The sequence below is a fragment of the Dioscorea cayenensis genome, chromosome 11, assembly GCF_009730915.1.
Source record: "Dioscorea cayenensis subsp. rotundata cultivar TDr96_F1 chromosome 11, TDr96_F1_v2_PseudoChromosome.rev07_lg8_w22 25.fasta, whole genome shotgun sequence".
In the NCBI taxonomy this organism is placed as follows: domain Eukaryota; kingdom Viridiplantae; phylum Streptophyta; class Magnoliopsida; order Dioscoreales; family Dioscoreaceae; genus Dioscorea; species Dioscorea cayenensis.
Genome location: NC_052481.1, coordinates 4,393,117 through 4,465,205, shown reverse-complemented (window position 1 = coordinate 4,465,205; position 72,089 = coordinate 4,393,117). Strand labels below are relative to the sequence as shown.

The window sequence follows — 72,089 nt, the reverse complement described above, 5'->3', positions numbered from 1 at the left end:
AATCCATGCGCCCACATGGTTGGTTGTAAGGCTCGGGCATAAAGGTTTTAAAAGGAAATTTGAGCATCTTTGAGGAGCATTCTTGGTTCCTTGGCTTCTTGGGCCGCCGCCCCGCCTTCTTGGGGGCGTTTTCCAACAATCTACCGCACGATCTTCACCAAGAGGTAGACAATCATCAAAGAAAGAGATTTAGGGAAGATCTAAAGCATCAATGAACCTTTTGAAGAGAGATCTTGGCCACGTTTTTGGCAAACTTTCAAGATTTTCATCCATCCAAAGTAATCCAAAGTTAGAGGGAGTATTTCATACTTCTTTCCTGTATTTATTTTCGTTGGAGTTGTATGAGTGTTCCTTATTCATGAGGAACTAACTTATTTTGTGGTTTGGACTTGATGAACCTTAGGGTTATTTTGTGTAACTTTTGATGATCATATTTATTGATGTAATATTTGATGATTGAGTTCTCTTGTATAATCTTGTGGTATTTGATTCATTCTATGTGTACCTCATTGTCTTGGATCACATGAAAACTCTACAATTCAATTTCTAAATTGTACTTGGAAGCACGGGATGCGCCCTTGTATTAGACTGACATAGATTGAAAAGGGTATCATGTACCAATTCGCTGAGGGATTTTTTGTATTTGGTAGCCTTCCAAACTTTAGGCTTAAACCTAGAAGAGTGTTTACTCCTAATTAGAGATTTCTCTAAGTGCATTGCAATCGTAGGAAGAGTTGACTAAAGAGATTCCGGTCGACACTCGTATGAGATTAAAGGTTAATCATCGAGGGATTCGGGATTAACCTACTTTAGGAATCTCTCGGTCCAACCCACCATTTAGACATTTCATCCTTAGTTTAGGGCTTAATGACAGTCCTTGAGAATTCCTTGTCCAAATGATCCCTTCTCGTGTTTGGTTCTCCCTTGAATTCCAATTGTGTGTAATAGTAGCCCAGACTTTATTTTAGTTTTTTTTTTGTAATTACTGTTCATCATTCGAAGTGTTAGGTTAGGAAATAGACAAAAGGGAAGTAATAGTAGTTCTTTGACCCAGTGGAATACAACCCCTATGTCACGTACAGGGTATTACTTGACGACCCTGTACACTTGCAAGGCATTCATTACTCTCTTTCTTTAGAAATCTCAGTGACAAGCAATTAAGAATCGAAGGAAAAATTATGAGATCTCCGTTGCGCTCCATTTTTGAAAGAGATTGTAGGAGGATTCGGTACATGAATCTCTCTTAATTTTCTTCTTTGCATTCCAATTTCCTAGTGTTTGTTTTGATTTGGTTGGTGTTCATGAAGCCCTAGATTAGTATAATAATGTAAGGGTATTTCTGTCATTATGACAACAAATTCCAAATAATGTTTTCTCACATCAAACACAAAAAATATTTCTTTCCCATTAATTTAATCAATTTTTTCAATGCACGCGAAATAAAAAAAATGATATTTTCCTTGGAATTACTTTCCCGTCAATTAAATTCCATTACAATACTTCTATGGTAAAGTACCAAAAGCCTCCTTAACTATGGTGAATACGTAAGAGAATAGTGATCTTTAGCATTTTATCATGTCATCATCAATAGAGTTTTTTTTATTCTTCCCATTGTAAATGTCCATCTATTAGGAGAACATGGTAGAGAGAATTTAAATCAATAATAGTTAGCCCAAATGCTCAAGACATCGTCTTAAAACACTCCCATCCATAATTCCATTCAGAATTAGAATCAAAGATATTGATCAGTTTACAACTTACTCATAGGCTTATCCACATGTTCTGAAGTGGGGTCCAAGGACCCCAATTTTTTTTAAAAAAATTGTATTATGTATTATATATACATTGAGGATGGACCCCATTCTTTATGGAACATGGTCCCTATTGTGATATCAGGCCATAACTTATTAAATAAAGTGGAGAAATTTTTTTAATAAATTTATGATTGAAGAGAAGGCCCATGAGTCCATAACCTTTTAAATCAATTAAATATATTAATGAAAAATTCCAATCCTTTTCTCTCCTTTCCCAAATTTTACTTTTGCTTTAGTTTTTCATAGACCGTCCAACTAACGATCTCTCCTACTATTCAAACAATCAAACTATTTTGTTCTTATTCTGATACAAAAACAATAATTCAGCCAAAAGCTTTTTAGGTAGGTGATTTTTCACTTATTTATAGGATTATTTGCATCTATTGTTTAGATTGGATTATATTTTATGTATTTATTCACTATTTTTGCGTATTTTTGTTTGGTTATTCATCACTAGAGCATCTATAGGATTTAAATATAATTGAATTTTTACTCATGTCTGGATGATTGCAATTGTTAATTTAGTGAGTTTCATTTTGAAATTGTGAAGTCAAATTAGACCTTATTTTATGTAGGAAAATTTGAGCATTGAATTATTCTAGTGTGAGGAGACTAATATTTTGATTTTGATTTTGATTTTTTTTTTGTCATCGTTAAATATACTTAATATTTGATTTGTTTATCATCACCAAATTTGCAATGCAAATATTTTTTTTATATGACAAACATGTATTATATATGGACCCCAGTACATAAAATTCTTGGATTCGCCATTGAACTTACTAAAGTACTAACATACATCTACAATTCAGTATAAGATTGCCTCCATGATCGGAATATACTTTTGAAAGCCTTATTCTTCCCTTTCAAACCTTTACGCTTGTGTGATGCTCAGGCTAAGTTCAACTTTTAATGTCAGTAGTATTAGTTCATAGATCAGCATCTCAATATAATGTTGATTATTAAATTAGATTCTTTCATTGCTATAACTAGCGGTGTTTGGCATCTTTTCGGGTAAAACTCTTGAGAGGTAACCAAACTATGCTCATATTTCAATTTGGATATCAAATTTCAATTTGGATATCAAATTTCAATTTGTATATTTTTGGTCACCCTACTTCAATTTGATTTCAACAGAAGAGTACCCGATGGATTTTGGTGAGAAAGGTCAGATATAGACACCGGATAAGCCATGTTGAGGCATTTGGGCTTGTCATATGTTGACGTGGACTAGCCACATCACTCTAAAAGTCATGTCAACATAAAATTTAATGGCACTTGGATGAATGATGTGGCCTTTGGGAGTGACAATGCTAGTTCTAATCAGCATATGATGTGTCAAATGCTCTCCACGTAACTTATCTAGTGTTCACATTTGACATTTCTCACCGAAATCCCTCGAATATCCTCTCGTTGAAATCAAATCGAAGTAGAGTGATAAAAAAGATACAAATTGAAGCTTGGTATCCAAAGTGAAACATGGGTATAGTTTGGTGACCTCTTAAGATTTTTACCCCATCTTTCACAACCTATAGGGATATTCTAGATGAAATCAAAGCAAGAAGAGGTTAAGTACAATTTGAGCTAACCAAGGTAGTCAAACCTAGACCAACCCAGCCAGTTCAATCGGAAAAACCAAGAACTGGCCATGTGGCCGACCTAGGTATACCCCATTGAACCGAGCATGGAAAAACCCGGTGTTAACCAGTTGACCAGAGCAGTTCAAGCAGGTCACAATGTTAACATTTTTTTTTTTACAATATTTAATACTTTATTATTATTTTCTTATTAAAAACCACAAAATCATATATATATATATATATATTTATATTAATTTTCAATTTATAATCAATAAATAGAATTACAATATATACATACACACATCATAAACATAACAAGAAAATTTAAAAATAAAATCCATTAATATGTTATGGAAAATACTTTCTAAAAATTTATTTTATTCAAAAAATAAAATAATAAATGAGTGTAATTTTATTATAAAAATGTAAAAATAAAATATTCTAACTAAATAAAAAATTTAAAAAAAATTAAAACAAAATAAAAACTCAATTGAGATCGGATAAGTTATATAATTTATTGATAAAATGTATCATCTATATAAAAAGATAAGAATTAGTGAATTAAATTTTGTATCTATTCTGACAAAATCAACCAATAAACAAATAAATAAATAAAAACACCGAGAGAAGTTCGATAATTATATATTAATATATTAAATTTGTAAATATTTAAAAATGTAAAAATATGACATAATTAGAAAACACTAGTGTATATAAGGTCATTTATCAATTTAAATATCAAGTAGTTTTTATATTATAATTATGGTTTTAATATTATATTAGCTCATTATTAATTATTATAATATTTTTTTTATATTTTATTTTTGACCCTGGTTCAACTTCGGTTCAACTCGGTTGAAACAACTAACCCCTGACCTCTAGACTTAGCTGGATCAATGCTGGCCGGGTCTGACAACCTTGGAGCTAACACATTTTATTGTGAACCTGGACGTATTGCTCTTCACATGGATAAAGACAATTACTCTTTTTTACAAACTATCGACTCAACAAGCTTGTTAATTTAAACATTCAACCACTCCATTTATTAAAGGTTAATGAATCTTTATCTCAAATGAATATATGTGGTTTTACGTTATCGATTGTTATTGTATCATATTAGTTATCTATAAGCACCATACTAGGAATGGACTCATGTGTGTAATCATTTGAAGCTACATTTACCCTTTGCTCCATATTTAAGTTAGTCGTGCTATATGGCATCCTCTATTATTACACATTCTTGCACATTTGTGAGTAACCTTTCATTCTAGTTATGTTCTTATGGTGCGTTTGATACATAACTTTTTACAGCACAAGCGGTACAGTACAACACAACTACTTATGTTGTACCTTGTTTGATATCTTATGGACAACATAAAAAATTTTGTACAGTTCTTTGTTTGATTTTTACAAATACTAGACAAATTAGTGTAAATTTACTTATGATGCCCTTTATACTATCTTATGTTTGTTTTACAATAAACAATTTCACAAGTAAATTTCAAAGTTTTTTCTCAATTTCAATATTAACCTAATTAAATTTTGTATAATTAATCAACTTATTAAATCATATTGTATTTTTTTTAATTTCTAAAATATAGAAAAAAATATTTTATTACTAAAAAATACATGCTAAATTGGGTTAATATGTCAATCTACTAAACAATAAAATTTGCTGCTCTATAATCTTATTTAATATACAACAATCTATAATCTATATAACCTAATTTATAATTAATAATCTTATTAAATCATAATTATATTTTTTATATTATATACACTATTTTAAGAAAATAAGGCATCAAAAAATTAATTTTCACATTGTTTTTACTATATAAACAAATTTACAAAATGTCAAGAGATTAAATAATAAAATTTGTAAATTTGATTTTCTAAAATTATAAATTTTTAATATTATATGTACTAATTTGTAAAAATTTTCAAGTTGCCAACCAATAGACTTTAAATATAAAAATTAATTTGTAAGATGTCATGGAACCAAACAATTAATTTTCATAAATATTTTTATTAAAAATATAATTGTTTTATATTATGTGCATCAACATGAAAAATATATATATTACAATTTAAATTTTCAATTTTTGGATATAAATATAAAAAAAAATTATGTTAATTTTTATGATTTAACATTTTACTTTTAAGATATTGATCAAGATAATTATCACTTTTATTTATATTATATAGAAATCAAATATAAATTTAGATAAAACTACATCCTATTGTATTAAAAAAATTATATATTATTCAAAATAAAATGAAAACACAAATACCATCAAGGAAACTATAAAATATGAAAAATAATTATAAATCAATCATAAATATAATTAAACCTATAATCTCAACGACGCGTATCTTTTCAGCGTGAATTCTTAATCAATCTCTCTTTTGGGAGAGTCCCTGGAAACTCTAAAATTTTTAAAAGGTCTTAAAATTTTTGAGAGACGAGGGAGCAAATAAAAAATAAGAAGAAAGAAAAATAGGAGTAAAAGAGGAAGAAAGGAGATCGAGAGAGTGGGAGATCAGACCATGAAGATGAGAAAGTGTGTCGGCGAAGGAAGAGAAGGAGGTGCAAGATCGGGGGCTTAAGCGTCGTGGGATGTAGAATACATGATTGTAATTTTTAATGTTTATTAAGGGTAGTCTAGTCTTTTAGTTGTGTTGTACCACGATAAATTTTTTGTAACGAGGTTTTGGTGGTACAAAATTTTTGCCTACTTGTGCTGTATTCTGACTTTGCCTTGTGATGTACTCCCAACCTTTTTACAAATCAAACGAAGAACAAGAGAAGTTGTGCTTCGTGTACCTCAAAATTTTGCGTATCAAACGAACCCTTAATCTTTTTTTGCCCTCGTATAGCTACCATCCATCCTTTGTTTATATATATATATATACATATATTTTTGAAAATATAGACAATTCATTGTACATACACCCAATTCATGCCTTTTTCCTACATTGCGACAATAGTCTCATTTATCTCTCTAACCCAAGTTTAAATATGATTTTTTTCAACCTTTAGGACAAACCTAATCCAAATATGGAAAAAAAAAACGAGTAAGTTACTAGTTTGACCAACAATGTTACTTCACCGTAACCTAGTCCAAATGAATCACATATACCCAATATCACCCAAGATATAGAAAAAGCCTCAAATTTAGGTTTTTTATTAAAATAATACTTTTTTATTAAATTATTTACCGAAATATGCATTTATGAAATTATTTTTTTAATATTTTTTTAAAGTTAAAGGTCCACTTCTTTTTTTAATATTTAAATATTATTTTTTAAAAAAACCAAGGCCCCATTAGTTTTTTAAATTTTAAATTTTTATTTTTTTTAAAAAAACTAGATATTTTTTAAATTAAAAATATAAATATATTTATGCCCTTATAGTTTCCATTAATTTTTTCATTGACTTATTTATTGGGGGTTGTTAGAATGAATTATTGGTGGCATGTGACACCTACCCCATTCATAAGAGACATTGGATGAAATTGATCTTAACCATCCATTTGTTAGGTGGAGGCCTATATAAACCCTCCAAGTCCCCTTTCTAAAACACACAAGTATTTTTGTAAGAAAGAAATTCTTCTTTAAAATTTTTGTCATTGTAGTTTTTTTATTTTCTTGCAAAGTTATTTTATTTATTTTACATTAAATCAAGCAAAATTTATATTCTTGTCATACTAAACAAAGGAGACAACCTTGGTCGAGAGGAGCACCGACCAAGGGCCGCAGGGACTCTTGACGAAAGAACAAGCTTCCACTACGATTGCTAATTACTAAATCTTGATCAATGGACCTAGGTATGTTTTTTTATCTGTGTTGACCAGTTGACTTTCATATAAGCTTCCTCCGTTTTTTTTGTGTACATATTTACTCCCACTAAAGTCACTTTTTTTTTTCATTTTCTCCAACGGCAGAAACATCACTTGCTTTGGTTTTACTATAATGGTTCAATCACTACAAGTGAAGAGATGGCAATATTTTCATCGGATGAACATTCTTGTTTTTATATAGAAAATGATATCTCTTTAGCCAATTTAAAGAGAATTATTAAAGAAAATATAGAAATTACAAATGATCAAATAATTACACATATCAAATACCATATACCTATTTCCTCAAGTCAAGGTAAGATCTACTATCGGTCTTTTATATTACATAATGATCGAGATGTTCAGATGATGTTCAGTTGTCACCAAGCATTTCATGATGTTCAAGTTATAGAATTGTATGTGGAGCTTGGTGTTGTGACTTCCACTGGTGGTTTTTCTCAATAGCAAATTAATAGAGATGACAACATTCCACCAGAAAAGCTTTGAGCAGAATGAAGGGCATAGGATAATCTACAACACAATTTCAATTTCAATTTCAATGCTTTATAGCAACCATTAAGCACATCAACACACCATAGAACTGATAACACTGCTAGTCATGAAAATGAATTTGGTGAATATGGGAGTTCAAGTAGAGATGACCAAGATGAGAATAACTATACAGACAATAACGAAGCAAGCTTAGAAGATTACAATGCGGAAGATGCTAGCATATAAAGATAGAGCTTAGAAATGGCGATAACACCATATGAGCCTCTGTCACATATGAGGGCACTTGATTTAGAAGCAACGTCTGCACTAGAATTTCCTAAATACCCTTAACTATATGTCAACACATTAAGAGGGGCAATGGCAGATGGAGATTTGCATGTAGGTATATAGTTTCAAAACAAAAATGATGGTGTAATAACAATTAAGAATTATTGCTTGCCAAAGTCCCTGGAATATAAAGTAATCAAGTCGGATACAACTCGATATTTTGGAAGATGCAAGTTATATGGCGGTAGATGCAGTTGGAGAGTTTGCGATCCTATAGCAAGAGGAAGCAGATTTAGGAGATTACAAAATACAACAACCCACACATTTGTACAACAACAATGGTCCCCCAAGATCATTCAAAGCTAGATCCAATTATGATTTCCCGCTATATACAGGCACTGGTCAAGGAGAAGCCATATATCAATGTCTCTGTATTGATAGCAGAGATCAAGAACCAATATAGTTATACACCGACATATAGAAAAGTATAGATTGCAAAACAAAAAAGCGATTGTGTCACACCCACCCCTTCTACCAAGGTAAATGTGGCACCCATCAGTTAAAAATTCATTTTAACTGGAAAACTGACCCACTTGAACAGCCAAATCAAACTTACAGAACATGATTAACAACTTTACATGCCTACAAGAATCAAATACACGGATACAATAAGCATAATTACTCCAACATGCGGGTACAACTGCTACACAATCACGATACCAACAATTAAAAAAAAAAAACAGGGATCCACTGTAACCCTGAACTCAGCCTTGACTGACTCTATACTCACACATGCTAACTAGTAGGGTCTTACTCCTGCAACCGTAGCACATTCAGTTGGTCGATAGTGGCTCAATAATTTAAAATAATTAAAGTAGCGTATATAATATATATAAAGATCAATTTTTCTCAAATAACTTCCAAACTTTCACAAACACCAGAATTTTGGCAAAAATACAACTTTAAATAGCTTTTGAAACATAAATCAATATCAAATCAATTTCTCAGAAAATACAAATTTTGTGAGAGATTGCCCTCCTCAGAGCGACAGCTGGGCTTTGCCCCCTCACCACACATTCAAGATAACAATGCAAAAGAAACACCCTGGATAAATCTCAAATTCAGTAATAAGCAGTACCCAACACTCATCCAACATAACGTGGTCTAGAAAACTCTCTAAACCTTCACCGTGGCCATCGCTAGGTTCAGAGCCGTCAAGGTACTCATGTCCTTGACGTTGACTTATCGGTTAACCGGTTGGTGACTTCAGCTACTCGATGAATATCCAGTCAGGGCTCTACACTCCCACCTGAACTGGCTTTAGTAGAAATAAGCCGGTCTACCATGTCATCTCAACAAGGCTTGCCGTGGAGACCGCCTACTGCAATAGGATGTCACCAACAAAGCAATACAAACATGCATCTCGCAACCAGAATCCAAACCAAGACAAAAATCAATATCCAAAATATCTGTCATTTCCCCACGGAAATGATAAACACAAGGGTATCCAAAGATTTTAACATAAATCAACGCACAACTTTCAAATCAAGTAACAATCCGAAAATCTTCGCCTTTGAACAATAATGCTTTTCAAGTATGAAACATACATAAATAACTCATTTCAATTCCATTTAAAATCTCAATGCAAGTGTAATAACCAATAAACTTCACTTAAGCAATAGAATAATCATAGGCATTCTCATAGAAACATTGTGCATAATTTGATCCCACCGTTGAAACCACATATGACTGTCAAAACTAGATATACTAATATGATTGCTCTGACATACTACAAATAAATATAAGTATCTTTAACAATAAAACTGATTAAACTATATAACATGAAATAAGTAAACAATTCCTTCAAATAATAGACATTTAAATAACTATTTCAAAATCATAGCAATTAACCAATTATTCAAAAACAGTAGCCACTACCAACTCACCCGGTCTCCCTTGGGTTCTCTTGCTAGACCTGGAATTTCCTCCTAAGCTTGAACAACACCTAACAGGATAATGGAATAAAATGAATAAATACAGGCCAATTACGAAACTGAACCCAAAAGAAAATACAAAAAATAAATAACTGACTCTCTAATTGGGCCACTCACTCCAAACAGTTAAAACCCGACCTTGCACAATCAAATTGGTCTCCAATTGCACTTAAACTAATTCAATTAGGGCTAAAACATTCTGAACCAACCACAATTCCACTAAACCAAGTTCAATTGTTATACAAAATCTCCTGAACCAGCTTGGTTCAATTGAACCCAATTCTCCTTCAATTGGTTTACCAAGTCCAAATCAACCTCAACCAACTTACTTTAGACAAAACAGTTCAAGCCCAACCATAATTCATCTTGATTTGATCAAACCTAAATCAAATCAACTCAATTAAACCCAATCACAACAACTCTCATCCAACCCAACTTCAAATTCAACCAAATCAATTATACCAACCACTTAATTTCCAACCAACTTAACTTGATTTGATCAAACCAACTCAACCAAACTAATTTAACTCAACCAACACATTTCCACCCATTATCATCACCATCTTAACAATCTCCATTAACTTAATCACCATCACCATCAACTTAATCACCCAAACAAACCTTAATCTCGGTGCTACAGTAATGCTACAGTAAACCAAAAAAAAAAAATTCATCCTCCATTCAAACAAGATTCATTACAAATACAAGATTTTCCAAAGCAACCTGAAGCACTTATCATCTACAACACTAAACCATGCTTTTACCACTCAAAACCAAGCCCAAATATCACAAAACCAATGGGTTTTCTACAAAAACTCATCTAATAACCATCACTTCATCCTCTCCATCAACCATTCTTCCAAACCATCACCTTCTTCATCAACCAACTACACATACAAACATTTTCTTCTTCATCAACTAACCACACATACAAACATACACCCATACATCTCAAAACAAACTTATTTAAATCCTTACCAATGAAACACCAAGCTTCTTCTTCTCTCAAAGCCTCCAAGTTCCTTCTTATTTCTTCTTCTTTCTCTTTCTTTTTATTCCTTCTTCTTCTTCTCTTTCTTCTTCTTCTTTTTTTTTTTTTTCATTTCTCCTCTCGGGTTACTGTAGAAACCATGAAGAAGAAGAGAAAAGCCACACAAAGCTAGAACTTTCCAACCTTATCTCTTAATTGAGTAATGATATTTTTACCGAATAGATTTTTCGAATAGATTTCCTGAATGATGTGGATGTCAAGTTGGCATCTATGTCATCATCCACGTTTTTCTTTCTTTATCTTTTTTTTAAGAAAAATTAATTTCTCTTTATTATCTAAATCCTAAATTTAAATATTTAATCGTAAAAGATAAATATGTACATGATAAACCGAAAACCCCTCTCTAAACCCTAAACCAGAAATCACAAACCCCCGCAGGGGGTTTGTGATTTCTTGTTTAGGGTTTAGGGCATAGGATTTAGGGTTTAGGGCTTAGGATTTAAGGTTTAAGGTTTAGGGTTTAGGGTTTAGTATTTAGGATTTAAATTTTTAGATTTTTAGAGTATGAATTTTATAGTATTTGGGTTTATGATTTTAGATATAGTTTTATAATTTTTTTTTTAAATTTTAAAAATTTTAAAATTTAAAAATTTTTAAGGTTCAAATTTGAAGTTTATATAAAAAAAAAAATAATGATGTGGATAAGGATGCAGATGATAAGTTGGGCATCCTTGTCATTCTGGAAATCTATTCGGTAAAAAATAAAAATAGTCTGCCGAAATTCACGGTTAGTCCCTGAAAAATTAAATTCCTTACACAAAGGTCTCTGAAAAATAAAATTTCTTACAAAAAGTCCCTGAAAAAGTCACCAATGGTCCCTAAATCATAAAATAAAATTTCAAAAAGGTCCTTAAAAACTATCCAACGGTTCCTGGATTATAACACAGTATTTCCTAAAGGTCCCTGCCGCCTTACCTTCTAGTCCTTGGTTTCCAGAAACATTTCATATCAATCCTTTTTTTTATCACTTATGAATCCAAAATCTTCTAGAAACTTTTACACTTAGGTCCTTGTTCTTTCCACTTGGGGTTTCTCAACAAAATTGCTATGCAGAAAAATTTTATTGCAACGGTGATAATGCCTTGAATATAATTTCCTATAGGTATCTACATGTTCAGAGTATTACAGATTGAATCTGCATTTGGTAACTGGGAGGAGTCATTCAATGAGTTACCGAAATGGCTAGCAACATTACAACAATTTGTCCCTCGCACAACAATCGATCTCCAGACTCAACTAGCATATGATGGAAATTACCCGGTAAGTGATACTAATGTTTTTCATAGGCTCTTTTGGAGTTTCCCTTCATGTGTGGAGGCTTTCAAATATTGTAAGCCGGTAGTGTAGATAGGTGGTACACATCTTTATGAAAAATATAAAGGGACTTTGTTGATAACAATGGCACAAGATGGCAATAAAAATATTCTTCCAATTGCATTTGCCATTATGGAAAGAGAGACATCAGATGCATAATGTTTCTTCTTAGAGCATCTACGAGCAGACGTGACACCTCAGGAAGGCATATGTTTTATTTCTGACCGTCACCAATATATCAAAGGAGCATTTAGAGCAATTGCCCGTCTGATGAATCCTTTTCACGTCTATCATATTTATTGTATTAAACATATATCTGCGAACTTCATGTGTTGTATCAAATATAAAGAAATGCAACGATTCGTTGTTAACATTGGTAAGTTGTAAATCTAAATTTTGATAATTTCAATCTCTCATTGTTATTATTCTTATTTAAGTTTTTTTTTTAGCTATTAATGTAGGTTACTCGAAAACATCTCATGATTTTAACTATTGGTATGACGTACTTCGAGACCTTGACATAGAGGCAACGAAGTGGTTAGCTAACATAGCGCAGGAGAAGTGGGCACAATCATTTAACAACGAAGGTCAAAGGTATGGTCATATGACTACTAATCTAGCTGAATGTGTTAACTCAGTGTTAAAAGGAACAAGGAACCTTCCTATAACAACCTTAGGTAGGTCAACTTACTTTTGACTTACTGAGTTATTTGTAAGGAAAGGTGTACATGCGCAAGCTCAGATTGCATCAGGTCAAAAATTTACAGAAGTGCTAATGAAGATAATTTAGGAAAATTAACAAACATCATGTAGCATTTATGTTTGTCAATTTGATCGTGAAGAAAATTCTTTTATGGTAGATGAAATAACACCACCTCAATGCGGTGATATAGCTGACAGTTACCGCATTGATTTGAGAAGACGATGGTGTGATTGCGGTGAGTTTCAAATGCTTCATGTTTCTTGTCGCCATGTTCTTGCAGTGTGTGCATACATTCATCTACATTGGCAAGCATATGTAGATAATGTTTATAGGCTTGAGACAATTTTTATTATATATTATAAGGAGTTTCAGCCAAATGTCAAATGAGAGATACTGGAACCCCTATAATGGTCCACGTCTATGTCTTGATCTTATAATGCGAAGACCATTTTCAGGACGTCCAAAATCCACCAGAATTCGTAATGAGATGGACATAAGGGAAGGCGGTCAGCCAAAGCGTTGTGCTTTATGTCGCAATGAAAGTTACAATCTTCGAAATTGTTTGAATGCCGCTGGTCCAAGTCGTATGCCATAATGTAACCTCAATATTGTATTTGTTGAATTATTTTATAATATATGTAATTGTTTTAGTTCCTTCAAAATATCAAGTGAGTTTGGTTTAGTAGTGGGAGTAATTTTTACATGTTAAAATTTTTTAATATTTAATATTTTGTTATTATGAAAAAATATTAAAATTAGAGGAATTTCATGGAGCATCCCTCCCATTTTGTCAATGGAGTAAAAAGTCCTTTGAATTTTCCATATCCCTTATAAGTCCTCCCTTTTCAATACAAATACTTTCAAGTCCAATAGTTCACTGACGTTGTTAAAAATAGGGTAAAATGTCTCTCTTGCCCTCGGTTGGTTATAAGCTTTTGAAAAAGGTTGAAAATTAAATAGTTATTAAGTAACCATCACATCACATCCCCATGTTCATCTATATTAGGATTTTGCCCTCGAATGCCAACGAAGATACTTGTATTAGGGCATTTCATTTGTATTATACATTCTTATTCTTATTAAATAGGCATTTATTTTGATGTTCATATAAATCTTGTGATGGCATTATAATTAGTTTTGAATATCATAGTCCATGTGTATTAAGTTAAACATTCTACTCTTTGTGGGATAAAGGGAAGAGCACTAGAAGAGTTTGGTACTTATACACTTAAATAGTTCGCAAATTGGAGAATCTTTAATTGGGCGTTAAAGGTTCGTAAGGATTTGTATGACATATACTTTGACAAAGAGTGTTAGTTGAACACTATGGAATAGTGGGAGCATATGTCATAAATGCATTATTGGGAATTGGTGTATTCAAACATGACTCGCAACAATCCAATCACATGGGTTTTACTCTTTGACAGACAATGATTAGGATTGTTAATTATGATCATATGAGTGGACCTTAGACCTGAGGTATCATGATCATAATGTATTTGTGACGTCTAGTCTGTTACTAGAGTTGTTAGGCTTAGTTTACCTTTTGGTAGGGCCGCCCTCGAAGTGCGATTATGTCGAGCAAATAGTAGTTGTGAGTAGAGGTGGGCACGGGCCGTCCGGCAACCCGGCCCGGCCCGTGCCCGGGCCGGGCCAACAACCCGTAACCGGCCCTTCATAGAGACGGGCCGGTTACGGGTTGGGCTTGGCCCAACCCGTGACCCGGTTGCAACCCGGCCCGGCCAGCCGGGCCCAACCCTTTTTTGAATTTTTTTTTATTTTTTTTCTAAATTTTCTGAATTGTTTAATTTTTTTTATTAAGTGGGCCGGCCCGTCGGGCCCAACCCATCGGGTCAACATGGAAGCCGTGCCGGTTCCGGGCCCGGCTTCCTGTGACCCGGACCCGCCGGGTCCGGATCGGTGGACCGGTGAACCCCAACCCGGCGGGTCGGGCCCACCGGGCCGGTTAACCGGCCTGTGCCCATCTCTAGTTGTGAGTGATTACCAAGAAAAAATTGTTCTCTCGGAAGTAAACGAATCAGTATCCTATGTGATTATAAGTATGTGAGATTAAAAGACCTTGGCCAAGGCAGTCAAATTAATCGTGTGGGACATGAAGGATAGTTTGGTAATTTCACCCCATTATAGTTATTTGCATATGATCGAGTTCAGTGAGTTTGGCAATTACCATGGCTCTCACTCGGTTGGGATACAAGAACGAAAGGTTTATACACATATGGTAATCATAATTGGAAAGGTTCGTAATGATCTACTCATTCGTGTTCAATTGGGTTACGACGTGGAGCCACGGGGCTGGATAGGTGTCACCCATGTCCTTTAGTATCCTCCTATTATCAATTGGAATGAACCTAGGGAGTCACGCTTAAAGAGATAAAGAATCAGTCTCGTTTTGAGTATATGCGTAAAATTGTCAATTTACAATTTTACTTTATGGGATAAGTGAAATTATAAATCGGTCTAGGGTTTTTGTATTAAGTTTAAATTTTGGTTTAAATTTGATGGAGTTGAATAGATAATCAAAATTAGAAGGACTCAAAGAAAAAAGTGATTTTAGTTAGATTAGGACTCATATTTCTAATAGAACTTCTATGTTAATGTTTATCATATTATGAAGGTTCATATTTTGAATAGGACTTCATAATTGAATGGTGTTTATCATATTATGAAGGTTCATATTTCGAATAGAACTCATAATTGAATAATGTTTATCATTTTTCATGAAGTTTCTATAAATATGACTCTTCTCGAGCTATAGACTTAACTCAATTAATTCTCTAATGGGAAAATCCCCAAGCTCTTTCTTCCTCTCTAACCCTAGCCACTATTCGGAGAAGAAGAGGAGATTGTCTTTTAATTCCGGCGTGTGATCTAGAAGCGTGGGACTTTCGTTCGATGTTAGGAGATCTACGACAATCTGAGAGATAAATTCGGCGCATCAAAGAAAAGAAAATCATTGAGAGGTAATTTTCTAGGCTTTTTAATTAAATTACGGTGCTCATTAAAACAATTAGAATATATCGCAAATATATTATTACTTCCACATGCCCTTTTTAATTTTATTTGATTTTTGCGATATTACCTAACAATCTCATCATCTTCTCCAGAGAAAAGAGAACCCTTTCATCTTCCTCTATTGAAAGACCACATCGTAGCCGGCTGACGTTCTTCTCGCTACTACCGGAGAAAAGGAGAAAGCTTGAGAGCATCCTTGCCCTCTATTTGCACACTCAAGAAAAAAAAAATGATTGAAGGCCGATGACATTGGAGGCCAACACCCTTTGGTTAATCTTATCTTGCATTTATGGTTTACTGTTTGTTAAATTGGATTATCATTATGCATAAGCCCTATAATTCCTTGATGAAGGCATGAAATTTGAGTGTGTAGTTAGTTTGTACAATAGGGTTGTGCCCTAATTTCAGTTTTAATGAATAAATCTGCACAAATGCATGAAAGCAATTGTCTTATGTACGCAGAATCTCTCTAATAACGTTGTTATCATCATGTGGAATTTATTTTAGGGCTAGTATTTACAAATGTATTTAATGTTCATTTTTTTTTTTTTGGCTAACAATCCTATTACTGATGAGATTATATCTCTTTAGTTATATTATGAATGGATGATTAACATTAGAACCAAAGAAGATGTGAATGGATCATTAACATTTAGGATTCATGTGTTTTTATTATGAATTGGATTACTATTAGTGTTTATTGTTTATATTTCTGTTGTTATGTTCATTTATAGAAGACAATTGCTTGCATTGTGAGTTATTGTTGATATTATGGGTAAATTATATTGTTTGGCAAATATATAGTGGGTTATGACTTTGTTATTTAAGAAGAATATGTCGCTTGAGCAGTTTATTTTGTTTGTGTGATTAGAAGGATTATGGGCGACAATTCAAGAAATCTTGTGAACTGACACTGTTATTTAGCACCAGTTGTTGATACCATCAACCAGTTGAAGAAGATGATGACATGAAGGCACTGGGATATACTTTGACTAACACCATTCAGCCATCTCATGGACATTGAGCCCATAGTCCAAGAGAGCAGTGTTTTGGATGCGTTAATGCAGTTGTTTGATGAAAGGAGCAACACATTCCATTTGGGGGATAGTTTTTTGGAATTCAAGGCCAAAGACGTTTCGTTAATATTAGGATTACAATGTGATGGCACCGCCATTGACTTCAAAAGAAAAAAAAGAACGTTGTGTATTTGAAGAGGAATACTTCAGTAAAGGAGTAGACCGAAACAGGGACTACCTGGTGAGGTCGTTAATGAATATGGTGGTAAAAAAGGAAATCAAGAAAGAAGAAAGTTTTGTGAAGCTTTTATTAGTGTACATTTTGGGATTCCTCCTTTTCCCCACAACTTCATGTTCGTCACCGGCATGGTTACCCTACTATATGGACAATCTATCAACAATAGGATAGTACGCATGGGCACAAGTGGATGATGTACCTATCGCAGCTGCCCGTGTGAAAGAGAGATGTGCCGGGAAGCTATCATGGATAGGATATGTAAGGGGTTGTACTAAGGCATTAATTATTTGGTTTTATGAAGTCACAAGTAACTGGAAAAAGATTCACTTTGAAAAGATACCACGCATTCTCTGTTATGGTGTTGGTAGTTACAAGAAATAAGTTGTTGTTAGTGCCTTGATTGAATCACTAGAGGGCAAGAAGGTATGCATATTTTAGCATGTAGTCGTGAATATTCTAATTTTGGTTTTAATATTACAATATAGTACTCATAATTATGTGTATGAAATTAATATTTACAACTGTAATGTTGTATCACACCTATCTGTTCACAATTTGGCAAACTTGTTTACTTATTTATGTAAATGTTCAGTATGTTATATAAGATGTTCATTTTATGTAAAGATTTTTATGTATTAATTTGTAATGTACATGTTTTTGTTGAAGTTTGTTGTCTTCTGCTAGTTTGTTCCACTCGTGGCCGGCAGACAATCTAAAATTGAACTTCTCAAATATGGAAAGGTTCAACAAAATAACACATTGATGGTTTCAGAGACATCCGATACTATCAAAACACCTAAGTATGTGAGGACAAGGTGAAAGAAATTAGATGAGAAACTGAAAGGGGAGCCCTCCCAGATGAAAGGTCAGCATAGTAGGTAGTCAGATAGCACACAGTGGGAGTCTGGCCAGTAATCATTATCCTCAAGTCCAGTGAGGAAGGCCACAAAGAACGAAAACTATGAAACTTTGATGGAAGAGTTGATAGCACTTCGTGCAAAGGTAAGTGTTCTTGAAGGAAAGGAAGATGTCGTTAAGAGGAATGAGGAGCAATCGACCCTAGAACGTATGGATGATATTGGTCATTCAATTGATCCACCCCATGATGATCTGTCTGAACCCTCGGCCAAAAAGTTTAAGAAAGTGGCGTCCAAGCCACAAGTACCAAAACCCCCATTGGCGGACATATCTAAAGCGCCCTAGTATGAGAAGCCAGTCACGCGCGCTACAAAGGCAGTGAAATCCTCTTTCCCAGCACTTGCTCCCTCAAAAAAAAATGTCAGCACTCGAAAAGGAAAGAAAAGGACAACGCAACTCTATCACAAATGAATGTGCTTGATAAGCAAACAACTAATGACATTGACAATGCAATAGAGTCCTTATCCCAGTTGAAAAACGAGGAAAAATTGTTTATAAAAAAAGGGGAGAAGGAAGCATGCCCGTATAGGAAATACAAGATATCCCCACCAGTTTACAAGACACAGGGTTACGTATATATATGCCATGAGAAGGTAAGAGAACCTCCAAAAGATTTCATCCCAGGAAAAAAACAATCCGCGGGTTTTGGTCATCTGAAAAAGTTACAACAAATGGCATTGAGTGTGTTTCTCAACACCAGAATAGACGAGTAAGTACCTTGACAAATATTTCGCATTGTGAAGGTTAAATTTCACACTGTGCTGGTTGAATTCAAAAATAAATCTTCACTATCATGGTGTATTAATCGATTTTCAGATTTTATGTGGAAGTTTCAATTTGTACATGCTAGTCTTACAACTAACAATTTAGATATCGTTGTAATTGTTTATTTTTTTTTTGTTAAGTGTTCATATTTATTATATGATGTTAATATGTTTCCTTGATATGATACAAGGCATGTTGTATGGAGTAATGGATGGGGTCACACGACCCGATCTCATATTCATGCTTTAATCGGTGACAAACTTATGATGCCGGATTCTGTCATGGATGTGTTCATCCTTAAGTTACTTGATTCTTTGAAGAAATTCCCGCACGAGGTTGGTAGACCTGCCACAATTTGCAGACTCATGGCGCTTGCTCTGTCACAATAGGAGCATTCAGTTGATGGTCTTGAAAAAATGATGTCCCCAGCTTTAGAAGATTATGTCAGAGTGAAACTTGATCTCATGCCGACTTTGAACAAATATTACCATCTTATTGTCCTCGACAAAGACGGGAAGGAATATTTTCATTATTCATCTGTTCGTAGTCTAGTTTATGATCAACCAGCAAATGCCATGGTAATATTGATACCCATTTCGAGTTTTTGTTACTTTTTTGTAACACTGTTTTCGTGTTTTGTAGTGTTCCTTGTTTTAAGATCGTTTGCAGAAAAAATTCAATATCAATGAGATGGCATCAAGTGTGCCTGATGCGCTTCATGGAATAGCTCTGCATGGCGAGGAACTCAGTGTGCCCCACTCAGATGTTGCCCATCTGCGACCGGAGTACGTTGTACGCATCTTGTCAGATGGCATCACACGAAACACACCCTAGTTAGCATTGCCCACAAAAGTGTCGGAGGTAAGTACATACGCTAGGAAAAAATGGATGATGAGCCACCACGAAGCCACCAAGAAACTGATCAGCAACCAAAGACCGCGCCACCCATCCCAGAGAGTAATGAAGAGGCACAACCGAGTGGTGATTGTGCCGAATCGGCAAATGCCTGACATTAAATAAATGTCCTCAGTTTGAATATTTACTTCACTAAAAACGGTCATTACTGTACTGTCTTACTTACTTATGCTTTACAAATTAACAGTAACAGTCATTATTGTCTATTACTATTCATATATGGCAGCTTATGGTTAATTAATCGCCTTATACATCACTTTCATTGCTTGCTGACCAATAAAGCTTACTCGTATCCAGTTGCTGTGTTTATTGTTTATAAATTGAATATGCTGCTCATTAATGTATGGTTCCATTTACATATGTGGTTTGTTGTTTACTTCCACAGATATCAATTCATTTTCATTATCTGCTAACCAAAAACGTTATTTACACTTCAAAATTCGCCATTCATGGCCAGTATTACTGTTAATATATATAATTTGTTGTTTACTGTTTGATATTCATGGACGATTTTTAAAACATGTTACCCTAGTTCATTGTTCAACAAAAACATGAACTCCACCTGGTGCTTAGTCTGTGATTACTTCATTACATGTTACCCTGTTATGTCCAATTGAGTGGCAACGACTACAATGTATTTCCCGCACATGCCATGCTTGTGACTCAATCCGCTTGCGCCTCAGACGACCATGCCTTTTTTTTTAGATAGACGGTAGAATACGGAGTTAGCGAGAGTCGTCCAACGGTTTGTCGTGATCTGGTACAGGGAATATTGATTCTTTATATGTCAACTTATAGGATTCGATAGTGTAGTATGGTTCAATGAAGCGATGGACATTTGTATCAGTTTGCATAATTGCTGCGCAAGCATGCTTACATGGTATTCCGTACACCTGCTAGCAGCGACAAGAGCATGTTCGATCACGCAAATTAACAGAATTACTCTGGTGGTCAACAACCTCGAACTGTTCTCCATCTGAACAACCTATCAGTAAGCACCTACTTTCATCGACTATCGCATCAATCTTCTTGTGTATCACAGGGCAATGATAAGCTTCCTATTTCAAGCAACAATTACGTTGGTTGTACATCATGTTCATCATCTTGAACCTAAAATCATAAAAAGAGGTTGCATCAATTGTACGTGGAGTATACCATTACATTGGTAAATATAAAATATAACAGGATTTAGGGGTAATAATGCAATTGCAAACTGTAGAACGCATTACCTAATTTCTAAACACCAACTACTAATACTGAACATTAACGTGATAAACGAAAGGGAAATATAAAATACAGAACACAAACATCTAATAGTAAATAGATTAAGAGAAATCAGAACAGGAAAGAGCAATATTAAAAGCAAATGGTTGAAAAGAAACATGAATACGGGAAAGTATGTAACAACTTTGCATTCTATTTAGAGACGTCTGAAATAAATTAAGAGGTTGAATATGGGTACCACCTTATTGTATCTACCATCTTACACACAGGAAGGTGTCGTGCTTCTCTTATCCATGCATTAAAAGATTCTGCGACGTTGGAGTATATTTTACCCCACCGCTGGCCTCTAAACAAGTAATTACACCAATGTGACATGTCCGATTTCTGGAACATCCAATGGTGTGCTTGTCCTGATCTGGCCAATAGGGAGCCTACAGCTTCATCATATTCGAAAGACATACAGGCATATGCAATCTTCATAATCAAACTCCAGCACTCATCATTTAATGACTTTCCTAGCTGCCCATTTGATTTAAGAAAATTTGCATGTAGATGTCGCAAGCAATAAGCATGCCGGGCGGAAGGAAAAACCTTCACAATATCATTCACAAGTCCTTTCAACCTATCGGAGATGAATGTGATAATGTTGGTGCAGTCGTCATCACCGTATATTGCATCACCCAAAGTTGATGTAAACCATGTCTAGTTATCATCAGTTTTATTATCCACGATAGCAAACGCTAAATGAAAAATCCTTCATTGCCATCTTTGGTTGTTGCATCTAGAAGGATACCGCCATATTTTCCCAACAAGTGAGTTCCATCAAGAAAAAGCATAGGCCTACAACCCCGCTTGAAACCATCAAGAGAAGTACGAAAATAGAAAAGCCCACGCTTGAATCATTCTCCATCAGTGTCAATAACAATGATGCTACCTAGGTTAGTTTCATAAACTTTGGCTGCATACCATACCAACAGATCATAGCTTGCTATATCACTGCCATGAAGAATTCCCCTTGCCAACTCTTTACCCATCCAGGCTTGTTTGTACGGCAGACGAACACCGTGGTCACATAATATATCTCATTGTATATCCACTGCTCGGTATAGAGGCCGATCACGTAATTTCATTATTACCTTCCTATTGACCCATTTCTTTGATGCTCTCGGGTGAAATGGTGTGTTGATTCCCCTACCGCATGTGTGTTCATGTTGTGTTATTTTAATCCTGAATGTAGGGAGGTTTCCGTCTCTTGAGGCATGAACACACCATTGACAATCTTCATCAGCACATGTCACAGTCACTGTATCTCTGTCGTTCTTTATGAACCGAAAGTTGAAATTGCATTTGATGGCTAAGTCACACAATGCATCCTTAAAGTCTTTCGCATTTTCAAAACGATGACCAATTATAGTAAACTTAGTTTCTGAATCTCTTGACGGATCACGTATTGTTAAAGGTCCTCCATGTAACACTGGCGGTAGCATTGACAATGTTTTCCTGGTATGATGGAAAAAGTAAATTGTTAGTTCAATAAATAAACAAAAATGCTTTAAAATTGAATACTTACTACCAAAATCTTAACAAAAAGCAAAAATCTAAACTACAAAACTGAAAACTAACTACAATCTAACCTGAATAAATACGAAAACGTTTTAATGAGCAAAAAACCAGCATAACGATCACCGTATCACATGTGTATACCATTAAAATCAAATAGAAGAACAACAGCTATCACGTAAGCAGAGATATAAAAAAATAAAGATTAAAAGATATATAATATTTACGATAGCCTTGATGACCCAGAGTTGTCTTCTGTGTTACTATTCACAGTCTCTAACAACATATCAACTACGTTTATTTTGAATAACAGGTGAATGTTGCACATTGTTTGGAAGTCATCTTCGGAACTAATGGAAGCCATTGTCTTCTGCTCATCTGGAATTATATACTTAACTCTGACCGAAGAAGCTTGAAGGTGCCAATTTGTACATATTTCTTCCAATAATAATTCCCAGCCAGTCAAGATAGTTAAATCTAACACACAACCCTCTCACTTATATTTCGCAATAGTGTAAAACATGTCCATTAGGGCACTGCAGCAACAAAACAAAAAAAACCTTTAGTCATAAACGGACAACTTCTGAACATGGTGATTAATTAAAATAAGATAATAATATGAACAAAATCTCTAGTTAGATGATATCGTCAACGTACGGTATACTCAAGATGAGATCCTTGCAGCTGGTGTAACGTTGCACTATATAGCTTTTTTGAACTGGGGAGACGGACACGAGGAACGAAGATAGAAATGGTTCTTTACATGAAGAGGATCAAGAATGGAAACTATATGAACAAGACAACAACTTCTTCACCAAGACACAAGTAGAAGAAGAATGAAACTTCCAAAGCAAGTTTCCAGTACGATAGCCATGCTATGATCTGACTTGGCGCCATTATTTCCTCCAAACTTTTTCAAGGGTAGTTTTTGGGATTAAACAAAAACGTCACGGCTTGGGGTGACGGAAGGGACGAACGAGTATAGAAAATATAAAGGAAGGATTGACCAGGTATTAATTTTGCCAGAAGAACCTGGGAGGAAGTTTAAAAAATTTCAGGACTTAAAAATAATTTTCCCTTAAAATTATTTATTTAAATTATTAACATCCGGTTATAATTAGTGAAAGTAGGACATAGTAGAAGTGGAAAAAGAATATTATAAAAAAATTAATGGAAAAATTAATGGAAATCATAAGGGTTTGAGTGTAAAATTTTTTTAATTTAAAAAATATTGGGACCGTAGTTTTTTAAAAAATAAAAGTTTAATACCAAAAAATTAATAGGGCTTTGGTTTTTTAAAATATAAAATTTAAATATTAAAAAAAGAAGTGGGACTTTTAACTTTAAAAAAATATTAAAAAAAACACATTTTCATAAATAATTACAGGAATATGTATTTCAGTAAATAATTAAAAAAAGTATTATTTTAATCAAAGAGCCTCAAATTTATAAAAAAAATTTAGTGAAATATATATTATATACCCCAAATTTGATGGCAAATGTCCCATAAATTTTTTGATTAATTTGACACAAATACATGCTTATCATAATTTAATAAAAAAAATATTCTCCCCACAATATGATTGTGGTAATTGAAGTGAAAGATTAACAGATAAACTCCCTCTCATATTATTTTGAGGGTTGTACTTTGTTTATATTTATTAATAAAAATTATTATAATATACAATTATATGTTTATAATATATTATATTATTAAAAATTTGGGTCCAATTGGGAGAATTCTCAAATTTGATTAGTCTAAAAAAACTCATAATTTTTTGTTTTTAATTTCATCAGTGTACATAAAATAAATAAAAGTAATGATAAAGTGATAACAAGAAAATTAAATTTTACCACACGTCTTTTGCACCTAGATTTTTTGCCCACAAATGCTATTTTAGATTAAGTGCACACTATGTAATTAAAAAGTTCAACCACACCTTTGAGACACCCATAATATATGGCTTGTCAAATTTGTGAAAATATTTCTTGATGTTATTATTTTTTTTTTTTTTTGAAAAAAATGACAAGCACCAGAATCTGGACGTGTATGGGGAGCAAAACTTTACGCCAACCCATGTGTCCTCATTTTGAGTAAGATATGAGGTTCGATCTCGAGTCTTTTTTGAAACGAACACCTTTCCTAAAGGACCCAATACCAATTAATCCAAAGATCGTTGGTTCTTGATGTTAATCGAACTTTATCTTTTTGAACCTATATAAAAATATATTTTTTTTAACTGAAAATGAACAAAAAGTACCTCCAAAGTTCATGTATTCACAAAAAAACCCCATGACTTTGAGTATTCCCAAAAGGTCCTTCCTTTTTCTGACAGGTTATTTTTCAGACCTGTCTGACATAAAGGTGATTGATGTTGACATAAAGGTAACAGATGTTAACTGGGTTGACTCTCAGTTTTTAAGCGAAAACAGCAAATTTTAAGCGGAAATTCATAATTTTAAGCGGAATAGTCAAATTTTAAACGCAAATGTGCTATATGTTAAGTGAAAACTTATGTGGTTAAGCGAAAACACCAAATTTTAAGCAGAAACCTATAATTTTAAGCGGAAAAGTCAAATTTTAAACGCAAATGTGCTATATATTTAGTGAAAACTTATGTGGTTAAACAAAAACACGCTATGTTAAATAGAAACTATATATTTTAAGCGGGAAGTACATGTTGTAAAATAGAATAAATTAACGGAGTAAGCTGCATTAATTGAAAAGTAAACTGTCAGGATTGAAAAGTAAACTGTCAAAAAAAAGAGAGACTGTCTGGTAAATTCAAATGTCAGAGGGTCTGTCTGGGATGTTTTGAAACTTTCAGGGACTAAAAAATAATTTTCCCTTTTTTTAATGAATAAGGCATAAATTTTAATATTTGCAAGGGCATATTTCTAAATTTTCTTTTGTTATATAATTAGTATATCGTTCAATTATTACTGTTTATTTATTTAATTATTTATTTTTTATCCCAGTTCTTTTCCCCAAATTTCAGAGGGACAGAGGCTAGCAATGAAAACGCTGAGAACCAAACTTATGATCTCCGGAGCTCGATGGGAAATGCGGCGTTGGCAAGATCTTTCGTCTTTCTCCATCTTAATCTCTCTCTGTTAATCTCTGTTCTCCTCCCTAATTTTCTACTAATTTTTTATTGATTTTTGAAGGAAAAAGGTATGATCTTTCATCCGAATACGAACCAATCCTGTGTCACCTCCCAAATTTTGGATTTCTTTTGTTTGTTTTCAAAATCATATATTGCGATAGTTTGTGCTTGTTTTTGTTCTTATCTTGCTGCAAAATCTCATCTTTTTCTTCAAAGAGGATTTAAGTTGAGAGTTTTGCATCAGAGGGTTTGAGAATTGAGATTGATGAGCATGACAATAGAGAAATGGCAGCCTTGGTTTGGCACAAAACAAGGCCTTTTCTCTCTTTGCATTTGATTCTCAGGGCTTCAGTCCGGTTTAATTGTTCTTCTTCGGAGGGATGCGTTCAATCTGAGTCCTTATCATGGAGAGTAGAAAGGTTACCAAAGGGGGAGTCAGTTGTCTCTGCTTTCCAGAGTTGGATGGGTGAGGGATTTGCTATTCATAGGGGTGATATATTCCACACCATTAACCGGCTCAGAAAGCTCAAGATGAACAAGCGAGCTCTTGAGGTGAGTTTTGTTTTCATGAAGAATGCTTTGTTTAGATTGAAGGGCAAGAAGAAAAAAATCTAGTTTTTCTTTTTGTCCTTTATTTTTTAAGTTATATTCATGTGTAATGAAAAGTTCTTGATGATTGATCCATCTCATAATGCCGAGAATCATGTGCTGTTGTTGTTGTTGCTGTTTTCTTGATATTGATCCAAGGGAAAAAAAAAAAAGTGTATGGTTTTCTTGTTAAATATGGTGACTATGAATTATTAGCTATGCATTGTCAAATTTGTTGAAACAATAGGCCTGCTTTTTCTGTGATCGAATTTACTTTTTCTAATCTCTAAATATTGTTGATTATTCATGTTTCTGTCATGGTGTTCAATCTTGTTTCAAGCTATTTATTATATGATATTCATTGTTAAAGTTGACCTTTTTGTGATAGTCATGTTCCTTGTGCTACTGAATTTATCTTTTGAAATTGCAAATATTGTTCCTTCTTCGTTGTTAGTGATGATGTTGAAATCTGGTTTCAAGCTATTATACAATATTAGTTGTAAAAGACAGACCTGTTCTTACAGGCATACTTCTTAAGCAAGTGAGTTTGATTTTTTTTTTTTTTTTTTGAGATCGTAAGTTTCATTGATCTGTCATTGTTCAGCATGAGCTATTGTAAAAGACAATAAGACATGATTTGTTCTTGATAGGCACGGGACTTGTGCAACTGGATTTATCTTTTGAAATCATAAGTATGTTTGATTATTTATTATTCATCATGATTTTGGATCTTGTTTCGGGCGATTATACATGTCCACTGAATGTTATTGGTTTGTATTTTTGATAGGTTATGGAGTGGGTGATTAGAGAGCGACCTTACAAGTTACGAGAACTTGACTACTCTTACCTTCTTGAGTTCACGACTAAACTCCATGGAGTTTCACAAGGTGAAAGCCTCTTTCTTCGAATCCCGCATGCATATCAGAATGAATTGCTCTACAATAACCTTGTCATGGCTTGTCTTGACAAGGGTTTGGTCCGGCATTCACTTGCTTACATGAGAAAGATGAGGGAGTTGGGGTTTCCCATCTCCCCATACGTGTACAACCGCTTGATAATTCTCCACTCACCTTCCGGTCATCAGAAAACCATACCAAAAATTCTCCGTCAAATGAAGGCTGATGGCGTCACCCCGCACACATCCACTTACAACATTCTTTTGAAGATAAGATCCGATGAGCATGACATTGAGGGGCTTTCTAAAGTGTTCAATGAGATGAAAAAATCGAATGTTGAGCCCAATGAAATCACGTATGGAACCTTGGCAATCGCGCATGCTGTTGCTAGATTGTACACAGTTGCGGAGACTTATGTTGATGCTATTGAAAAGTCAAAAACCGGACATAACTGGTCAACGTTAGATGTATTACTTCTCTTGTATGGATACTTGGGGAAAGAAAAAGAGCTGGAAAGGACTTGGAAGCTTGTTGGTGAACTTCCTCATGTGAAATCTCAAAGTTTTCTGCTGGTGATCGAAGCTTTCGGGAGGATGGGACTGGTGGACAGGGCAGAAGAAGTTTGGTCAGAAATGAAATCAAAGAGAGGTTTAAAATTGACAAAGCAGTTCAATTCCATGATGGCTGTCTATTGTCGCAATGGACTTATTACAAAAGCGACCGATTTATTCAAAGAAATGATGGTGACCGAATGCAAGCCAAATGCAATCACGTATCGCCACCTTGCTTTGGGCTGCCTGAAAGCGGGTCTGGTGAAGGAAGCATTGAAGACTATGCGCATCGGGAACGATCAGACTTTAAGTTTTCAGGTAAGGAAATCTGTGCCGTGGCTCGAGACGACATACATGCTATTAGTAGGTTTTGCAGACATAGGTGACATTGAGAATGCAAGGAATTTGCTCGAGGAATTCAAGAGATTGAAATATAGCAAGTATACTTTTGTTTTCAATACTCTACTGAGGACTTATGTGAAGGCGGAAGTTTATGATCCGAATTTGTTGAGGGAGATGATTCTTGCTGGTGCGAGGCCTGATGCCGAGACATACAGTCTTGTGAGACTCATAGAGCAGTTTAAAGACTGAAGAGTTTTCTTTCACCCATGAATCTATAATGAAATACTAGTCAAAATTCATGGTATAGTCTGTCAAATCCGAATTGAAGAATAAGGTATTTTAGAAGAGGCAACTATATTGAGCAAAAGAAAGATCGGTTTTGAAATTAACCGATGTTTAGGCTGTCTACTGAAAAGTTCCTGCATAAGCAATATTTGTCAAAAAGTGTGGTGAATTCTCTTGTATATTATTCGTTTTGATTGTTAAATTTCAGTTATCTTATATAAAAAGTATAGCTTAAACGTTTTGCTAGACTGGTGTTGTCATGTTTTGGATATCTTTGACATGGAGAGAAGTTTAACACAAGGTTTTCAGATGAACTATATTGATTTTTCATTAAAAACTCCCATCCATGATTTCAATAGTACTTCCATACAAAATGGCAAAGAATTTGATCAACCTTAGCATTTTAAAACAGGGATGCTCAATCAAATACAAATAAAATAAATAAATAAGAAAGCTACACAAATATACTGTTATCACATTGAGAGACATAAGACATGGATTACTCCTGCCGGATAAAAGGCGAAGAACTGAGCTCTGTGGTGCTGAAAAAGGAATCCTCATGATAACAGGCACCGTCTTTCTCTTCATCCCATTTGAGCACTTCTCTTATGTACTTGAAGCCTTCATCCACCGTAGGCCGGTCCCGAGCTCGAGCTTGCCAAACAAAAAGTTTCTGGTTGGTAAGTGATGAGTAGAGGTCTTTGAACTTCATTGCAATGTAGTAATAAGCCTGGTGTGCTAGATACTGTTGGTTGTGGTGTGTTCTCACTGGAGAAAAGTCATCAAACCACTCGCAAGTGGACAGAGGCACACGACTAATTTTCTCCTCGAAAAGATCGTACTTGTTAAGCACGAGAACAAAAGGTGTGTCTCGCAAGCACGACTGCCTGATTTACAATCAATTTCAAGATACAAAACAATTAGCATAGACCGGACTGAGCTCTGAATAATTCACCAGAAGGTAGGAGAAAGCGAAAAAGCATACTTCACTGTGTTCTCGAAGAGTTCCTTGGTCTGCATCATCTTATTTTGGAGCGGTTTACAGCTACCGTGAACCGGGACAGCCAACTGGTCGTAGTCACTGAGAGCTACACAGAATATTACTGTTCGGGCATCCTCGAACATCTCCATCCATTTGCAGCCTTCATTCATTCCCTTGGCACTTATTCGAATCAATTGGTATCTGAGGAAAGTTGAAAACAAAGGATTTAGTCGGCCAAACTGATAATTTAATGGCGAAAAGATGCCACATTGCATAGTCTACACTCTACAGCATGATCTGAGCTCAGAAACTCTTAAATGGACATCTTCACCAAAGAGTATTACCATGTGAGCAATACATGCTACTTAAAAAGCTGAAAACAAATTACAAATTGGATAATGTGAATTAAAGAAAAAAGGCAGAAAAGAGCAAATGATTCTGTCTGTGTTTGATGGATTCTCCAATATTCCCGCAGTTCCTCAAGTAAGAAACCAGTTTTTCAAACTTAAAGCTACAAGTTATTCATACATTCCATTCCGGAGAGTAGCTAAAAGAGCAGTCAATGTTGTCCATGGAGCTAATTACCGAGCAGTGTATGGAAATTGAAAACGGAGGTTACCTGGTAAGAGGTTGGGAATGAATATCAGGGTTTTCATCAAATGACTCTGACATAGGGCTGCGGTCATCAAGTGAGAACTCGATGAAGGCCAACCCATTCCCTTGTGTTACCCCTTCGGCATATAATATATCTTTCTCAGAAGGTTCATACTCATTGCTTGATACCTGGATCGCCTGCCATTTCACATGCTTTATCAGACAAACTTGAACATTTGTATATGTGGATGTAGTTTAGTAGCATAAGATGCACTCCCATAACAGATAAATAGAAAGAATAAAGATTGTTGTTGATTCCAAGGATAATAAATTGTGATGGAAGTACTCTTCTTTTCCGTTAGACAAATGAATCAATTAAGAAATCAACAAAATGAAAGGAAATAACCACAGCATAGTAAGCATCGAGTGACAGAGAAAGGAGTACCCCCACAACGATATGAAATCCTGTAGCTGATTAATGGCTCGATTTAGAAACAGTGATCTAAAATTTTATTTCTAGAATTTCAGTACAACAGGCTGGGATTCAAAGATATAACAGATTAATAAAAGTCGTATGAGATTAAAGTCAGTTATGTAATTGTTGTTGGTGTTCCATGAATTTGAAAGCAGATGAGTCCTGAGAAGCATACCCGGCTCAAGAAGTACTCGGCAACATCAGGAAGAAAATGAAGCTCATTTCTCCTCTTATATGTCTCCTGTATGGCAGGATCTTTCCACATCTCATCAACCACAGGAGCATATTCCCGTGTTGCAGCTGGGAAAAAGGCATCCAAATCTCCCATTGCAATGATGTCTAAAAGCCAATCGGAAAACTGCTTTAATTTTCCATTTATGGAATAAACACATTGGACTGGCCCACTGGTTTCACCTTCATCTTCGCCTGAAAATAATTTACCCAGTCATTACTTCTCAAGAAGTTCGAGAAAATGAGGTTCATGGAGAATTCAAGACTTCCAATTTCAATATAGCCAAGAAGTTGACCAAAAGTAAAATAACATCATGTTCTAATGACATTATATTGAAGCACAAGTATTATTCTGTGTCCGGATTACCATTAGATGAAGCTCGACCATTGGAGTCAGTGGCTTTCAACCTAGACAACGCCTCCTCCTCAAAGCGCTCTCGACCCTCTAGCAAAATACTGAGATATTTGTACATGTTGCTCTGAATCATTAGCTTAATGTTGTCTAGTTCTTCTAGAGTGAACTTATTTCCATACAAAAACTTAGCCTGTTACAAAAAACATAACAGTGGTGTGAGCAATATTAATCTCAAGATGCATAATACCATGTCTTAAAAGAAGATATATGAGATATAAACTGAATTCATAAGATAATACTAACAAACAAAAACCAAATAAGATGTGCATATAAGGAAATGAAAGACCATGGGATCATCCAAGAAACCCATTATAAATTTTTGTTATTCACGCTACAACCAGATAAATTAGGGACAGTAATGATGCTTTAAACTTCTCATGGCATACTTAAGTAGATTATCACTCTGGATTATAATTGATATTAGATGCAATCTCACAAAGATGCTGAAAGAAATCCAAAGACAAAAAGTTGATGAAATTTAACAACGCCAACATTTTCAAGACCTTACCTGTTTGAATATGGTACTTGTTCCTGACCCTTGAGGTCCAAGAAGTAGAAGCTTATGAATCCTTTTGTGCTCTAAATAATCAGGGACAGTTCTGGCAGAATAAGGAGCTTCATCCTTCGTCCCAGGAGAAGATGCATGAAGGACAGGAAGAGATACCAAAGAACACAACAACCGTGTTGATGCCTGTCTAGGAAAGAATAAGAGATATGCTCAAAGATCTAAATGGGCAGAAAAAGGCCTAAATCATGATACTAGACACATCTGTACTTTTGGTTGCAAGCAATAAATACCTTCTTCCAAATATTGCCCTTGATATTATTCTGGCCTTCCTCTTCGTAGCGACCATCATGATAAACCCAGAAATGAGTATCACGTGGACATTGCACATTTGCCAACTGCAAATGCAAAAATGCATCCCTCAGAGTTACATAGACAGAATTGCATCAACAACTTGATCATACCTTTCAAAAGGTACAACCAAGCATCGTTACAGTTGGTAATTCTAGCAAGGCTATAGGTTTACCAACGACCAAGTGGTCTATTGGTAGCCGGGTCCCCAATAGAACTCTTCACAAGTGGTGAGAGTTCGAATCTTGGGTGATGGCACATTTCTGGGAGTGTGAGCAGTGATTGTGTGCGAGTGGTCCCAGCGCCCATGTGTGCGCGGGCCCACTCACAATACCAATATGTGGTGAAACACCTCAACTATGACAAGAGGCGTCAACTAGCAAAATTGCTTTAATGTGAAGTAGACCATTGATTGAAGTTTCAGTCTGAATATTTTACCATATGAAAACAATGCATACATACAAAGATAAGTGCACATAAATGAAACCCTTAACCGTTCACTGCATGCAAAGAGCTGAAATCTTAATTATAGTCACAGTGAATAAGTTACTATTGTTTCTTAAGGGTAAGTAAGAAGTAGATACAATTATAATTGGAAGAAAAATATTATTGGTTATTATATGGGAAATCAATATGCTCACCCTTAGCACTTTCAGTTCTACGTTTGTTATTTCCCTGCCATTTATATACACTTGAGTGTTTCCATTACTTGCATCAGCAGCTAGCTTCCCAGTAAAATTTAAGTTTGAACTAATAACTCTATCTGGTTTTTGCCCCTCCTGTGCAAAGAAGAAAGAAAAGTTGGATCAAAAATACATTTATAAAAGAGAAAAAGGACGGCACGAGAGCATCTAAATATACCAAAATACAGATTAACTTGCCTTTCCCCAAAGTCCGGATTCCTTATCATACCAATACCTTCCAGGCTTCAACTTCTGAGGAGGTAATGGACAGCTAAGTAACTCTGCCATCTCTTCTGGCCTCAAAGGGCAACCATTCACAACAAGCTGGTCGGGCCTGAGCTGGTTTGCTGGGCATTCCTTCTCTGCTTTCAAAATTTGTCTAACTTCCAATGGACTGAGCAACCGGGACAACATCCTAGAACTCTTGCCTAATTTGAACCTCTTAAACTCATCAATTGGCTGGCCAATGCAAGTAACACACTTTCTCCCCTCTGGCATGGACCCCATTGCCCTCAGAACACAGTAACAGCAGTATCTAGCATCACAGACCAAGCATGACTCCTTACTCTCCCACTTCCTCTTCCCGCAGCGGTAGCATGCCCGCCTCCTCTTCTCTCTCCGTGAAACGCCAACATAGTGAGTGGAAGTTGATCTCTCTAAATAGAGGTCTTTAGCCTCCGACTTTTCAACATTCTCAAAAGTTACAATGGACACTCTCCTCGTCTCAATCGGTAGATTCAGAGGCAGACTGCTTGGAGAACTATGGGAAGAACCGGCGGATTCCGAAACTGAACGAGAGGGGGATTCCTGGTTTTGAAGGGCTGATGCTACTGACACAGAGCTCACAGAGACATGACGGCTATGTGAAGGGGAACCATTTTCATGGGCAATTCGAGAGACAGGCGAGGGTATAGGGTCAACCACAGGAGCATCAACACCATTAAAGGATCTCTGAGAATTAGTGACTGGCTCAGCTGTTGGGATTGCAGAATAACTGAGGTCCACGGGGTCAACCTGGGGAAGATCATATGACACTGGTGGGCCATCATACTCCAGTGCAATGGAGTAGTCAAGGTTTGTATTTCCCTCTGGCATTGGCATCCCTGGAGGCAGCATTCTTCTTAGCATCTCCTGCCATTCTTTCTCTTGTGAAGTTTTTGCCATTCTCCAATACCTACAAAGTCAAAAACATCCACTTCTTTTGTTACAAAACAAACTACTTAGCGAGGAAAAGGTACACATATTTAGGGTACAACAAAATTCAACAAAATTTTTGAGGTCATTTTAAAGGAGAAAATGTTATCATGTTTGAAAGAAGCAGAAATCCAACTAAAATAGCTTCATGTTTTTCATGATTAAGGGAAAACCCATTCACAGAAATACAAGTTATAGCCGCTAAAGGTGGCAAAAAAGAGAAGATATAAAAGTGAAAGTGTTTAGAAAGTGTAGAGTTAAAAGTGAAATATATCTCTATATATATATATATATATTACTATGAATTCATAAACAACTGAGAGATCAGATCATAATCCAAGAACCAAACAACACCATAATGATCATCAAGAAAATCAACAGAAATGGATTCACAAACATCAACAAATAAAAAGAAGATAAAAAGAAGACCAGAGATAACCAAAAAAATTACCCCTTAAAAAACAAGGAACAGATCGAAAAATCCAACCTTTCCTTGAGTAAACTCTCAGTTGCTAAAAACAAAACTCAAAAACCGAATCAAAACCTCACCTTTTCAACTACCAAAGTACAAGTTCAATTTCATTATCAGCTTCATTTGCAAGCTAAAAATTTGGGCCAAAAAAGAGGAAAAAAAACTCAAAAAACTGAATCAAAATCTCTCCTTTTCATCACAGAGAACAAATTCAAGACCTAAAAAAAAATCAAAATCCAATACCAGAAAAGGAAAAGGCTCAAAAGATAAGTTTACTAACCTGAAGGCGGCCAAAGGAGTGGAAAGATTGGGACTTCCGATTAGACGCCGAAATAGAATGGACTAGTGGGAAGATTTGAGGGCAAAACGCCGCATTTGTGAGAAATTTATCGATTTGCGTTCGGACAAAGATTTGAAAGAAAGAGGAGAAGAGGAATCAGCTAAGAACTTGGGGACACTCGGAAGGGTTGAAAATCTCGAAGTGGGAGGCTTTGGTAAAAGCTCACAACAGAGCTTCGTTGACCTCTCCACCACGGTGGGAAACGTGTTTTTGGGAAACGTTATTTAATGAAGTTTTTTTTTACTTATCACCCCTGTGCTGGAGATTTAATTAATTACTAGATATTATCCTCGGCTTCGGATTTGAGTTTTTAAAATTTTGTGAGGAGTTTTGAGGTAATATTAAAATTATATAATTAAACAACTCCTACCATGGAAACTATTGAATATCTTGAATTTCAAAAAATCTTATGTATATTTATTGCATAAATAATTATATGTAATTAATGTTTTTTAATTATTAATATTATAAGTAATATAAATAAAAACTTAAATGTTATAAAAAATTTAAAATTATTCCTTAAAATGCTCCTGTATACATCTACTTTAATAGTATGTATAGATGTATACACTCCTTGATATAATCATCAATCATATATACTGTCCATCTTCTACCAATGTTTCTAGAATTCAATTATACAAATGCCAATTTTTAGCCGTTGGATTCAAACCCAATGCTGTAAATTATCCCTCTTTTTCAACGTACATGTAATAGTATATGTGTACAGTACTGAAGAACAGTATAATCAATAGTGCTATAAAAAATGCAACATAAGATACACAATATTATAAACAATTGCATAATAAAAACTGGGATGTATAGTTCTTTTATTTGAATCGTCTGATCATAATCGTAACAATGATTCGAGCAATCACAGCCATTAAATATGATTTCTAACCCCTAAATTATAAAAGCAAAACCCAACCCAGCAACTCATTTTAGTTACAAGCACATGGTTTTCAACACTATTTATGATAATGTTGATGCACCTGTTTGTGTATGTCTCTCTCTATCTCTATTTTTTCCCAGCCTACCAACCTCCGTAGTTGATAAATTCTCATATATATATATATATATACTATAAATTTAATTTTCTTTGCATATATACTTCTTTGCTCTATATGGCCTATTAAAAAATATGATAAATTATGTAAATATTGATTTTTCTTTTTTATTTTATGATAGGGTTATATATAATTTTTGGTTTTATTAAAGATGTATGGGATACTCGTAAAAAAAAGGGTTTTTCTCCCATTCAAAATACTTCAATTGTCTGCTTAAGAAATTACTTGTCTACCCATTAATAATATAAATTAATAAAATAATTATATATTTTATCACTAAAATAAAGTAATAATGTTTATAACTTTAAATTACTAAAAGGATTAAAACTTGGAGCAAGTTTGATTTGTTTTTAAATTTTATATTTAACTAATCAATTTATTTGAAAGAAAAAGTTTTGAATTTCAACTTTCAAGGTGTATAAACCACTGTAATATTTTGTAGATTTAAAATTTATATATAAACAAAAGCCGAAATATCATAGCCAATTGCATTCATAGCCTATTGGCACAATCCTTTAAGCAAGGGTGTAATTCATGAGTAGACTTTTCTCCCCTGTGACACATGAGAACATATTGTATATTTTAAAAATTCATACAAACCCCTTAGTCTTGATAAGTGACTTGTTCACAATTGTCAAAAAAAAAAATAAATAAATAAATAAATAAATAAATAAATAAACTATATATATATATATATTCCTAAGGGTTTTTTATTAATATTATTTTAAAATTATTTAATAATTTCTTTGGCTAGACGTTTATATGAAACCACAAAGCATGTTTATTTTGGTTATTGACTTATTTGTCCAAAAAAAATTAAAATTATCTCTAAATTATGGAAAATGTACAGATTTAATCTATGTCCAAAATTAATTTTTATAATCGGATAATAAATACATGTATTTAAGGGGGGCAATATGAATATTTATTTTTCAAGGTAAACAGTCTGTGAAATAATTTCAATGACCAAAGAATAAAAATTCAAAAAATTATGAAAGGATCCCTATCTAAATATATAATATAAATAAATATATATAATAATATTAATAAATTAAACCAGTATAAAACTATACCTCACAATAACATCAAATATCTTGTACACCCTTTAAATTTTGATTTATTTACATATATACCTCACTACCCTACATACATCGGTTAAAATTATCATGAAGTAAAAAAAAAATTGTTTAACTATTTCTATGTTAATTTTTATTTTGACATAATAAATAAAATTAACTCAAATTTTTTATTTTCATTTAATCATCATAAAAAATTTGTAAAAATTTTTAAAAATGAGATATAATGAGTAAAATGAGTTTAATATTTTTAGGGGTAGACATATGTATGCACACAAACTAAATTTTAAGGAGTATATAAGGTATTTAGTTTTATTGAGAGTTATATACACAATTAACCAAAATTTCAAAGTTAGATAGGTAAAAAAGAAATTTAATAAAATGTAATTAATTTAAATTGTAAGCAATTTTGGGAAACGCATAGAGAACGGGAAATTGATAAGAGTCGAGTTTTGACCGTACGAAAGATGGAGTCGGAATTCTGTATGACATTTCCCAATATACATTTTTAGCAGCATTGCCAAAGGGTTTATATGCATATATATATATATATATATATATATATATATATATATATATATATATATATATATATTCACACACAATGATTATGTTGATAAATATATTTTGCAATAACAATTCTATTTTATAAATTTTTATAACTCAAAATATAAGAAAATAATGTAAAAGATCATTATTTTAACTTGTACTATTGTATATAAAATATTAAACCTCTAAGATGTGCATATAAAAGTATAAAAGGTGTTGCACAAGTACAATACGTTGTTACGTTAGATTCAAGGATATTTATAATATTACTAATTTTTCATCAAGTGTGTGTATATATATATTCCTTTCCATTCATCTTTGGTGTTGAATAGGTATATATATATATATATATATTTCATCAAGTGGATAAATAGTACACATAGGCTAGGAGTTAAGCTCTCAATTCAGCTGTTCCATTACCTTTTTTGAGTTTAAGTTCGAACTTATATTTTTGACAATAACAAAAATATCTAGTGCTATTAAAAAAGTTATTGGCGGAGTTGACTATCTCATTCAAGATATCCTTATCTTTTTTATGAAATCAATAGAATTAAAATCCTACCATTCAAAAGATATGTTATTTATTGTAATTACTCTTCTAAAAATGGATTTGATAGTTTTATTTTTGGGATGTATTTGTAAAAAATTATTGTCACGCCCCAGCCCCAAAGCCGGGCCCGCTGACAGATCGGCCGCATCCAACGGGGCTGGGCCCCACTGGGTGCAAGGCCTCAGATTTGATCTGGTCAGAGTCAACCCTAACAAGAAGAACATGAAATAATATAAAATAGTACAGAAATACAACACAGACTAACAGATACGAGAATCCAAGGTATAAATACAGGTTATAAAAAAATTTACAAGAAAACGACAACCCTAATGGATCCATCCTAGCACTGGCTGATCAACAAGGTCTTAAGCACAACCTAAGAGTCGAGTACCTGAAAAGATAGAAGAAGAGAGGCTGAGTAACTCGGTTACTCAGTGAGTGGGGCAAAAACATGAGAAAACTCAAAATACCAGCAGAATACGGAAATTGGTTATCGAAACAATCCCAAACATAATACTTTCCATACGTAATGGCAAAAATAGCGTAATAATAGCGAACGAAATACGGAGAATGCTCGTAATACGTAGATACTCGTAAATGCCGAAAATACGCAAAAACGTACATGTACATCTCCCTAACTAATAACAAAATCAACGAAAGACGAGGTCGGATCTTCGATCGTGAAGTCGGAACGAACGTAAACGTAATATCAGCAGTAGTAGCCGGATCTTCGACCGCAGATCGGGGGGTAGCGCTACTACAGAAAACATGTGCACATGGCTAGGACTTACTCCTCCTAGCTGGGCGAGCCAGAAATGGAGATGTACTAAAACCGCAGAGATACAGAATACAAACAGAGGAAATACCGAATAATTAATGCAAAAACAAAATAAACAAATAAATAATTATACACCAAAAACACAGAGTTCGAGTTCAGAAATTGCAAATTCAGAAGTTCAAATAAACGCAGAAATACTAATAAATTCCAAGTTTTCAATCTGGGGCAAATAACTAAATAAAGAGAGTAGGTTATATAAAAGTAAGCAAAATGATATAATAAATCAGTCACACAAAAACATCATAGTCAAAATACGAGTATTCATGAATTTCCCGATACTCACACGAGCAAATACTGTAACTTCGTAATCCCACATTAGGGAAAAATAAGCGAAGAAAGCAAAATTATGCACAAAATTTACCAAATGAATAAATCATCAAATAAAAACCAAACACCCCGGAATTACACTCTTAAGGTCTCGCCATAATATCACTTCTAACCCTGTTCCATTTCACAACACATAACTCCAAGATCATACTAACAATTGCAAAGATATTTTTGTCGAATGAAACTCGGGACCATACTGAACATTTTCCTTGTTAAATGCTTCCCAAAGTTTTTGTCCCCAGTGAGAAAAAAATCAAGCTAAACCTTAAGATTCCCCTGTAGTACATCATCTTGCACAAGTCTTTAATAAATCAAAACTTCTAATCTATAAATCCAATCCGCACCCTTGGTTTTCCCCATCATTTCGATTTTATCAATAATGTATCTTATCATAATTGTTCATCTAAAGCAAGTTATCATTTCAAAGGCATAAACCTAGTTTTCCCTTCCAATATTAAAACACCCTTGAACATCAACCAACATAAGCTATATAAAGCAATTACCCCAATTTTGAATTAACATTAGGTCAAGGTCACCTCTAATATCCAAGATGCAATAACACCCAAGCAACTCACCAACTTTTTCAATTCTTTACCGGCCATAATTGTCATGTCATCTCACCCTAAAAATGTCATCAATCCTAGCTTCATACCACCCCATTCCTCTAGATTCAAAAAGCAACTCACATTATTATTTTTCATTCTTGAACATTCATGCTTTAGTTCTCATCACATAAGTTTTTATCAAAATCTTACATTCTATTATGAGCATACATCTCTCCCCCTTTCTCTAACTCCTTCAGTATCATCCCGACATATCATCAAAGCATTTCCAATCTCTTCCATTCCCAAGCAAAATAATTACATAAACATAACTCCCTCACATAAACAAATTTCCCTTGCCAACATACATATACTTATAATCTATAATGTAAAATGTCCATCTTCTCATAATTCTTACATTCTAGTATTTTTAACACAAACCATGATATGTATAAAAAAACACATTCCTTACCTCTTGATTCCTAACCAAATTCCACAAGATATACATATTATCACCCACACATGAGATCAATCAAATGCATTTAAGAATTTCAACTCATCTTTAGTAACAAACAAGGGATCCACATTTATTATTCCTTCATATGAAGGAGTGCTCATACAAACTAACAACTAAGCCCATCAATACCATTGAAGCCATTACAAAATTAAATCACACAATTCTCACAATTATGTCCCCAAATATTTGTATTCAACACTAGGAAGCAATTAGTCAAACACCTTATGTGCATCACCCAAATTCCATTCTATGGACTCTAGCATAACTCAAAATATGATTTCTTTACACACTAATCTACACTTGCATAATTCACCATAAATATAACTCCCAAGGCCTTACATTGTCATGTACCCAATTAACAACAAGTATGATATTGTAGCAAACAAATGCCAAGTTTCCAATCAACATCATGCCAAAACAACACCCAAACATGCAAATAATTTACAAGAACCAAAATAAATTAAGAATGATTCGGTTAGCCCACTCACCTTGCCATCTTCTCTTCTCATCCTCTCTACTTCCATTAATCTAGGGAAAATAAGAGAGAAAACAAAAAGAACACAAACCCTAAGTTTATACTAAGGTTATCAACAAGAACACAAAATGAAACTTAATGGAAACAAGAATTGCTTACCTATCTTTAACCATTAAAAGCAAGAAGAGGAGAAGGACATGGCTAGGGTTTCCAACAAGCATGAATGGGAAATGGAAGAGAGGGGCTGAAACTTTTAGAAGGGAAGAAAAGTATTTTCGGGTTGCTACAGTACCCGTGCTACAGTGTTGGCTTTATAAAGTTGCTACAGTAACAGACTGGGTTATAACAATTATTAAGTATAATAGATAAATTTAATGCAAATTTAGCTCATAATAATAATAATTCACGAGCACAGAGCGCCTGCCAACTTTTTAATGCAAGTGTTTTTTTTTAATTTTTAAAAATCTGAATATTACTACTGAATAAATAAAACATGTTTCCATAATTAATATTAATAAATTGATTAATACTTTTTAGTATTTAATATCACAGATTCTAAAAAAAATATTGCTAATTAATTTTGAAAGTGATGATGCAATATAAAAACAATAAAAAAATTCCATTTTCATACTTTGTTCATGAATGCAAATCAATTGGGTTGAAAAATTGCAATTGATTTCATTCAACTTTGAAAAGTTAGACGTGTTGTTGATCTTTAATAAGAAAAACAAAACCGTGGTAGTTGATATTATTTGACTTCAATTTCAAATTTTTGAATATTTAATGAAAGTTAAGAATTTTAAATTATATATTAAAATTTAATTTATATCATAATAAAGTTTTAAAAATAATTTATAAAATTAAATATTCTTAATTATCTGTGGTTTTTTTCCATATAATTCTGAACTTATACATTTTTTTTCATATCTCAAACGACTTTAATCTATTGACCGCATATGTAAGGATTCATATATGGTATACAACAACATGAATTACAGGAAAGAGAAATAATTCATACTTAAAAAAATGCACACAAATATCACAAAGTTCAAAAATTCAAGTCTAAGCACTACATCTACCCTATACAAAATATAGAAAATAGATGAAGTTGAACACACCATAATTGCACTAAATACATTAAATAAAGGCCTAAGCTACACTATTGTAGTTTTCTACTAACTGGGCTACCAACTATTCCCCATGATTTAAAAAGAGAGAATAACATGATCATGAGCTTGAGAGTTTAGACATCCAATAAAAGAGAATAGAAAAATCAAAGCAAATATTATTTATAACAAAATAAGTGATAGCTAAAAAATTAAAAACATGTAGTAATGTGAGAAGAAATCACATATAAATGAATAGTGTTCTACAAAATATCGTAGAATAAAAACCAAAATACTTACATTTCTCCTTTTACAAACAAAATAAATGGTGTTTCTTTAACAATCCATAAGCAAACTCTATTGTTAACTATTTGGGCCAAAATATCAACTGTCATATATGGTTTACATTAAAATCAGATAAAATTTTGATAAAATTTTAGAATCATTCTTGGATATCCAGATCACAATATACAAAGACTAGTAGAAAATTTTTGATACACAATTGTGTTAAAATAATAGATATCCATATATAAAGACTAGTAGAAATTTTTTCAAAAATTAAATATAATAGCCAATATTCAATAGTTCAACAACATAATCACCAAATTAATACTCAAAATTTTGTTTTTAAAAATAAGGATAATAAAATAACATTTATGCTTTTCCAATGTACAAATAAAATCAAGTCATATTGTACAAACTAGCAAAACACTATGCTAGTTGTCACGGCCTCCCAATCTCGATCATATGAACATGATACTCAATGGTGACTGAATATAAGGGACTAAACCCTTACACTAGTTTAGTATTCTGAGCTTCTAGAATTTATCTTTACTCAGAATTTTCTCCTATTAAGATTAAAATATCTTACGCACCGTGAATACATACTTATATGAATAAAGATAATATATGGTTGTCTAAAAACAATATATATATATATATAAGTACATAAAATATTTATAATACTTATACAAACTTTTTTATATATATAGCATCGAATATTATATATAAAATATGGGAATAACTTATATTTTTTTTAAGAAAATTATTTTTACTAAATCAATTATATATCTAATAGAGGCTGAGTGGATCGCTCGTAGATTCAATATCTACAAAGGTTTGTTGTCGACTGTTGGATTCTAATCCAACGGCCTTCGCCATCATGTCTACAATGCCAGAGAAATTCTCATCTAATGACTAGTGAAAAACGGGATGTATAGCAGCCGTCCAGCTCTACTTCTACTAGCACCTATAGAAATATTATTGTGTATTTTTATATGAACTGTTCGATCATGATCCACACAGTAATTCAACCAATCACAGCCATGAGAAACTATAAAATCCGAAAAGATAGGCCAATTACCCATTTGCATTGCTGGTACATGGTTCAGCTACTGTTATGGTTACTGTTTATATACTAAGCTATTTCTCTAACTATAGTACTAGAGACATTTTCTTTGCTTTTGTCATATTTTCCAAATGTATTTCGAAGTGTTTGGTTCAGTTGGGGGAGTTTGTGGTTGTAAAGTAGTCTTATTCAGTGTTTTTTAGCCTATAAACATAAGCACGCCCGTGTTTAAGCAGTGCTTATGCTCATGCACTTTATAGGTGAGTGTTTGGCTTGGTTTTGGAGCAAAATTGGCCAACCTATAATGTGCACGCCCGAAAGCATGCCCATGCTTATGAGAGCACGACTCTTCTTGGAGACTATTGACCATGCTAAGAGTTTTTTTTTTCAAATTCCTGTAATTTGCACAGCCAAAAGCACGCCTGTGCTTTTCCTGGTGAAGTCTAGATGTATTTTTTACTGTAGCAGTGCACGGGTGAAACACACCTTTGTTTTTCCCTAAGCATGCCCGTGCTTTTTGTGAAGCATGCCCATGCTTTGCTTTTTTCAGCCTCGATTTAAGGGCATTTTGAGCATTTCTGTAAACGCTAACCCTTACCCTTCTTCCTCTTGTTTCCTTGGTGTTCTCTTGGAGCTAGAAGAGAAGTTACTAGCCTTGTTTTTTCAACCTAGGAGCCAAGATTCATCCATTTTAACCCTTAAATCCTTGAGGTAAGCTTCATTCTCCTTGCTTCTCCTTGTTGTTGATGGATGAATGACCTAGGGGTCGGATTGTTGGCTTGGTTTATGTTCTTCTTGTTAGTTATAGCTTTGAGAACTCGAGAGTTTTTGTTTTGCATTGTTTTAGCTTCCTTGGATTGTTGAATCCATGAACCATTACTTGCTAAGGTTCTTGAGCACTGTAGTGTTATTGTATCACCAGTTAAACTTAGTTGTTTCTTTGAATTCTCTAGTTTAGAGTAAAGTTGAAACCATTAGAAATTGATTGGGAACCTTGGTAGCCAGTTTTGAGCCAACCCTAAAGTCAATTTAGGGTTGCTCGTCGATTAGTGAAACCTAGGGTTTCATTGGTTGTCGTTGACTTGTTTTAATTCTTGTTGTTTGCATTTATGCTTTGGCTAGGAGGTGAGATCTTGGCTCGAGGCAAGGAATAGTCAGAACATTAGCAACCTAGAAGTTTAAATCGCCTAAGTGTGAGTGGGTTTATGTTGATGTTGATGCACATTTTAGCAAAATTTGATTTAAAAGCCGTCTTTGTTTGATTGATGACTGTGTCTTAGTTTTATTGTATTTAATTCAATGTGTCGATCAATTTGGATGGACTTTCCATCTTTTGATTTATATTTAGAAAACTCTTTATTGGTTGATCAAAAATATTACGGCATTATTGCTTCATGCTTTGGGAAATTAAAATGATCTTTGTGAGCATGTTACTTAGTGTTGAGCTTTTATCATTAAGACTTGTGGAATCAGTTTTAATCCCAAGTTTGGGAATGGTGTCCTAGATTTGGACTGCATGTTTGTTATACATATTTTGCACTATTTAGCTTCCACAAGTTTTAATGGTGACCGGGCAGAGCGCTGCCCTACTGTAGTAGGCGGTCTTCACGACTAGCCTAGCGAGGTGGAGTGAAGACTTGAGTTTATTGCTAGGTAGTCAAAACCAGACCGAACTTTTGAACCGGAGAAGACCAAGGTTCAATGGTCAAGAGGTCCAACTGTGGTCGTACAGGGTCGAAGCGGATTTAATAAATAAAAATATAAAATAAAATATATTAAAGATTATATTAAGTTTTAAATCAACAACACAATCTATATTAATTTTTAAATCAAATACATATTATCAAATTGGGATATGATACATTATTAGATTGGCATGGCATTATTTAACATGTTTTCATATTAGATTATAAACACAAACGATGTTTTCATAAACACAAAAGATTATTAGATTATTTTATCCTATATCAAGGTGTGTTCATGCCACTGGTTTCTCAACTCAAGGAATAATGTAGCATTTGTGATTTGAAAAACACACCACATCTACTTATATATCTTTGAGGAACAAAGCAAAAGCATAGGCATATAGGATACAAACACTAGAAACTATAATGCCATGCCAACTTACATGAGTTCACGGTGTTGAGTTTTGCACAGCAAATGCTTCTTGATATAAATAAAATAATTTTGGGTACTAAACTGAACAATAAATGAAATCAATCAAGCAGACACAAAATTTACGTGGAAAACCCTCTTATTCAGAGGGAAAAAACCATGGGCCAAACTCCGAATCAAATCCACTATTAAAATCAACAAGTACAAAAAACTCTCAAGCAAATGCACACTTGAGATCACCACCAATAATGGAGAAATACAAATAATAACTCTAGAAAACCCCCTTTCTTGAATGATCACACCAAGAAAAAAAACTAGAGAAATTACCCTCCAAGATTGCTCCAAACAAACTTGCCGATTTGAGTAGGATTCAATAAAAGAAGATATGCTTTCTTCACCTTCCTTCTTCCAATGGACACAGAGAACAAAACCATGCTTCTTTTCTTTTTTCTCACCATCGATGCCTTCTCAACAGCCACATATTTATGTTTAGGGTTTCTTTTGCATTTTGCCCCCTGTCTTTATTACTAATAATAAATGGGCTGGATCGAAGTTTGGCCACCAAACCAACAATCTCCCCCTCCAGCCCATGGGGAGATGTCCACACTTCAACTCTTCATTTGCAATTCAGTCCCACTGCCTTGGCACAGAACTGATGTTTATCACGAGTCACTGCCTTAGTCAACATATCAGCTGGATTTTTATCAGTGGGGATCTTCTTCAGACATATTTCTTTCTTATTTATGGCATCACGAATCCAATGGTACCTCACATCAATATGCTTGGTGCGACAATGATATGTGGCATTCTTGCTTAATTCTAATGCACTCTGGCTATCACAATTAACCATATATTCATCTTGTTTCAAGCCCAATTCTTGAAAAAATCTTTTCATCCAAAGCATTTCTTTGCCTGCTTCAGTCAAAGCAATATACTCTGCTTCAGTGGTGGATAAAGCTATGCATTTTTGCAACTTGGACTGCCATGAAACAGCTCCCCCCGCAAAAGTAAACACAAACCCTGAAGTTGACTTTCTATCATCAAGGTCACCTGCCATATCCGCATATGTGTATCCTTCTAGAATTGGTTCTGAACCTCCAAAACCTAAACACATCTTTGAAGTACCTCTCATATATCTGAAGATCCACTTCACAGCTTCCCAGTGTACTCTACCTGGATTAGAGAGAAATCTGCTGACTAAACCAACTGCATGAGCAATATCTGGCCGGGTACATACCATAGCATACATAAGACTCCCAACTGCAGATGAGTACGGAATTGCTGCCATATCTTCCTTTTCTTCTTGAGTAGTAGGACAAGATTTCTTGCTAAGTGTAAAGTGATTAGCAAGAGATGTGCTAACTGGTTTAGCACTCTTCATATTAAATCTACTCAAAACTCGCTCAATATACTTCTCTTGTGACAACCACAACTTCTTGGTTTTCCTGTCACGAAGAATTTGCATGCCGAGAATTTGTTGTGCTGGCCCTAAATCTTTCATGTCAAAAGAGCCAAACAACTGCTTTTTCAAAACATTAATCATGGCAATATCTTGTCCTACTATAAGCATATCATCCACATATAACAGAAGGATGAAAAATTTACCATCTGGAAGCACTTTAAAGTACACACAATGATCTGCATCTGTTCTAATATAGCCATGACTTATCATGAAAAAATCAAATTTTTTATACCATTGTCTTGGTGCTTGTTTCAACCCATATAAACTCTTCTTTAACCTGCAAACCATGTGTTCTTTCCCTTTAGCTTCAAAACCTTTTGGTTGATCCATGTAAATTTCTTCTTCCAAATCACCATGAAGAAATGCTGTCTTCACATCTAACTACTCAAGCTCAAGGTCCAAACTGGCAGTTAATCCAAGAATAACCCGAATAGAGCTCATCTTCACAACAGGAGAGAAAATCTCATCAAAGTCAATTCCTTGCTTCTGATTAAAACCTTTGACCACCAAGCGAGCTTTATATTTTACTATCTTCTCACCATCCATCTTCAACTTGAACACCCACTTGTTCTTCAAGGCTTTTCTATCTTTAGGAAGCTCGACAAGCTCATAAGTATCATTCTTCATTAAAGAATTCATCTCCTCATGCATAGCTTTTATCCAATGTGCCTTTTGTTTGTGATTTTTGAACTTCTTCAAAGCTTTCCGCTCCCCTCTTCATAGAATCGTAATATACTCCGAATCGGGATATCTAGTAAATGGGACGATGTTCTCTGGTCGATCTTCGAAAGTGAGGGTTCTTCTCTAATTTCAGGTGAAAGTGACAACTCCCCTTACTCAACACTATCATCGACATCAATCTGTTTAATCATATCATTAGATCCATGCTCTTCATGTAATTCCTCGTCATTTGTGATAGTCTCCGTTGGAGTAACTGGCACTCGAAAAAAAGAAATGTCACTATTCTTCTCTCGATGTTTCAAAAATCAACCAAGGTCTTATATTCCCCGGAAGATAACATCTCACGTATCTAAAGACCTTTTTTTCTTAACTCGGATCCCATAGCTCTGTAACCAAACTCGCATCTCCATAACCCGAAAAAAATGCATGAAATAGCCCTGTCATCAAATTTCTGTCTTTGCTCCTTCGGTACATGTGCAAAAGCTTTGCAGCCAAATACCTTTAAATGAGAGTAAGTAATATCTCTCCCAGACCATACTCTCTCAGGAACATCAAAATCTAAAGGTGTCGATGGAGATCGATTCATTAGGTAGCAAGCTGTGTTAAGGGCTTCACCCCAAAATGGCTTAGGCAAATTAGCCATTTTTAACATGCATCTGACCTTCTCCGAATGGTTACTGCTTTGTTCTTTTCAGCTACACCATTGTCTTTCGTGGAGTACCGAGAATGCGTCTTTTTCATGTCTCGATGCCATGCTCCAAGCAGTAATTTTCAAACTCTTTTGAAGTGTATTCACCTCCATTGTCACTGCGAAGACACTTCAAGGATACCCCTTCTCTCTTTCCACCATGACATGAAATTGCTTGAAGTAATGAAACACCTGGTCTTTTGATTTCAAAACAAACACCCAAACCTTTCGTGAAGCATCATCAATAAAAGTAACAAAATATCTACCACCCCCTAGAGTTTCCACATCAATGGGACCACATACATCAGAATAAACTAACTCAAGAACATTAGTTTTTCTTTCAGAGGACTTACTAAATGAAACTTTATGTTGCTTGCCAAATAAACAATAATCACAAGGGTTTAAACTCATACCTTTAGCAAAGGAAATGAGAGACTTCTTTGCCAAAATCTGCAAGCCTTTTTCACTCATATGTGCCAACCTCTTGTGCCACAAATCTAGGGAAGCTTCATCTTCAATTGCATTTAAGTCACCTTTAATCATCCTCAGTTGAGTCTTGTATAATGTATGACACAAAGTACCTCTGGCAACCACCATTGAACCTTTAGTAAGTTTCCAATTCTTGTCACCAAAGATATTGAAATAACCTTCTAGGTCCAAAGCATGAGTAGAAATCAAATTCAAACGCAACTCTGGAACATGTTGTACATTTTTCAGAATCAATGTACAACCAGCATTTGTCTCCACACAAACATCACCAATACCCACTATATCTGCATAACTGCTGTTACCCATCTTTGCTCTACCAAAATTTCCTGATTTGTATGTAGTAAAAACTTCCTTCTTTGATGTAACATGGTATGATACTGCTGAATCAATAACCCACTCAACACAAGAATCAGTTACTCGGCTTTCATCCTCATTAAAGAAAAGTACAACCAGCTCTTCTTCTTCAACAGATACAGCTGCAGTGGTATTTTGATCATCTGTCTTCTTTGAATTCTTCTCATCATTTTGTTCTTTTTTCCAGATCCTGCAGTTTCTTCGCATATGCCCTTCTTTGCCACAATGATAGCAAGTGAATTTGCCTTTTGGATATGACTTACCCCTTGACTTAGAGCGCCCTTTAGGACCTCGACTCTTACTCCTGCCTCTGTTCTCTGTAACTGTAACAAGAACCTGTGAAGTATCAATGCCTATATCTTTCCTTCTTGTCTCCTCATTATAAAGACTATCTTTTACCATAGATAAAAATAGGACACCATTCGGAGCAGAGTTGCTAAGAGACACTACCAAGGTCTCCCAACTGTCAGGCAAAGAACTCAAGAGCAATAATGCTTGCAATTCATCATCTAGTGTTATTTTCATGGTGCTCAATTGATTTACCATATCTTGAAAATCACTCAGGTGTTCAGCAATTGATCGCCCATCTCTAAGCTTCAGATTCATAAGCTTTCTGATAACAAAAGCTTTCATTTGAGCATTCTTCCTCTCATACATATTTTCTAATTTTTTCCATAGCACCTGTGCATCAACTTCTTTGCTTATATGATGATATACACTGATATCAACCCACTGTCGGATAGTTCCTACAGTCTTCCTGTGCATTTTCTCCCAATCATCATCAGATTTTCCGGTTGGCTTAGTAGCTCCTAATTTAATAGGATCATATAAATCCTTGCAATAAAGAAGGTCCTCCATCTTTGACTTCCAAATTGAATAGTTTGAAGCTGATAATTTCATCATTGTACCCTCAAAATCCTCCATTTCAATTCACACCAAGAAACACCCGGATCAACAAACCTCACGCTCTGATACCACTTGTTGAGTTTTGCACAGCAAATGCTTCTTGATATAAATAAAATAATTTTGGGTACTAAACTGAACAATAAATGAAATCAATCAAGCAGACACAAAATTTACGTGGAAAACCCTCTTATTCAGAGGGAAAAAACCACGGGCCAAACTCCGAATCAAATCCACTATTAAAATCAACAAGTACAAAAAACTCTCAAGCAAATGCACACTTGAGATCACCACCAATAATGGGGAAATACAAATAATAACTCTAGAAAACCCCCTTTCTTGAATGATCACACCAAGAAAAAAACTAGAGAAATTACCCTCCAAGATTGCTCCAAACAAACTTGCCGATTTGAGTAGGATTCAATAAAAGAAGATATGCTTTCTTCACCTTCCTTCTTCCAATGGACACAGAGAACAAAACCACACTTCTTTTCTTTTTTCTCACCATCGATGCCTTCTCAACAGCCACATATTTATGTTTAGGGTTTCTTTTGCATTTTGCCCCCTGTCTTTATTACTAATAATAAATGGGCTGGATCGAAGTTTGGCCACCAAACCAACACACGGGAGGTGATGGGTAGTGCCAGTGGTTGACGGGAAAGATGATGGGCGGTGCCGGTGCTTGACGTAAGGGAGATCCATTGCTTGACCGGTGGTGTCACAGCTTGACGGGACTGGGAGGGAGATTTGGTGCTTGACGGACGGCGTCACTGCTCGATGGGAGGGGGATCCAGTGGAGAGTCTGGAGACCTAGGTCATGGGTGGTGTGGAGAGTCTTGGTCTTGAGTCAATGAACCATATTATCTTAGATATTAATATTAGATTATTAGGTTTTTTTTTAAAAAAAAATTCACTGCTGAAATCGGGTGAACCAGCCCAGTTCATCGGGTTCACGGTTGAACCAGCCGGTCCATCCGGTTCAAGAGTGGTTTTTCTTCTACCCAGTTTTATAGGCTAAACCGGACCGACCTAATGTCCAGGTCCGGTCCAACCCGGTTTTGACTACCTAGGTTTATTGTCTAGTTCAAGTGGCATGTAGAATCCTGAATGGATAAGCATCGAGAATCTAGAGTCACCACATACGCTCTCTGTGGGGCAACGTTGAGGTTATGAATACCTTGATGGCTCTCGATCTAATCGTGACGACGGCTGAGTTATAGAGTGTTTTTAGGGCATTACTCATTACTTCAAGATGGAATTTTCGTATTTGAGAAGATTTTTGTTTTCATGTGATTAGGTTTTTGAGTGATATTCTCTTGCATACCTGTTAAACCACTATTTAGATTCAGGCTTATCTTATTAGTGATTTTGAACTTAAGTTATGCATTTGTGGATTTTAAATTGTTGAAATCCTCATTCCATCGAAAATAGGTCTTCTATGAGGTTTGTTGATTTGATTATTGTATCTTGTGTTTATCCATACTTATGCAAATTGTCATAATTCATGTTTTAGTGCCAGATGTTGTTTAAGAAAATTTTTTGGTTTATTTGATTATTCTGCTAGAACAGTGCTAACCAATTCATTAAATGACTTAGGTGACTCACCCTCTCTCTCTTTTCCAGGCTCTAGCAGACAATAACGTGTCGGTGCAGCAGAGTGCTGGGCATTGTTATTTCATCTTGCTATTTTCTGTCATATGTATGTTTCTTATTGAACATTTTGCATTGTATAAGGACATGGATCCACTAGTGTATTTGCCACTTTATTAGTATGTTTTATATGTTGCCTATTTCTTTTTGAAACATGGTGGAATTTATAACATGTATCTCTTTTGAATTACATTATTAGGTTTTGTTGTTGTTGCTTCCATCTGCGTTTTATTTGTACCTTTGCTTTGGTATATCTTATTGTGAAGATGGTTTTTGGTTCAGTGTCATTTATTTCAGGATTTGTATTTAGTCTTGCGGCGACTTAAGGGTAGAATGGTGAGGTATCCTTCCTCAGGTCGTCATGGCGATTATTGCGTCCCGAGACCTGCGGGTAAGGGCATGACACTATTTTTTCTTTTTTAAATCTTGCATATGTTCTATTAATGTTCACATTATAGTTGACCTAAAGTCTATCTAATATTAATCGATGAGTTACAAAAGAAATTTTATATAAAGAGAAAGGCAAAAAGTAAAAAAATAAAAAAATCAGTTTTATTAAAAACATAGTGAACACATTAAAAGTTACGTAATTCTTATATTTATTAGGGGGTGGCCCGCAAAAGCCCCGGTAACTTTTTCTGTTGATGCATAATGGACGGTTCAGATGATATCTTCTGCACGAATATTGATGCATCCTCTAGGGTTTTACGATCAATTTCCCTGTTTTCGTTCTCTCCAAAACCCTACCCCATGCTCCAATCCCCTCCCAATTCCATCGGAAACCCTAATTCACCGTGGAGTGCAACCCTTAGATGATCTTAGGATGGAGGAGATCACTCCAGAGATCCCTAATTCGCACTCTCAAAACCCTAATTTCTCAATCTTGTGAACGTCCACAGCCGTATCTCTCTCCTCAGTTAGTCAATTTGGCGATTTCCAAGTGCCCATCGGATTTAATCTCTCTAAGCTTCTTCCTTTGGGCTGCTCGGCAACCCAACTACTTCCACGATCCGAGCTCCTTCGATCTTATGGTCCCCGTCGTCCACCGCCTATCAGATCGATTTGGGAACGTTTCAGGGATTGTAGACGAGCTGGAGAGCATTGGTTGTGGCAGAAAGGCGCAAGCTTTGTTGGTATTGATGAGAGTTTACTGGCGTGGAGATTTGTATAGTTTGGCATTGGAGGCGTTCGACCAAATGCGTAGCAGAAGTTTTGTCCCGAATACTTTTGCTAGGAATATTGTTGTTGATATTCTGTTCAAAACTGGCCATTTTGATTCAGCTTTGAGGTTTTTTGAAGAGACTCCATTTCCGAATTTCATAACTTTCAACATTGTTATTGGTAATATATGCAAATATGGTGATTGGTGGAGTGTTGGAATTTTGCTTAGAGAGATGATCGATAGAGGATTTTGGCCGAATTCTGGAACTTATGCAATGGTTTTAGATTGTTTTCATAAAGAAGGGAAGATAATGGAATTATTACAATTACTGGGTTTCATGACTGTTGTTGGTGAGCAGTTTTCAGTAGCCATTTGGACGTTTTTGATTGATATGTATCGCAAGATCGGCAATCTTGACATGGCTGGTAAGTTGTTTGGCAAGATGTTAGAATCCGGTTGCTCTCCTCATGTTGCCACATATACTACTCTGATTAAAGGGTTTCTTGAGTCTAACATGCATGATGAATTGTTCGATTTATTGGATGTTATGATATCTAATGGGTGTGGGCCAGATTTAGTTTTCTATAACATTCTAATTAATTCCCTCTGTAAAATAGGAAGGTATGATGATGCGATTAGTGTATTTTGTGATTTGCATTGCAGGAATATAAGACCAGATTCATTTACATTGTCTTCATTGATATCCGCCTTGTGTTTGTCTGGAAGGTTGAGTTTGTTTCCCAAGTTAGTTGTCGGATCGCATGTTACCGTCGACCTTGTGTTGTTCAATAGTTTGCTTACTTACTTGTGCAAAGCTGGTTTTCCATCCCAAGCAGTGGACTTTTATATTGATATGGTCAGCGGAGGTATTGTACCAGATGAATACAGCTATTCGAGATTATTAAATGCTCTATGCAGTTCTGGAAGAACAGAAATTGCGATAAAATTTTATGGTGAAATTGTTGCAAAGAATAAGAATGTTGATTCTTATATCCACACAATTATCCTTGATGGGCTCATTAAAAAAGGAAAATTACCTAAAGCTATACAAATTTTCAGGCAAGGCATTCTTGAAAATTATCACCTTGATGTTGTGTCATATACAGTTGCTATTTGTGGACTTTTTCAAGATGGTAGATTTGAGGAAGCTCGTAACTTGTATGATCAGATGAAGCAGTCGGGCATAGTTCCTAACATGCATACATATAATGTAATGATTAGTGGCATGTGCAAGGTGAAAGATGTTAGAGCAGTTAGACAATTACTTGGGGAAATGAGGATGGCCGGCCTTGAGATGGATTGCATCTCATTTAATAAAATTATTGGCCTACTGATCAAAATGCATCGTGTTCATTCTGCTTACCAAATGTATATGGCAATGTGCCATAGTGGAGTGAAGCCAAACAGGGCTACTTTTTCGTTGTTGTTAAAAGGTCTTTCCCATGCATTTGATGGACAAGTAGGTGATCTACAAAATGATTTCAAGGCTAATATTTTCACGTCCCACTGATAATGGTACTGCTGGCAAAATTCTTTTGCGGCCCAACACATCAGTTAAATTTTAAAGCATAATTTACTATCGAATGTGTGGAACTATGAAAGGGTTCTGCCTCAAACAACAATTAGGTTCATGAGCCCTGAAAGAATTTCTACTGACAGGAGGATGCCTTTGGTGTTGCTTCTTGAGAAATGTTTAATACTTTTAAGGTACTTTCCCTTAACATTACTGCCTTACACTTATTGTGCAGCATACTAATATGCTTGGAATGCCACATATTGTATCTGTTGTTTAATCTTGAGAAGAATATAGTGACCTTTTTTTAAATCCATATAGTAGCATTTATCAATGAAGACATATTTGCTGTTAGTATGTATACACATTTGTCATTCTTTTGTTCTCTTATATAATTCTGTTATCTTTTTCTGATCCTAGAATTGTTGTTTGGTTCCTGTATTTATCATGGTACTATATATATATATTAACTTTCAGGTGATTTATAATGAATACTGAAAAGAAATGGTGAACTTCTTCCAATGAAATTTTGATCTGATTCTCTTGATTGTTCACACCATTCTTGTTTTTCCATTTTTTATTTCCAATCTCTTAATGATGATATAGTGGTTGCGTATGATTCTTGGCCAATGTCTCGAAACACAGCTAAAAGCAGATAAATGTAGATGTGGTATAGGAATTTTAAGTACTATTGGTAACATAATAACATGCACAAATGTTATCTTACACACTCCACAAGTTTTAGGTAGTTTTTTTTGCTGTCCATTAGCCCACTGAAACAAAGGAACCATTTTAGGATTGGGCATATAAATTCTGAATTTGAGTTGGGGCATTTTATTCTGCTATTTCTATTTCATCATTCAGCTTTAAGAATTTTTATCAACTTATAATTTATTTCAGGATTCACATATTTGTTCTACAAAAATTTATTTTGGATATTTTAAACATCCTACAGTAGCTCTCCACCTTTATCACCCCAATTCCTTATCCTAATTGTTTGTTACTTACTTTTAACTGATCTTCACTGGTGATTAATTGATCTTTTTGAATGTAATAAAATTATTTTGTATTCTTTGTCACATTTCAGTTCTACTACATGATGCAATTTACTCAATCAGATTGGCAATGTGGTCAAGGTTTCACCCTTTGTGAATTTATACTGTACATAGGTTACGAACCGATTTGAAAATTTTCTAGTCCTTGATCATGTGGGCACTGATCAAATGTGGAAATATGAGGAAGAAAAAAGCCCAATCTTTTGTCATAAGAATGAGGAACCTCACTCTGAATTCAAGTTATTGTCATTTAAGCAAAATTTGCTGAATTTAGGGAGAAATGCCATCACATCTAGTTAATATCCTCTCTTTTTATAAAATATTACATGTAACTTTGTTGTAGAAACATATTACTGAACAAATGTGAAGCAGAAAAAGCAAAGAACCTACCATTTATCTACTCATTAATTCTAATTGACTACTACTCTGCATGTACAGGTTTGAGATAGAATTTTACAATACAGAGAAAGAACCCTAACCCTAACCCTAACCCTAACCCTAACCACCTTCTGCTTACAAGTCCACCTACAAGTCAGAGGTAAAGAGAAGTCCTGCATCACACCCAAAGCATGAACCTTTGTTGTTGTAGCAGCATGAAAGTATGTTAAAAACCATCATGACCACCGATCATGTGCAGTCTCCTTTCTCTGAGCAACAAGACCATGGCCAAAGCATTCGTCTTTGTGGTCACCCTGACTCTCCTACTATCTTTGATCATCCCTTCCTCAGCCATCAACAAGAAGGACCCAAAGCAAGAGGAGATACTCGGCATGGTCCGAGACATGCAAATAGCAAGCTACTTCACCTTCGCGACTCTGATAAACATGGTGCAAGCCAGTGTTCCTAGCAACACAACCTTCTTCATCCCAGATGACCGGAGTCTGTCCAAGATCATCATACAGCAGAACAACATCCTCCAGTTCCTGCTCCGACACTCAGTCCCGTCTCTGCTACCCTTCGCCGAACTTTCACATTTGCCAAAAGGGACTGCTTTGCCTTCCAACCAACCCCCCTACATGATCAAAATCTCCGACGAGAACAATAAGGGGATTTATCTCAACAACATCAAGCTCATCAGCCCAGACATCTGCAAATCTGGAGCCTCATTCAAGTGCCACGGAATCACTGGTGTTTTCTTGCCGGACGCTATCAGAACTCCACCACCACCAAAGCAAGCTCCTGAGTACCATGTGGGACCACCACCGCCACCGCCACGACCAAGTCCTGAGCCACCAGCCATTCGACCACCAGCAGCAGCAGCACCACCAGCACAGCCAGCACCAGTATCTGCTTCGCCAATCATTGCTCCAACTCCCATGAGTTCTTTACCAGATGAACCTCTTTCTAGCTCTTCTAACGTGCTTCATGGAGCTGGATGGCTTCTCTTTCTATCTATCTTTGTGAGTTTGGTTTAGTTTTTATATTGAAACAGGTCTGATATCTTTACTATGTACTGCAAGTCAAAACTTATATATCTATATATTTTATTACAGTGAGGATTTCTTGGTTCTAATTTTTATTTCCCATTTTACTTATATTTCTCGATTATATAAAAAACATTGAATACAATCTTTCAGGAATAAACTATTTATTTTTTAGGGTTTTTAGTTTTTGTTTCCTTAATTGTTAAATAAAATAAAGAGTGATATATATATATAGTGTATTTGGGTTATATCCGATTATTTATCTTATACATATGAGAAGAATAGTTTCATGGATGATTGAGAAACTTTAAAATTAAATGAATTATAGTGTCATTTTTTTCCCACAAAGAAAAATAGCTCACAAACAAACCTCCCAAGATATGAATATTAAATATGTATATTTAAATCATAGAGCATTTTGGAGGTTCTCATTATTGCAAAATAAATAAATAAAAGGATAACATTCCTTATTATTCGGTAGCATCATGTTTTGGGCTTTCTTAAAAAGCCAATTTATTAATTTGTTAAAAAAAATGCATAAAACTTTAAACATTAAATTTATTTATTTATTATTTTTTATAAAATAGATAAGTCACTATCCATACTATTTACCATTATATAAAAAAATTAATATTAAATTTTAAAAAATAAAAATTATATCAGAATTTAAAAACTAAAACAAAAATTATGTCCACACAGCTGGCAATTCCATCTCATTTATTAAAAAAGAATTTCCATCATCAGATTATAAAAAATAGACTAAATTTTCTTGAATAACTGCCTAGTGAAATAAAATTAAAATTGACTAACTATTTTGATTCAAATTAAAGTTTGAAGCCCGAAAAATAATAAAAAAAAAAGTTGACTTATAAAAAAAAATTTTACCCAAATTTTTAGTTATGCTTTATAAAGAAATCAAACCATCCATCTTCTCCATGGTAACTAATGACGCTACCACTAATCATAGATTTAACTATTTACTTAATAAAAATAAATATATCTCCCAAAATAACATTTTTATTTATTTATTTAATTATTGAAAGAAACACACAAGTGAGTGTTTCTTCACTAGTTCAAATAACCCCCCCTCCCTCTTCCTCAAATAAATAACATCCATTCCATGAACAACAAACTTTCACTATAAAACCTCAAATAACAATAACAACAACAATAACAATAATAACAACAACAATGTTTTAGATGGATTCAGTCATCTCAATTCCAAGTAGTAGCACTACTTCCTCCTCGCCGGAGCTCCTCTATGAACGCCCTTCCCTCTACCACCCTTCCCTCCTCCCTCTCCGCTTCTCCACCTCCTTCCGCCATCTCCTCCAATGCCAAGCTCACCTCACCACCTCCTCCCTCCTCCACCACCCCTTCGCCGCCTCCCGCCTCCTTAAGCTCTCCTCCTCCCTCGCCCCTCTCCCCCACATTCTCCTCCTCTTCTCCCACCTCCCCTCCCCTCCAGACCTCTTCTCTTTCAACACTCTCCTCAAATCCCTCTCCCTCTCCCCTTCCCCTCATCTCGCCGTTTCCTTCTTCTCCTTTATGCTCCGCTCCGGTTTCATCCCCAACACCTTCACCTTCCCTCCTCTCGCCGTCTCCTGCGCGCGCTCCGCTTCTCAGACCGACGTTGAGGTCGTCCACGCCCAAGCCATCAGACGCGGCGCTGATTCCGTCGTCCATGTTTGCAATTCCTTGATCCACGCCTACGCTGCTTGCGGCCTTGTTGGCCATGCCCGAGTTTTGTTTGATGAAATGCCTCTGCGAGACTTGGTTTCCTGGAACTCTTTGGTTGATGGATATGTTAAAGTCGGGGACTTGAGGAGTGCGCGTTGCTTGTTTGATAGAATGCCTGAAAGAAATGTGGTCTCTTGGAATATCATGATTAGTGGTTGTCTTAAATGCCGGTGCCCGGAGTCCGGTCTTGACCTTTTTAGGGAGATGGAGAGGGTGGGAGTCTTGGCTAATGTGAAGACGATGGTCAGCATTACCACGGCGTGTGGGAGACTCGGTTTGATCCGATATGGGAGGACTGTGCATGGTTATTTTGTACGGAGTTTTCGGGAGAAGAACAACTTGATATTTGAGACGGCATTGGTCGACATGTATAGTAAGTGTAAACGGGTGGATATCGCGAGGAAAGTTTTTGATCGGATTGCGGAGAAGAACTTAGTTTCTTGGAATGCGATGATCTTGGGGCATTGTATTCATGCTTGTTCTCAGGATGGTCTTGCATTGTTTGATGAAATGGTTCAAATAGGTTGGTTTTGTTTTAGCTGATATGAGACTTTTGTTGTGAGATGATTTGAATGACCTGGTTCTAAGTGTGTTTCTTGTGATTCGGTATCTTCAGGTGAAGAAGATTCTGAAGTAAAACCCGATGAAACTACATTTGTTGGGATTCTATCGGGTTGCGCCCGTGCCGGGCTGTTGGATGAAGGAAGGAGATACTTTGATGAGATGACAAGCATACATGGTCTCAAACCCACATTTGCACATTATTGGTGCATGGCGAATCTATACGGGAGTCTAGGTATGGTTCAAGAAGCCGAAGAGGTGTTGATGAGCATGCCAGAGGACACTGAGGCACTGGTGTGGAGTACTTTGCTTGGTTTATGTCGTTTTCGTGGAGACATAGAATTAGGCGAGCAGATAGGCAAGAGGCTGATTGAGCTCGAACCATACAACGGCTCTCGCTATGCGTTATTATGGAACATATACATTGTAGCTGAAAGATGGGAAGACGTTGAGAAGGTGAAGGAGATGATGAAACAAAGAGCAGTGAAGACAATACCCGGTCATCGCTTGTTCGATCTAAAAGAAATTGTTCATAGTTTCAAGGCCGGGGACCGATCCCGACCAGAGATGAAAGATATCTATTCAATGATGGACAAGATCGCCGCAAGGCTGAAATTAAGTACTAGACTTGGAGAATCCAAAATAGATTCATGCTTGTAAATTTGATTCAAATTGATATTTTTAAGGGGAAAAAACAATAAAAAGTCTCTTTCAGGCATTTCAACAAACAACTTGCAACCATATGAAAACATAGCACAAAAGTTGAAGCTTTTTCTTATCTTATGAATGGCGTCCGCGCTGAAAGCCTTCACGCCTTCGTCGGGCTTCACGCTTTCGCATTCGAAGAAGGCCTCGGCGGTGTCGCCCGAACCGCTTTCGTTCTTGGAACTCTGCTCGAGCTCCAGAGAGCTCCGCCAAATCCTCCCCCAGATCATCAAGCACGAGCTTTACTACGAGCCCTTCGTCCAGGCCAAGCTCATTGCCCTCTTCTCCCGCTTCGCCGCACTCCGTGAAGCCTCCCTGGTGTTCGACTCCGTCGTTGCAAAGACCGACGAGCTCTACCACTCCATTCTCAAAGGCCATGCCCACCACTCCTCCCTCGATGCCGCGCTTTCTTTCTTCATCTCAATGAAGCACGCCCGTGTCCGCCCCGTCGTCTACAATCTCACCTATCTCCTCAAGTCTTGCGGTGACAACTCCGACTTGCAGCGAGGGAGAGAGATCCACTCGCAGCTCGTCACTAATGGCTTCAGTTCCAACATCTTCGCCATGACCGCTGTGGTGAATATGTATGCAAAGTGTAGGCAAATTGATGATGCCCGGAAGATGTTTGATAGAATGCCTGAAAGAGACTTGGTTGCTTGGAATGCAATTGTTGCTGGATATGCGCAGAATGGTTTAGCAGAGAATGCTTTTGAGATGGTCTTGAGATTGCAAGAAGATGGGAAAAAACCAGATTCTATCACTCTTGTTTCGATCCTGCCAGCCTGTGCCGCTACTGGTTCATTGAAGATCGGTTGTTCCATTCATGGTTATGCCCTTCGAGCTTGTTTAGAGTCCCTTGTTAATGTTTCAACGGCTCTCATCGATATGTACTCCAAGTGCGGTGCACTGAGGGCTGCTAGATTGGTGTTTGATAGAATGCGAGTGAGGAATGTTGTGTCATGGAACTCGATGATTGATGGATATGCGCAAAGAGGGAATGCTGCGGAGGCGATGATGTTGTTCAGGAAGATGCTGGTCGAAGGCGTTCAGCCAACGGAGGTCACGGCAATGGCTGTACTGCATGCTTGCGGCGAACTAGGAAATGCTGATGACGGGAAGTCAGTTCATGAGCTGTTATCGAGGATTGGACTGTGCTTTGATTATTCAGTCATGAATTGTTTGATCACAATGTACTGCAAGTGCAAGAGACTGGACATAGGTGCTGAGATCTTTGAGTCGTTGCCAGAAAAGACTCTTGTTTCTTGGAATGCTATGATTTCCGGCTACACGCAGAATGGGAAAGCAGAAGATGCTCTCCGTCTCTTCTGCAGGATGTGCAGCAGCAAGAATGTTCAGCCAGATTCGTTCACTTTGGTCAGTGTGATTCCTGCACTCGCTGATGTATCAATGCTTCGCCAAGCGAAATGGATGCATGGACATGCTATAAGGTTGTGCCTGGATCAAAACATATTCGTCATGACTGCACTTGTAGATATGTATTCCAAATGTGGGGGATTAAGCATAGCTCGAAAGCTCTTTGATAGCATGGATGAGAGGCATGTGACTACATGGAATGCGATGATAGATGGGTATGGAAGCCATGGATTTGGAAGAGATGCTACTGAGCTCTTCGAAGAGATGAGAAAGGGACTGGTAAAGCCGAATGATGTAACATTCCTGTGTGTTCTTTCAGCTTGCAGCCATTCAGGTTTGGTTGATGAGGGAAAGAGATATTTTGAGAGCATGAAACTAGATTACGGATTGGAGCCTGCAGTTGATCACTATGGGACTATGGTCGATCTCCTCGGTCGTGCTGGGAGGATGAATGAGGCTTGGAAGTTCATTGAGAAGATGCCGATTAAACCGAGCATTAGTGTTTATGGTGCGATGCTTGGCGCCTGCAAGATTCACAAGAATGTAGAGTTAGGAGAAAAGGCAGCGCAGAGATTGTTTGAGCTTGAGCCTGAAGAAGGTGGTTACCATGTTTTACTGTCAAACATCTACGCAACAAACTCCATGTGGAAAGAAGTTGCCAGAGTGAGAAGAATGATGGAGAAGAAAGGCCTGCAAAAGACTCCTGGTTGTAGTTTCATAGAATTAAGGAATGAGGTACATACCTTCTACTCTGGGTCTACCAATCACCCACAAGCGGAGAAGATATATGCAAGACTTGATAAACTTTTCGATGAGATTAAAGCAATCGGATATGTTCCCGACACCGAATCAATACATGATGTTGAAGATGATGTGAAAGTGCAGCTGCTCAATAGCCACAGCGAGAAACTGGCCATTGCATTTGGTCTAATAAACACAAAAGCTGGTGCCACAATACAAATCAGGAAAAATCTTCGTGTTTGTACTGATTGCCATAATGCAACCAAGTTCATTTCTCGGTTAACAGGGCGGGAGATCATCGTCAGGGATATGCAGCGGTTCCATCATTTTAAGGACGGTGTATGTTCATGCAGAGATTATTGGTAGCAATGGATGTTGATTCATTCAAAACAAGAATTACAGCCCACGACATAGACTGAAAAACCCGGTGGCTTTACATTAAACATGCATAAATTCTCTAGAAACTCTTGCCCAGGTTATATCTTTAAATGTCAAGAACACATAACAAGGAAAGAGAAAAAGATGTAATCTACCTTCATGTTGAATCTGGTACTGTATGATTGATTACACCATTAAAATGTGAGCAAATCATTTTTATCATCTTGCTTATTTTGCTGCCGGTCATTTGATGTATTTCCTTGCTTATTACCGAATATCATTTCATCAAGATCATTCATCATGTCATCGTCTCCCCCAGACTTAGCTCGAGATCCTGCCGGCTTTCTGACAAGGGCTTCTTCTCTGCTGATCCTTGGAGAGTCCTCAGGCTCAACAGCAACAGGTATCATCGCAGGCTCTGGTTCAGACTGCACAACAGGAGGCTTCTTGAACTGTTCATACTTTGATAGGGCCTTTTGGAGCTCGTCATTTACATTCAAGGCTTCGAAGAGCACAGCCTCATCGTCACCAGCTGCCTGTATAATTCTTTGTATTGTGAGCTGACTTTGGTGGCATTGTTGGACAAGCGTTGTTGTCAAGTCATCCTGCCATCAGAATGAGAAATCAATTACAGAAATAAAAGGCCCATATTAGAAGTTTCTTTGAGAAATTTGTTGTTAAGCGCAATATCAAAATTAACAATCAAAGCAAATATAGCCACAAACCATTAAAGATTATCTATCTAAACAAAGATGGTGATGGTAGTGGTAGATTTCATCTATTATAGACTATAGTAGATCACATTTAACAAAGAGAAGACATGCCTGTGATGCTTCCTGCTGTGGAGATGACGACAAGACTGTTGAGAGAAGCTCGATGCTATTCCGTGCCACATCAAATGCTTCCTTGATATTTTCAGCAGAGAAACTATCCAGCATAACATCAGAAGGACCTTGCAGGAACTGAGAACCATCAAAATTTGCCTCTACCTCAGAAACAGACCTGGGTGGTGTGAAGATTGGAGCTAAACTCTCATCATCCCGTCCGGGAAATCGAACACCTCTAGACTTCAAACTCTACAAAATTAAAAAAAAAAAAAATCACATAATTCATTCATGAGTAAGATACACTCAGTTCAATTTAATAACGCTTTCTTTTTCTCTCTTGTTTTTTTTAACCTTGTAGGTTTCTTCATAAACCGGCAGATATCGAAGTTCATTTCCGGACTCTCCCCATGCTTCAATAAGAACAAGAGCCTTATTCCGATTATTCACTACAGTCTGGGGATCATCAATCAGTTTAACCATCTCATCGAGGACCCTCTCGGAAGCAACCTCTGCAAAGGCCTTCTCGCAATTCTTCACACAAGTCTCAAGAAGGACCAGAGCAAGATATTGGACCTGAGAGTCCTTCAACATAATTCGGCTCTTAATTGCCCGGATGAATTCAACACTGTTAATCTTTTCCGAATTGAGCAGGTCACAAATCTCAAGGTTGGTAGACCAGTTGGGTGCATCTAAAGTCTCTGCAGTGGCCTCTCCGACAAGTTTATCTTCTTGGCTCTGGCCTTGGAATAATTCTTTCATCTTGAAGCTCATTGAGCTCATTCCACTTGACATCTTCCGACCCACCTCTGCCCCGCTGATCTTCAACCTCTCACCAAAGGCGCTGACTTTGTCCATCAGATTGTCCCCCATCTCAATTACTTGAATTAAAGCTAAAAAATAGTTCCGTCTAAGAAAATAAGAAAAATTCTTAACATGAGGATAATAAATACAAGCAAAATCAACATACAAAACCATTAACACATACTTCCATTTAACCTTGACAAAGTTGATCAAAACAACTTTACAAAGCCAAAAAACGAGCATAACTACAGAAAACTTCCAAAGGGACAAGAAATAGCAAATATAAACTTAAAAGTTAAAACCATGATAAAAGAACTATTGAGAACATTAAAGATTAATGTTTGATTGGTCACAAGAAAAGATGCACGTCCCTAATTTTAGTTCACCAAAATTCAAGGTTTTAGAAGCATGCAACCTAACAAGAGATAAATAAATACAATCAAAATTAACAAAAGCTTCCATTTCCAAGCATAAAAACAAGAATAAATACAAAAATCAGTGAGGAAAACCTCATATCAAAAACTTCTTAAGGGCCAACAAATCAGAAATATAAACCTTAAAGCATGATGAAGAAATGGGGAAATCATGGGAAATTGTTGATTGATTGCCAGCAAGAGAGAAACACATTCATAAAACAATCAAAATGTATTGAGATCAATTGAAACAAATGAAAAATCCACAAAGCGAATACCAGGACAGAGACTTCTAGGGTTTCATCACTGCAACTTCATATCTAATCAATTCACAGTCCTTTTCAAAACAATAACAAATTTAGTCACAAAAAAACAAAAAAACAACAACAACAATTCTTAAATCTAATCCATATCCAGCACATATCTCACACGATCGACAAATTATTGAAAAGAAAATTCACATTTTTACAATGAAACGAAGAAATTAACAAAAATTCATCACCAAAATCCCAAATTTCAACAATAAAACACCAATAAATAGCAAATCAGATTACCATGATAACAGAAAAATAGCAATTCAAGGAAAAAAGAAGAAAATTTAGCTGAAAAAGAGTACCTTTTGGCTTTTGGGGGTTTCGTTCGGTCTGCTCCCCTGAAAACATTATTTAGCTTTAATTGATTTATATAGAAGGAATTTAATGGCTTTCCAGCCGTTGGATCTTGATCCTGAGAATATCAACCGTTGGATTGTCTGAGAATGATCTTTCAAGTCCCCAGTAACCCCGGTTCTCAAGGTTGTGCAACTTTTTTTTTTTGAAAATTAAATTTATAATTTATTTAATTTAAATAGTTTAATTTTACATTTTCTTTAAATAATCCTTTTATTATATTAAAAATAAAATTTTAGGAAATTTTGCATATTTACTCTTGTCAAAGTTCATAACTTCATAAATATAAATTGCTTTAAATTATCTGCTTATTTATGTAGTTAAATATAAGTGGAAATTGCCAGAAAATCCCCTAAGTTTGTCATATTGCCAAAAAATCCCCCTAATTTTGTAATCCCCAAAACCCCCTTCCTTTAACACTCCATGATTTTGAAACCCCCAAAGTATGTAACGGTAGTTAACGGAGTGATTTTTAAATTTTATGGACAAAAATACCTTTGCACGGGAAGTCGTGGCTGCAGCCATTTCGACGGTGTGAGAGGAAGTAGGGGGGTTGTTAGGCTACAGCCATTTGAGCCGTTTGCTTGTCTTCTCTCAACTCGCGTCTCTAGCCATTTTTGCACATCCTCTGTAAAATTCAGCTTTTCCCTTGCCACCAGTGTCTCGAAGGAGAAGTCCCGCGCAAGTATTCAGCATTTCATCAGTTTGCAATCTAAGGTATTGATTATGGTTTTATGTTAACTATTCTGTTACAAAGAAACATTTTTCGGTTTTGTTTTGTAATTTTGTTTTTATTAGAAGACATTGAAGCCTGCAGGGGAATTTATCGGCTGGGGTTTTGTTAGTCTGCAGGGAGATTTCTCGGCTAGGGTTTTGTTTTGTTTTACATTTTCGTCTGTGTACACGATCGAAATAGTTTTTCGATTGTTGTGATTTGTGTAATGTTTATAATATACGTTTCCCCTTTCAATTGATATGGTTGCAGTTGTATAAATGAGGTCTCCGTTTAAAAGAAGAGCTTTTACCGTTTAAGTTTTGTCGTCTCTGTTTAAATATTGGCATCCCTATTTAATAATATAGGTCTCTGTTTAACAAGTGATATCACTGTTTAAGAATTGAGAGTTTATCATTTAACAACTTATATTTCCGCTTAACAATTTGTGAATACGCCTGGCTGAATGTGCTGTTATTGTCGCAGGCTTGTGATTATAGCGGTCAATCTAGTTAATGGCGATTCTACTTGACACCGGTAGTGGAGACCATGGCTGAATTGAAAGTTCGCATGATCCCTCGACACTGGGAGATCATCCGAAGGACACCGTTTGCAGCATTCACTGAGTTGGAAGCTGTATTCCAAGAGCGGGCCCTTCTTGATTCTCTGTTGTAAAGGTACGATAGCCGCACCAATAAATTCAGGATCGGGGAAAGCATGCTGACTTTCAAGCCTGAAGATGTGGGCCTCGTTCTTGGTCTGCGTTGCGATGGAGACGCAGTCGTGTTTCAAAAGAAGAAAACACGCTCAGCTTTCGAAGAAAGGTATTTATCCAAAACCTACGAGAGATACAGAGACTGCATCAGGAGCACTCTTCATCAACTCGTTGGACAGAGGGGAAAAGAAGAAAATTTTGTGAAACTACTGATGGTGTACATCATGGGTACAATCCTCTTCCCAAATACCTCCTGCTCGGTTCCTAACTGGATCGTTGATTATGTCGATGATCTACCTGGCATAGGGCGATACGCATGGGCGCAGGCGACACACAAGTGGCTTATGGAGGACATTCCACAAGCAGCCGCTCGAGTGCAAGCTAGATGCGCGGGGAAGAAGACCAACACAGGGTATATCAAGGGTTGCACGGTCGCGCTTAACATCTGGTTTTACGAGTTGACCGGAATCAGAAAAAAAGTCCGTTTCTACAAGATTCCAAGGATGCTGTGCTACAGTGAAAATACTTACCGGAAGCAAGCGACGATAGAAACCAGTTTGTCATCTCTCGAAGGAAAAGAGGTAATAAATCATGAACAATGTGTTTAACAGTAGACGTTAATGTTTAAACATATTATTTATCGTTTAACTTTGTTCATTTACCATTTAAAAAGTATCTTCAATGTTTAAAACTTTTGTTCTCTGTTTACGTTTATGTTATAATGTTTAAATATATAAGTTCAATGTTTAACTATAGTTTTTATTGTTTAAACTGAATGATTTCGCTAAATTGTTTGGTTTACACATGTTAGTTTCCTGAGCTGGTTTCGGCGAATGCTGATGAAGATATATTTGTTCGGGCCAACCGTGGTTCGATGCTATTGCTCCGGAACCACTTGCTCGAAGGCAAGATGATAGGGCAACCTCTTCTGTGCCCGCTCGACGCCGGAGAAAGCCCTCCCCTACCCCGCCAAATTGTAACACCCCTACCGACGACGACATCGACAGTCCCCCCGATCGTGGCAGCCCCCCGACCGTGGCAGCGCCCCTGACAGCACTAGGCAAGGAAGTCACTACAACTCTTATGCAGGCTTGCCAGATATTGATGACCGAGTTCCCTCGGCTTGTCGCTAGGGTTGAGGCTGGAAGGCCGGTCACAATCGACTGCGTTGTCCCTCCGAACAAATGAAGCATACTGGACAGACGCGGCGTCGGATTTTGACGATGACGACATCATCGGGGAGGCCATTCGAAAACGACCTCATTCGAAGAGGCTTGCGAAAAAGAGGAAAACAATAATACCTCTGTCTCCACCACCGGTTGATGATGAAACAATAGCAGCACCATCGGCTGTTGATGGTGTTACCGTTGCTGACATGACCGTCACGGTGGAGGAGATCACAGATGGTGTTGCCATTGCCGCGGTTGATAAGATCAATGACTCTGTCATGAACCCGGTGGAACGGGCGGCTGACAGTGCGGCATCAAAGATGGACACAATCCCTAAAGAATAAGAACCAGCTAACATTGTGTCTCCCATTGATGTTGTTGCCGTGGCCACGGTTGAGAAGGGCGTTGACTCTATTGTCAACAAAATCATAGTCACGGTGGAACCAACGGCCGACATTGCCGCATCGAAGGCAGACACAATCCCACAACAACAAGAAACATGTAAGGATATGTCTCCGCTTGATGCTGCTGTTGTGCCCGCATCGAAGGAAGATTATGCTGGTGCTAAACACCGACAACCGTCAACAACAGTGCAACATGATGATCCCAAAACAGCAGTTGACGAGGGTCAAGGGAATGCCGCCGAAATGACGACGAGAGAGAAGATCAATGCCAATAAAAAATTAGAAGAAGTTCGGAAAGTCTTTATTCCGAAGAAGAAAAAATACGTTGGCCAATCGTGACTCAACAAGTACGAACAGGAGTTGATAAGGATCTTCCTCAATTGCCCTTTGGACAAGTAAGTTTGAAGTTTTTATGATATTGTTTAAACTATTACATGTTACCCTTTAAGTTATATATTTAATGTTTAACTATTCCAGATAGAATTTAAACTATTATATTTTACCATTTAATTTATATAGTAACCGTTTAAATATTCGACATAGAATTTAAACGGTTGATGTATTAGTTAAATATTTACAATATTGTTTACATATCTCTGTTACCGTTTAACCGCAGCACTGTCGTGTGGAAGAATGACTCTGTCAGCCTCACACGGTCTAGGTTATTCGATCTGCTTGAGGGGAAGGAGATGGTCGCAGACGATGTGATGGACGCTTTCGTATGTATAATCCAAAATTCGCTGACAATAGTGCCATATCGTTATAAGAAGCGCGCCTCCATTACATGACCACTGGCGATGTTTATGTCAATGCAGGAAGACGCACATGTTACTACTATGGCTATGATCGGAGATGCCGCGTGCAACTTGCATGATGTTGAAATTATCATCCTCCCGATAATTATGAATGACCACTTCATATCATCGTCCTTGATAATGACAAACAAGAATACATGCATTATTCTTCATGCCAAAGCAAAGAATACGATAAAGACGCGCTAGACATGGTAAGTGCTTTAATAATTTGTGTTTGAGTAATAGTGTTGGGTAAATAACCGGTATTCTAATATGAACTTGTATACCTCCACAGCGGAACTTATTCGACCTTTGTATCGACATTGAGTTCGGCGAGTCGGCGACCGCAAAGTACCCACTTATTCATGACACTGAAACCCCACGACAAAAACAAGAAAGTGTCGACTGCGCCGTATATGTGATGCAGTTTATCGAGCAGTTACTCGCAGATGAGAAGCTACGGCTACCGCAGACGGACGTCCCTTATCTGCGATTAAAGTATGCTTCCCGCATACTTAAGGAGGGGAGGGCAGCCGGCATCACTGCCAAAGGGGAGTGTTTGAAAGCGGATTCATAGAATACGTTGTCTTAGTTTCAAATGTAAACCAATTTAAACTCAATTCATTGTTTTCGAAGAACATGACAAATTTTGTCAATGTAAATTTACATGTATCTATATTTATATACTTGACTCTTTTTTTAACCTTCCAGTATCATTGTTTAACTTGCACTTTCATTGTTTAATTTTAAGTATAATTGTTTAACTATCAATGCCATTGTTTAAATTTCCATGTTACAGTTTAAGAAGAACTAGTCACTTGTAAAAATAACTATTTAACGTTCAAAATAATAATGTCTCTATTTAATACATGTGTTAACTGTAAGAATAAGGTTTTCTCTGTTTAAAAATGAAAAGTTCGCACACAATTAAGTTTGTTTCTTTTTAAAAATCAGCTGTTTTGTAATGGCTAGTCGGCGACAGTTTCATTGCAAGATCTGCGATTGTGACCGGAGCCATGGCAGCGGCTGCAACGTAACTCGCGGACCTTAAAGGCTTGTGACTCGATCCTCTTTCGCCTAGGATGCCCAGGTTGCCTTCTCGTCACAGGCGGTCACATACGCAGTTCATGATTTCCGTCCGTGGGCTTGTCATCGTCGGGTATGGAGAATATAGCTTCCTTATATGCCAATTTATAATTGTCGACGGTGAAGTAGCCGCTAATAAATCGAGGAACGTTGGTGTCTGTCTGCATTATTGCAGCGCAAGCGTGTTTACAAGGGATACCATAAACTTGCCACCTGCGACATGAGCATGTTCTGATGGCAAGATCTACAGAGTAGCTGCACTGGTCAATCACTTCATAACGATTATTGATACAACGACCAACACGAAGATTTTGGCTATCCTCCACAAGTATCTCCACCTTCGAATGTATGCCCAGGCACAAGTAGGTCTCCCATTTGTTCGTTTTCTCACGGCAGTTGCATAACATGCGCATCAACTTGAACCTGTACAGCGTACAACACAATTCTCAGACAAGGTTAAGCGAAGACATTGATATTTAAACATAAACACACTTTATTAAACAGTATTATCATAAATTAAACAATGATGTAGATGGTTAAACGCAGAGAAATATATTTGAATATTTATAAACTATTTTAAAGGATAATACGAATTCGTAAGTGAAAATGAACATTCGAATACCTTATGGAGTCGACCATCTTCGTTACCGGCAAATGCCGAGCTTCTTTGATCCAAGCATTGAACGACTCTATGACATTGGAATACATCTCACCCCAATGTTCGCCTCTGAACAGATAATTCGACCAATGTGCCATGTCCGATTTATTAATCAACCAGTGATGGACTTCGGGTGATGTGGCCTGCAGTTCATTCACGGTATCATTGAAATCTTTAGCCGTGGATGCCCAAGCAATACGAAAGTATATAAACCAGCAGTCCTCTCTCAATGCCTTCCCTAATTTGACGTTGGCTTTCATGAAATTGGCCTCCAAGTGTCGAAGACAGTATGTATGTGGGGAAGAAGGGAAGACTCTCGCAATAGAGTTCACAAGGCCCTTGGACCTGTCCGAGACGAATGTAATTATCTCATGATAATCTCCTTCCTTGTATAAAGCATCACCTAACTTGGATATGAACCAAGTCCAATTGGCATCGGTCTCGTTGTCGACAATACCGAAGGTGACGTGGAAGAAACCATTGTTTCCATCTTTGCCTGTAGCACCCAGTAGAGTACCCCGATACTTTCCAAGGAGGTGGGTACCATCGACAAACAGCAGTGACCTGCAAGCCTTCTTGAATCCAACAATACACGCTCTGAAAGAAAAGAATACACGTTTAAATCGCTCACCGTCTCTTTCCACAATCGCAATGCTGCCGGGGTTTGTCTCAACCACCTTATCCACGTACCAAAGCAACAAATCATAGCTGGAGATGTCGATACCGTCGAGCACCACCCGGGCATGCTCTTTTCCAAACCAAATCTGCTTGTATAGAATGTGGACACCATGTTCCCGCAGCATATCCTTCTGAATGTCGATGACTTTATACAAGGGCCGGTCTTTGAGTTTCTGAATCACCCGTGCGCTTACCCATTTTTTGGACGCTTTCGGGTGTGAGGCCGATCCCACTCCACCACTGCAAGTGTGTGACGGGTTCATTGTCTTTATTTTGAAAGTATTTTTATTATATTCTTTTGATGCATGAAGACGCCATTGACAACCAACGGCATCTCATTCCACAGTCACCCGGTGTTTCTCGTTCTTTATGAATTTGAAGTCGAAATTCCATTTGATTGCAAAATTTTGAAGTGCGTCCCTGAAATGTTCAGCACCTTCAAAACGTTGTTCGATATCCAATGACAACACTTCAGAATGATCTGACGAGGAAGGAAGGCATCCCACACCGTCAGGTTCACCATGGGGTTGACGGGGAGCGCTTGCAGAATCTGAATTCCTGCCAACACTTCAGTTTAAACGAAACCATCCATAAGTTAAACAGAGACATAACGTGCTTAAATGATAAAATCATAATTTAAACGTTAAGTCAAAGAGTTACACGATGAAGATAAAATTTAATTGCAATCATAATATATTTAAACAGAGCCTGTTAAACTTAAACCGTAATGAACTTATACAACTAGATAAACATAAAAGAGAATAATCTTACAACGAGAAAAACTCATTTTCAGTAGGATTCGATAATGCCATATCGTCTTTCTCCACAACAAGATTGACTACAGAAAATTTGAAGATTGAGTGAACGTGATACATCCGCTGGAAGTCGACATCGTTTTTGATTGGACAAGCCGTTTTATACCCATCGGGTGTGATAAACTTCACCCTCACACGGGAAACATCGAAACCCCATCGCTCACATATCTCAGCTAACACCGACTCCCAAAAAGTCAGCGCCGTAAA

The 72,089-nt window shown here is 36.1% G+C and overlaps 6 protein-coding genes and 1 long non-coding RNA gene across 10 annotated transcripts; 4 read left to right on the top strand and 3 right to left on the bottom strand.

The window, feature by feature from the left end:
- Positions 1-25,724: 25,724 nt before the first annotated feature.
- Positions 25,725-28,672, top strand: LOC120272644 (pentatricopeptide repeat-containing protein At1g07590, mitochondrial). Its single transcript, XM_039279514.1, has 2 exons — positions 25,725-26,403; positions 27,227-28,672. Exons 1-2 carry the CDS (start codon positions 26,137-26,139, stop codon positions 28,475-28,477), a joined length of 1,518 nt encoding a protein of 505 aa, XP_039135448.1. The 5' UTR covers positions 25,725-26,136; the 3' UTR covers positions 28,478-28,672.
- A 188-nt stretch (positions 28,673-28,860) lies between these two features.
- On the bottom strand, positions 28,861-34,914 carry LOC120272643 (extra-large guanine nucleotide-binding protein 3-like). Its single transcript, XM_039279513.1, has 10 exons — positions 34,696-34,914; positions 32,948-33,923; positions 32,708-32,845; positions 32,009-32,113; positions 31,719-31,901; positions 31,163-31,340; positions 30,740-30,990; positions 30,115-30,287; positions 29,499-29,696; positions 28,861-29,400 (listed from the first exon to the last, which is right to left on the bottom strand). Exons 2-10 carry the CDS (start codon positions 33,911-33,913, stop codon positions 29,013-29,015), a joined length of 2,580 nt encoding a protein of 859 aa, XP_039135447.1. The 5' UTR covers positions 33,914-33,923; positions 34,696-34,914; the 3' UTR covers positions 28,861-29,012.
- Positions 34,915-38,299: 3,385 nt separating this feature from the next.
- On the bottom strand, positions 38,300-40,937 carry LOC120272662. The gene is made up of 3 exons (XR_005540226.1): positions 40,853-40,937; positions 40,707-40,746; positions 38,300-38,385 (listed from the first exon to the last, which is right to left on the bottom strand). It is a non-coding gene; the product is annotated as an uncharacterized LOC120272662 (long non-coding RNA).
- An 11,282-nt stretch (positions 40,938-52,219) lies between these two features.
- LOC120272177 (putative pentatricopeptide repeat-containing protein At1g16830) lies at positions 52,220-56,715 on the top strand. Of its 3 annotated transcripts, XM_039278942.1 has the most exons (3): positions 52,220-53,076; positions 53,315-54,358; positions 55,658-56,032. In XM_039278942.1, exons 1-2 carry the CDS (start codon positions 52,302-52,304, stop codon positions 53,320-53,322), a joined length of 783 nt encoding a protein of 260 aa, XP_039134876.1. In that variant the 5' UTR covers positions 52,220-52,301; the 3' UTR covers positions 53,323-54,358; positions 55,658-56,032. The 3 variants fall into 3 exon arrangements, with proteins under 3 accessions (XP_039134876.1, XP_039134874.1, XP_039134875.1); XM_039278940.1 differs by having other exon boundaries at positions 52,220-54,358; XM_039278941.1 differs by having other exon boundaries at positions 52,241-54,358; positions 55,658-56,715.
- Positions 56,716-57,843: 1,128 nt separating this feature from the next.
- LOC120271538 (pentatricopeptide repeat-containing protein At3g51320-like) lies at positions 57,844-59,650 on the top strand. The gene is made up of 2 exons (XM_039278229.1): positions 57,844-58,906; positions 59,000-59,650. The coding sequence occupies exons 1-2, from the start codon at positions 57,844-57,846 to the stop codon at positions 59,602-59,604; spliced, it is 1,668 nt and encodes a 555-aa protein (XP_039134163.1). The 3' UTR covers positions 59,605-59,650.
- A 67-nt stretch (positions 59,651-59,717) lies between these two features.
- Positions 59,718-62,262, top strand: LOC120271977 (pentatricopeptide repeat-containing protein At1g11290, chloroplastic). The gene has a single exon (XM_039278671.1). The coding sequence runs from the start codon at positions 59,731-59,733 to the stop codon at positions 62,128-62,130; it is 2,400 nt and encodes a 799-aa protein (XP_039134605.1). The 5' UTR covers positions 59,718-59,730; the 3' UTR covers positions 62,131-62,262.
- Positions 62,203-64,838, bottom strand: LOC120271978 (TOM1-like protein 1). Of its 2 annotated transcripts, none has more exons than XM_039278672.1 (4): positions 64,800-64,838; positions 63,321-63,876; positions 62,967-63,218; positions 62,203-62,747 (listed from the first exon to the last, which is right to left on the bottom strand). In XM_039278672.1, exons 2-4 carry the CDS (start codon positions 63,837-63,839, stop codon positions 62,337-62,339), a joined length of 1,182 nt encoding a protein of 393 aa, XP_039134606.1. In that variant the 5' UTR covers positions 63,840-63,876; positions 64,800-64,838; the 3' UTR covers positions 62,203-62,336. The 2 variants fall into 2 exon arrangements, with proteins under 2 accessions (XP_039134606.1, XP_039134607.1); XM_039278673.1 differs by having other exon boundaries at positions 63,321-63,859; positions 64,800-64,820.
- Positions 64,839-72,089: the final 7,251 nt, after the last annotated feature.

Excerpts from the sequence above, each read along its gene's own strand:
- LOC120272644 (XM_039279514.1), top strand. The coding sequence starts at position 26,137 with ATGGCAGCCTTGGTTTGGCACAAAACAAGGCCTTTTCTCTCTTTGCAT. Across the intron at positions 26,404-27,226 it reads TGAACAAGCGAGCTCTTGAG|GTTATGGAGTGGGTGATTAG; the intron begins GTGAGTTTTGTT and ends TATTTTTGATAG.
- LOC120272643 (XM_039279513.1), bottom strand. The coding sequence starts at position 33,913 with ATGGCAAAAACTTCACAAGAGAAAGAATGGCAGGAGATGCTAAGAAGA. Across the intron at positions 30,288-30,739 it reads CCGAGTACTTCTTGAGCCGG|GCGATCCAGGTATCAAGCAA; the intron begins GTATGCTTCTCA and ends GTGAAATGGCAG. Across the intron at positions 29,401-29,498 it reads CTCTTCGAGAACACAGTGAA|GCAGTCGTGCTTGCGAGACA; the intron begins GTATGCTTTTTC and ends ATTGTAAATCAG.
- LOC120272177 (XM_039278940.1), top strand. The coding sequence starts at position 52,302 with ATGATCTTAGGATGGAGGAGATCACTCCAGAGATCCCTAATTCGCACT.
- LOC120271538 (XM_039278229.1), top strand. The coding sequence starts at position 57,844 with ATGGATTCAGTCATCTCAATTCCAAGTAGTAGCACTACTTCCTCCTCG. Across the intron at positions 58,907-58,999 it reads TGATGAAATGGTTCAAATAG|GTGAAGAAGATTCTGAAGTA; the intron begins GTTGGTTTTGTT and ends CGGTATCTTCAG.
- LOC120271977 (XM_039278671.1), top strand. The coding sequence starts at position 59,731 with ATGGCGTCCGCGCTGAAAGCCTTCACGCCTTCGTCGGGCTTCACGCTT.
- LOC120271978 (XM_039278672.1), bottom strand. The coding sequence starts at position 63,839 with ATGGGGGACAATCTGATGGACAAAGTCAGCGCCTTTGGTGAGAGGTTG. Across the intron at positions 63,219-63,320 it reads TTTATGAAGAAACCTACAAG|AGTTTGAAGTCTAGAGGTGT; the intron begins GTTAAAAAAAAC and ends TTAATTTTGTAG. Across the intron at positions 62,748-62,966 it reads CACAGCAGGAAGCATCACAG|GATGACTTGACAACAACGCT; the intron begins GCATGTCTTCTC and ends TTCTGATGGCAG.